This window comes from Cupressus sempervirens, chromosome 7 (genome assembly GCF_028749045.1).
Source record: "Cupressus sempervirens isolate cs-2001-9-10 chromosome 7, ASM2874904v1, whole genome shotgun sequence".
NCBI lineage: Eukaryota > Viridiplantae > Streptophyta > Pinopsida > Cupressales > Cupressaceae > Cupressus > Cupressus sempervirens.
The window spans coordinates 697,354,764-697,426,852 of record NC_143124.1 but is presented as its reverse complement, the minus strand read 5'-3'; the positions used below and the strand labels follow the sequence as shown (position 1 = coordinate 697,426,852).

Below are 72,089 nucleotides of genomic sequence, written 5' to 3'. Positions count from 1 at the left end.
TGCGGATTCTGTTGCCCTGTTCTTACAGCACCTCAACCAAAGGTCTCTGGCAGGTTAGGGTTTATTCGCCTATTTTAGCCATGAAATCTGTGGATAAACATCACAGTTCCAAAGACGATAGACTTGCCGTCGCTTTAAGTTACCTTCATGTTGAGGCGGTCCTGCAGCTCAGCTATGATCTCATTTTCACCCCCGACTGGATCGAGGTAAATTATTTTCCATACTCAATCTAACTGCTTCCTTAATTGAAAAAACTTTTAGCTTTGTACTCGTTACTTCTTTTCAAAGAATGTTTTGTTATTTCCTACACGAACAGAAGATCTTTAAAGTGAAATCTGTTCAATTCAAAGTTAAAAAGTACAGAGTGACTTCAATGTCGGATTAAATTAAAATCTTTTTGATTGAAAGTTGAAAATTGAAGAATACTTTTCTTTCAAATTTAATTAGAATATTTCTTCAATCTCATTTTTTATTATGATATTGAAATGTTGTAATCATTGATTATTATATGTATGAAATCTGTAAGAAGCTTGGAGTCAGGAAGATTTAACCTTTCATGAATTTGTGATTTTATGAACCGGTGATGTTTGAATCTTATAATCAACAAAATTCGGGTCTTGATGAATTTATGAAAATAATTATTAAAATCTTATAGTTCGATAAGATTTAACATGTGATGAATTTATTCTACCTGAAATTCTTTTATATTACATCTTATAGAACACAATTTCTTAAATAAATGAAAGCAAAAACTTACAGAATATTTTCTCTTCAAATTTAACCATAAATCAATCTCAATCTCATCATTTATAATGCAGATCTTGTTAAATCTTTAAAATTTTCAATCAAAAGTGAAAAATTGAAGAATATATTTCTGTTTAAATTCAATGCGAAAATGATCTCGATCTCATTCACTTCTAATATCAGACTCAACAAGACCTAATTTTGATCTTCGATGGATTCAGGGAAGAAATCATAACACTACTGACGATGACATAAAATGTTGTAACAGGTTCGCGTGAAGGTGGACAATATCAGATGCGATGTAGTTCCTCTGATATCGGAAGATTCAATAGACGACGAAAGCGGGCTTCCAGAGGAGAAACATTTTCCTTCCAGAGTCTCAATCGAGGTCGCCCCTGAGAAAGAATCGAAGCTTTTAGCAGTATCCTTGAACATGTCATCCGCCAATCCTTCTTACCAGATGAGCAGTGAAAGGAGCGCGGAGACAGGGTTCGAACCCCCGGGCATCTACGGCGGAGTGAGATTTACAAGCAGCGAAGGATCGACGGTGAGCATGAAAGCCTGGAAGATGGAGCAATCTGTGGAAGGAAGCGAGGGCATATTCGACTGGGCTCTTTACGACACTCTCACCACTAAAAAGGTGTCTTCCTCCAGGCCCTCCAAGATGGAGTGGATGCAGCCCAAGGCCTGGTTTAAGGACAGATATTCTTCTGCTTTCAGCCCTTTCACCAGGCAGGGTGGGGTCGTTTTTGCTGGGGATGAGTATTCCCAAGGCATTAGTTGGAAGGTGAAACCTGATATGGAAGGGAAGATGATGAGGTGGGAAGTTGGAGGGAGTATCTGGGTTACATATTGGCCAAACAAGTACAGGACTTTCTTCTGTGAAACCAGGCAACTGGATTTCTGTGAGCCCGTTGAACTTCCTCTCATACGAAGTGGCAAGTAATATTTGTCTCCGAGTACGGATCTGTTTGCTTTATATAGACCTCTTCTTCCTCCTTCGGCTTGTGTATGTGCATGTCTTGGTCGTTGTGTTTTAAGCAATTCTCAATGTCTAATTATGTATCACTATGTATCAGGCTTTATTTACTAGTATAGATATCTTAAATAAATCTATCTAAAGAAATGCTGACAGATATCTACTATAAAATAATTATAATTTAATTTAATACATCTAAAATTATTTATATTTTCTTTATCTCTATTTATTTAGTTTTTTACTAAATCTTTTAATTTTAAATTCTTTAAAAAATGAATAATTTATATCTCTAAATATTATAATTTAAACGAATATTTTATGTGGTATTTATTAAATTGTTTTTAAAAGTATATTCTATTTATAATAAGACTTAAACTTTTGACATGTAGATGGTTGTCAAATTTAACTTAGAAGAATAAAAGTTAACATTAACACGCTCACACTATCCCACTCCCCCATTCTGCCATTGGAGAATGCCTATCAGCATTAAAAAGAACTTGCTTGAAAAATAAATGTTTTAAGTTTTAAAGAATAAAGAATGGAAAAAAAATAAATTGAAGTTTGTTTGTCATGGTTGATTTATAAAAGTAAGATTCTTCATAATTTAAATTGTTGTTGAGTTTATATTTGTTCTAGATGTAAATATTTTACATTAATAACGACTTTTAGATTAAAAATTTTAAATATTCATAGTTGACTTTTTTTTGTACTTCTCTTTACAAAAAGAGAAATTGGAAGTTCTTTTCATTTGTACAATAAAATGTCACTTTATTATTTTCTCTGAACTAATAATTATATGAGACTTTATAATAGTTTTAATTCAAAAACTAAGAATTATATAAGATGAAGTCAAACTTCCACTCTTCTTTTATAGTATTTTTGTATCCTTTGAAAATATTCTTCTATTTTAAAAGTTCATACACTATTGTGAACGCTACTTTAACACATAACAATATTCAAATTTTTATTTTATTATTTGTTTAGAAAAAAAGTGTCACCTCACACATATCTTAAAAATAATAAATCTCCATATCAATAACAATTCTAATGAAATACTAACTATCATTTAAAACACATTAAATTTGATTATTATTTTCTAAGTTACTTTACTATTTTATTTATTCATAGTTATCCTTTTAAAAATCATTAAAAAGACATTATTTTTATATACTAAATATATCCAAATATTTTTAATTGAAAATAAGAACTGCTTATATATAAATTATATATATAAAATAAGTCGAGAGATGTCCTTTTGAGGTACATATTGCACTGAGATAATTTATGACAATAGGCACCTCGAGAAGGATATCTCTCAGCTTATTTTATATATAAGTTATATATAAGCTAGTAGGAGTCATGATGGAAAATGAAATACATCATTAGTAAATCAAATAATGGTAGATTAATAGGATATTCACATGATATATTAGATTAATATCCACATGAAATGGAGAAAGGGTCATATCTATGTCAGAATAGGATCTCTCTCTCTCTCTCTCTCTCTCTCTCTCTCTCTCCCTCCCCCCCTATTTAGCCTCAATGTATATCTACTATCTTTCATCTTCTTATCTCTCCCATATCTTTATCACTCAATCTCTCTCTATGTCAACCTCTAGCCCAATGTCCCCTTGTCTTATTTTCTCTCACACATGTCCCCTCTCACACATCTCTTTATCTCTCAAAATCATTCTCTATGTCTACCTCATGTCTTGCATTCTCTCTCCCTTGTCTCACTCTATCTATTATGCCCCTCCTATTATTACTAGGACCTATTCTCTCTCTCTCTCCCCCCCCCCCAAAATTCAACCTCTATGTCTATCTCATATTTTTCACCCTCTTATCTCTCCCATATCTTTATCACACAATCTCTCTCTATGTCAACCTCATGTCAATAGCTCTATATCCCCTTGTCTTACTCTCTCTTCTCACACGTCCCCTTCCTCACATCTCTTCATCTCTAAAAATACTTCTCTATGTCTACCTCATACCTCACATGCTCTCACCCTCACTCTTTATCTATTATGTCCCCTTCTCTATTATTAGGACCCCCCTCCCCCCCACTCCCTCTCTCTCTCTCTCTCTCACACACACACACACACACACACTTGGAACCTACTTATCATCTTTCACCTCCTATCTCCCTCATCTACTTTTCTCTATCTCCCTCAACTCTAAACATCCCTTCCCCATTATTACCATCTCTCTCTCTCTCTCTCTCTCTCTCTCTCTCTCTCTCTCTCTCTCTCTCTCTCTCTCTTTCTCTCTCTTAGATTTGCCCCCATCACCATTTCCATCCATTCGATGCCCTAATTATTCTCTCTCTCTCTCTCTCTCTCTCTCTCTCTCTCTCTCTTTCTCTCTCTTAGATTTTCCCCCATCACCATTTCCATCCATTCGATGCCCTAATTATTCTCTTTCTCTCTACCTCATCTCTCCCCCCTTCGACATTGTCTCTTTCTACCTCATACCTTCCCACATTTCTCCCATTCTCCTATTTTCATCCCTACTTACCATAGATTCTCCTTTATTACCATTTATCTATACATCGTCTCTCTCCCTCCATGCCTCCTTATCTCTTTAAGTCTCTCCTCTCCCTCCTCTTACAATCTCTTCCCCCTATTTATGCTCTATTTCTACCCCATATCTCTCACTCATGTATCTTTATCTCTCACAATCTCTCTTGCACATGTCTCTCACCATATTTCCTTGTATCTCATTCTCATGTCCCCTCCTCATACCTTAGTATTTCTATATGTCTATCTTGTGTCTCTCATGGCCGCCCCATCCCCTCTATCGTGTCCCCTCTTATTACTACTACCTACTCTCTTTGTCCCATGCATTTTTATCTCTCTCACTCTCTCATAGTGCTTACTTCATGCCTCACCCTCATCCCCTTGTCACACACTCTCTCTCTCTCTCACATGTCCCCTTATATTATTTAACACCCCCCCCCCCCCCCCCCTCCTGTACCTTTTCCCACATTTCCCCTTCTATAATTTACCCCCCTGTAACTTCTCTATGCTCTATTGCACCCCCCAACCCCCTCCCCTCACACCCCCCACTCCTCCCTCCTCATAATGCAAACCCTTCTCTCTCTCTCTCTCTCTCTCTCTCTCTCTCTCTCTCTCTCTCTCTCTCTCTCTCTCTCTCTCACACACACACACACACACACACACACACACACACATCCCTTTTGAAATTTGACTATATGCATATGTTTTGAATTAATTTACAAAGCTTGATTTTACTTGTAAACTCAAAATTTATTTTAAAGCTAACTTTAGAATACCTTCTCATAACATTCAAAATTTAATGCTACTTTAGAACATTCTTTTAATTTTAGTTTTATACATTTAACTTCATTAAGTTAAGATTTTCCCAAATTTATAACTTTCGACCTTATTTTAAAATTTGGTATAATATCTAACATTTTGTTCTAATTTTGAAAATCTATTATAATTTCATTATTTTATTATAGTCTTAACTTCGTTATTTAATTACTTTATCAAAATTTAGTTATACTAACTAGCTTTAAGTTAATATTATATATTCACAATATCTAATATTTGTTAGTTCAAAATATATATATTAAATTATGTTTGTGTTTATTTAAAATGAATGTTTTTAAAATTGATATTAATTAAACTTGGTTTGATTCCAGATATCAAAGTTGCTTAATTTTTAAAGTCATGAGAATTAACCATATAATTTCAAGAATTCTTATTCCTTTTAGATACTACTATTAATTACATAGAAAAATGTATACAAATTTTGTTCATATTTATACGAAAAACTTGTCGTAATAGTTGGATACAAAATTTTGAGCATAAGAAAAAATGAAGTCATGATCAGATAGTGAAATAAGAATAAACCAAAAAATAGAGCAAGAAAATAAATCATTGTATTCAATCTTTTGGTTGGAGCTGCTACGAGATTCAGTTAATTTATTTTTTGGCATAGGCTTACTACCCCCTTCTTCATACATTTTGGCAATAATTGGATTGTAGAGGCTCTATGGTTCATTTAATTTGTCTTCAAATTTAATCAAATTCATCCAACTTTGCAAGTTAGTTACTTTTGAGCCATTCAGTCACATTTTTTCTAATTCATCCATGTTCAATTCAAAAAAATCTCTCCTTACTAATCATAAAATAGAAATCAATTCCTTCATAACACAAATTAGTTATGGTTGTCCTCTACACAATTGAAGAAAGCATCTTCTTCGCTCGATCACAAGCTATTCTCAAATGTTGTAAACAATTGGTGCACAAGGTGACATAACAATCGATGCCTCACATATACTTCTCTCTCACAAGCCATTCACAGACACTATGACCTTCATTTATGGTCACTTTAATTCCACTTTTTCCTCTACAACAAGCTACTCCTGTGAGAAATATAAATTTAAATTTAAACTCACAACCCTAAAAATTTGCATGACACAAACTATTATTGAGTGCCAAAAAATTTCTCAGCACTTAAGAAACCAAGTGGCAGGAGAGGTTATCGAGTAAGCTTGGTAAATGAAGAGCAAGCAACTTGGTAGCCAAAGGATGCCGAGTGAGCTTGGTAGAAGAGCAACTCGATAGATGAAGAAACAACTCGGTAAATGAAAAACTCAATAGACACTGGATACCAAGTGAGCCCGGTAGTGTGGATGCCAAGTGAACTCGGTAGCCACAGGAGGTGAAGCTTAGTAAAAGAAAGCATGAGTGAACTCAATAGCCACTACAAATGACTTCTACCAAAGACAATTATGAGTACAAACTTATGACGTGAATATTTTCACCATTAAAGCTAGAGACCCAAACCTTGAAATACTCAACAATAAACTTATCAAATGCAATAAAAAAAGGGAAGAGTAATGGATTCAAGTATGCCTATTTGCTTTACTATTCAACTTGATTTAACCATTACAAAATTTGGGAGCATTCGTCTTCAACCAGAAAACCCTAAAATAACCCTAAACTTCAAACTGGAAAACTTCAAACTTATAGCTCCAATGGCTGCATACAACAATGCTTGGAGCAATCACTGCTTCAAGAGGTCGAATCAAACAAATAAAAAACTTATAGAATGACTAGAGAAGAAACATGTGCAACTGCAAGCATGAAATGAACTTCCTTTTCTCTACACTCTGACGACTGGATCTGTTGATCACTTCTCTTCTCTCTACTTTGCAACTTCAATTTCTTCTTCTGCTCTCTCTTTGGATCTCTGAATCTTAGAATGAATGGAAAAACATTCCTTTTTGTCTTTGGAAAAATATTTTTCCCCTCATTTTCGATTTCAAAAATTTCACCTACTACATTCATGTTTATAACTGTTGTGTAGGTCGTCAGGGATGGTAGGTGAGCATTTGGCTCTAGGGGCAAACAAACATTTGCATTTAATATTCCAACACTCCCCCTTTGTCCTGAGCCAAACAAACAAGGATCATTGCTGATCCACATCAACTACACCAAGACACTCTCTTAGGTCTACAAAACTTCCAATTCCTAAAAGCTTAGTAAAAATGTTTGCTAGCTGCTGCTCAGACCTGCAAAATTCCATTTTGATATCCCCATTCTCCACCAACTCTCTGATGAAGTGATATCTAATCTCTATATGTTTGCTTCTCCCATGGAAGACTGGATTCTTGGACAATGCAATAGATGAGATGTTGTCACAATAAATTGTGGTTCCATCCTCTTGCCTAATCTGTCAAGATCCTTCTTAACCAAATAGCTTGACATGCTACTGCATTTATTTCTATATATTCAACCTCTGTTGTAGATTGAGCAACAATAGGTTGCTTCTTGGATGCCCATGAAATTGTACCCGATCCCATATGGAATAAATATCCGAAAGTGCTCTTCCTATCATCTAAGCTTCCAGCCCAATCACTATCAGTATAACCCACCAACTTGAAATCATCATTTGCAGTATACAAAATTCCAAATCCCTTGGTACCTTTCACATACCTTAGGATCCTCTTTCCCGCTTGCCAATGGGAATCCTTTAGTGTTTCCATAAATCTGTAAATCAAACTTACTACATGCATTAGATCTGGCTGAGTTGCGATCCAATACATTAAACTTCCAACCATACTTTTGTATAGTGCTGGATCCACTCTCTTGCTAGAGTCTTCCTTGCTCAATTTCAAACCTATTGCTATTGTTGTGGGGGTTGCCTTACTGTTTTTCATTTTAAATCTCTCCAGGATTTTCCCTACATACTTTTCTTAAGAGATGAAGATGCCATCATGCATTTGTTTTACTTCTATGCCTAGAAAGTATTTCAAGAGACCTAGGTCTGTCATTTCAAACTGATTTTTCATGACCTCTTTGAACTCACCAATTAGATCCTTGTCATTATTAGTAAAAATCAAATCATCTACATACAAGACAACAATCAAAATATTTCCATTTTTTTCCTTGATGTAGAGAGTAGGCTCACCATTGCTTTTGCTAAAGCCATTGCTCATTAAATACGAGTCAATCCTACTATACCATGCCTGTGGAGCTTGCTTGAGCCCATAAAGAGCTCTCTTCAATCTATATACTTTGTGTTCTTTACTAGCAACTTCATAACCAGGTGGCTACTCCACATATACTTCTTCCTTCAATACACCATTTAGGAAGGCAGACTTCACATCCATTTGAAATACCTTCCATTTGTGCTGAGCTGCAATTGCTATGACAGCACGCACATACAGTTTCCATTCTTGCAACCCGAGCATAGGTCTCATCATAATCTCTACCATACTACTATTTGTAGCCCTTGACTACCAGCCTTGCCTTATGTTTATCAATCTTGCCTTCAGCATTGCATTTGGTCTTATAGACCCATTTCACTCCAATCACTTGCTTCTTGGGAGGCAATTCAATTATCTCCCATGTCTCATTCCTTTCTATAGCATCTATCTCCTCATCCATGGCCTTACACCATTTCTTCTCCTTTATAGCTTCTTCAAAATATATTGGATCACTATGAGAAAATAATGCAAAATTAACACTCTCATCATAATCTTCATACCTTTCATCTTGGTATATCTCCCTAAGACTCTTGGTCTTTCTTGGTAGCAGGGAGGAGAGTGTGGGATTAGAATCTTCACTGCTGCTGCTTGGCACTGACACTTGGTCATGCCTAGAGGAGCTCGGTAATGATTGAGGCTGCTTGCCTCTTCTTCTATCTGCTCCTTCTTCTTGCTATTCATCAGCATCCTCTTCACTTATAATTGGAACTTTACTTTATGTGCCTAGTGATTCATCAATTGAACCATACCAAGATTGATTTTCAAAAAATTCCACATCTCTTGAAAGAGTCATCTTGTTATTCAATGGGTCATATAATATGTATGCCTTTGATTCTAAGTTGTACCCTGTGAAGATGCACTTTACACCTATGTCATCCAATTTTTTTCTTTTCTCTTTAGGCACATGTGCATATGCAACACATCCAAACACCCTTAGGTGTTCAACTGTCCATCTTCCTCGTGACCATGCTTCCATTGGAATTCTATCACAAATTACCTTTGTAGGACACCTATTAATTAGGTAAACTGTTGTTGCCACAACCTCTCCCCAAAATTTAGTTGGGAGACCTTTCTCTTTCATCATCCTCCTTGCCATTTCAACAATGGTCCTGTTCTTTCTTTTAGCCACTCCATTCTGCTATGGTGTATAGCTGGCTGTGAGCTCTTTCTTTATGTCATGTTTCCTACAAAAATTTACAAAAGAATTGGAGGTATACTCCCCTCCTCTATCTGATCTTAGGACCTTGATATAATGTCCACATTCTCTTTCAGCCTAGGCTTTAAATTCTACAAATTTTTCAAATGCTTCAGATTTATTCTTTAAGAAATACACCCATATCCTACGATTGAAATCATCTATAAATGTCATAAAATAAGTACTCCCCCCTATGGAAGTAACTTGCATAGGATCGACTAGGTTAGTATGCACTAACTTTAATGGATATCTAGCCCTCCTAGAATTTCTAGAATTAAAGGGAAGCCTATGTTGCTTACCCAAAATACAAGCCTCACACTTGTCACATGAATTTCCTATATGTGGAAAACCTTCTACCATTCTTTTATTTGACAATAAATTTAAACCGGCATAGCCAAGATGACCATACTTGAGGTGCCATAGCCGTGAGGGGTCTTCAATCACACTCCTTAGAGCTGATTGTGTGGGAGGTGCAACACCAACTTGAGATGAGAAACATGTCTCTATCCTCAAGGGAAACATTTTGTTCTTTGTCATTTGAACTGTTGCAAGTAAGTTCTTGCTCCCATCCTTTGCATGAATGATACAACTGTCATTCTCCATCAACACTTTATATCCATTTTGAATGAGCTAACCAATGCTCATCAAATTGTGCTTCATACCAAGGGAAAAATACACATTTTGTATTTCCTTCTTCTCACTTTCTTGGTGCAGACTATAATAGATCCTTTGCCTACTACTGGTAGGGTTCCATTGTTACCCATTTCCATCTCAAATTTGAAACTCTTGTTAATGAATGAAAACAAGGTTTCATTACCACTCATGTGGTTGCTACATCCACTGTCGAGGTACCAAACCTCAAGGCTTCCTTCTTCACCAACATTACACATGATGAAGGCAGCAACATTGTTTCCACTTCCCATGTTAAAATTAGCCACATTTGCTTGTCCTGATTGATCATTTTACTTCTTCCAACATTTATTTGCATAATGCCCATATTTACGACAATAGTAGCATTCTACATTACTCTTATTTGAGTTGTAGTTTTTCTTACCTCCTCTTGAAGTATTTTGTGAGCTACTTGCTCCATCTGCTCTTCTTGAGCTTTCTGCTGTAGCATTTCTTTGTCCTTCATTACCTTGTCCTCTGCCTCTGAAGTTTCTGCCTTAGCCATTTCTTCCTCTCCCCCTTCCTCTTGGATTTGATTGAGCCTTGAATGCTTGCTCTTGGGAAGATGAAGAAGTAGATCTGTTGATCCTATGCTCATGGGTTTGAAGTGTACCCATCAAGTCATCCATAGTCAAAACAGTGAGGTCTTTTGCCTCTTCTATGGTCATGACCAAATTGTCATATTTATGAGGTAAACTCCTCAATATCTTCTCCACTATCCTTTGCTCTTGATAGTCTTCTCCATTTGACTTCAGTTGGTTAATCACATTGGAGGTCCTTGAACTGAAGTTTGCAACTGATCCATTTTCCTTCATCTGAAGGTTCACAAACTCCCTCCTTATGTTTTGTAGCTTTACTGTGCAGACTTTATTAGTCCCCTTGAAGTTTGTCTCAAGGATATCCCATGCTTCTTTTGTGTAATTTGCTACTGCAATCTTGGGAAAAATAGTCTCTCTCATTGCTGCTTCAATCAAACTTAATGCCTTAGCATCCTTCCTCCTTGACTCTTTCAAATGAGTCTTTTGTGCATTTGTGAGTGCAGCATATTGAGTTGGATCTGTTACATCATTGAAACCATTTGTCACAAACTACCACAAATCATTTGTAACCATAATGGTTTTCATCTTCTTTGCCCATGTATCATAATTTGGTCCATTGAAGGGTGGTGGCTGCTGCCATATCTTTCCTGCATCTCCTGCCATGATAAATATCCTAGAAAAAACTTTGCCCTAACTCACTATGGATGTGGGGCCTCAAAGCTCTGATACCATGTGAGAAATATAAATTAAAATTTAAAACTCACAACCCTAAAAATTTGCATGGTACAAACTATTACCAAGTGCCAAAAATTTGCTCAGCACTTAAGAAACTAAGTGGCAGGAGAGGTTACCGAGTAAGCTCGGTAAATGAAGAGCAAGTAACTTAGTAGCCAAAGAATGTCGAGTGAGCTTGGTAGAAGAGAAACTCAGTAGATGAAGAAAGAAATTGATAAATGAAGAACTCGGTAGACATTGGATATCGAGTGAGCTCAGTAGTGTGGATGCCGAGTGAACTGGGTAGCCACAGGAGGGTGAAGCTCAGTAGAAGAAGGCATTGAGTGAACTCGATAGCCACTGCAAATGACTTCTACCAAAGACAATACCGAGTGCAGACTTATGACTTGAATATTTTCACCATTAAAACTAGAGACCCAAAGCTTTAAATACTCAACAATAAACTTATCAAATGCAATAAACAAAGGGAAGAGTAATGGATTCAAGTATGCCTATTTGCTTTACTATTCAACTTGATTAAACCATTACAAAATCTAGGAGCATTCGGTTTCAACCAGAAAACCCTAAAATAACCCTAAACTTCAAATTGGAAAACTTCAAACTTATAGCTCTAATGGCTGCATACTACAATGTCTGGAGCAATCACTACTTCAATAGGTCGAATCAAACAAATAAAAAACTTACAGCATGACTAGAGAAGAAACATGTGCAACTACAGGCACGAAATGAACTTCCTTTTCTTTGCACTCTGACGATTGGATCTGTTGATCACTTCTCTTCTCTCTGCTCTGCAACTTCAACTTCTTCTTCTACTCTCTGTCTGGATCTCTAAATCTTAGAATGAATGATAAAACATTCCTTTTTGTCTTTGGCAAAATATTTTCCCCCTCATTTTTTATTTCAAGAATTTCACCTACCGCATTCATGTTTATAACTGTTGTGCAGGTCGTCAGGGATGGTAGGTGAACGTTTGGCTCCAGGGGAAAACATACATTTGCATTTAATATTCCAACAACTCCTCTCTTTTAATCCCATAGTGAATCTAAAAATCACCTACCCATAAAATCCCCTTAACATAAAATGAATTGTGAACAAAACTTAGTGAATTTGAAGAGATGTTATCAAAATTGTAACCTGTGTTTGGATATGTATGAGGAGGGACATCCTTCCAAACCTAGAATAACATAATCAAATGTCTATCAAACTATATATACAATTTATAAAGTTGCCACAAAGGAATGAAAGAGCAATCGCTAGTTTGAACTCTAAAATGTAAATTAAAAAGGAAACAAAAAAAATTGTCTGACCCAAATAGCAAACCAATCCCCAATATTTTACACCACCTTACTAGCACTAGAATTGTTATTGCTGCTACTTCTATTTGGATTGCACCTTTTCCACTTCTTTTGATGTTGATTGTACCATTCTAGGCACCTTCCTCTAAATTATGTATAAACCCCGAGCTAGTAATCAATATGTTGCACAATGAATTGTTGTGTAAAGTTTCAATTTTTGTATTGAATTTTTCATTACTCTCTGCCCTATCAAGATGATCGTGGTTTAATACATGAGAAGGATAATGAACTGGCATTGCAATCATTTTTTACTCTTCTGTTATAATTTTTTATTAAGTATTATTATTTATTAAATTAGAACTATTATATACCTATCAAATTTATCAAAAAATGCTAATTGTTTACATTGATGTTTGATACTACTGTAGAAAGCCTCTCGACTTAATTACAATATGAAATAGAAAACATTTTTCATTAAAATTGTATTTTTTTCCAATTTTAATTTTTTACCTTTTTATTACAATTAAAATGTAACTTATTCCTTAAAGTAAAATAGCAAAAAGGTTCTCTACAAAATAACTTGTATTTTTATAAAATAAGTTGTATTCTATTTGACTACTTTATGTCACATTGAAATAAGGTATTTGCACACAATAGATCAAATGATTCTTATTCTTGAGATCAAGAATATCAATTTACTTAAGATATAAATCCACACAAAATAAATAAAATAATTCATTTGCTTGTTCTATTTTACTTCTATAAATGATTTTCTCCTTTTTAAGGATGCCCACAAGGCAACGCATTACAAATCATGTCACATGTCTCATTGAATAATTATTCAAGTGCAATAAGTTTATCTTTTCTAGCCAATAGTAAAGATGATGTGAAAAAGACATTTTCTTTTACAATTTCATTTTCATGTTTGCTAAATATGTGAAAAAAGCTTTCATTACAAATAATTTAGCGAAGAAAGTTCCTCAAATAAGTTGTTAAGAAATCACAACAAAATTGTGAGGCATGTCATTTTAAATTTTAAAATCTCCTTCAATGTAGTTGGAGTAAATATAGTATTACTTTATTTAATAACTCATAATCTCTCTTACTAGATTATTGGAAATAATAACGCATCATTAACACATTTTAGTTTTAGTCTAAAAACTAACTAATATTGGTAGGAATGGTTCTAGTTTTCATATTATTAGGAAGAATAAGCCTATTTATATGTCTTTATGTATTGAAAAATTTAGAATGATAGTTAATCCAATATTTTCAACTATGAAATTCTTTGTGGGATTTGCACCATAAGATGGGGTTTTATAATGCACCATTTAGGAGCTACAGAGGACAACACTAATGTAACCAACTAATGGTACAAAATACACACAACAAAAACAAGAAAAATAAAAAAAAACAACAACAAATAACAAAATAAAAAAATAAAAATATGACTATAAAAATTTAACATGTCATAAGTATTTAAAAATTATATTACATGAAAGTGGAGTTAAAGATACAATATCATAAAACATAAATGCTCATGAACATGAATGCATAATTAACCTATAAATCTTGAATCCACATTGGGTTTCATTATGTCTGATCCAGATTATATAGAAGATCAAATGTTTGAAAGTATTTTTTTCATATTTAAAAAAAGTTTTTCTGTCTTTTTATTTGGCCTTTTAGGAGATCTTCTGCTCAAAATTTAAAGCCAAAACTTTCATCCATCCCTAGAATTGGGTAGTCATAGGCTAGCAATTTTAGGGACTATATTATTAGTTCTTTCCAATGGTGTAAGTGGTTTCAAAATCTAAGCTCTAGGTCAAAAGTTATGACCCTAACAAGTTCGGGTAATTAAACACCTAGTTTTGAATAGTTTTAGTTTAATTTTGTTATTTTTATTACAACCACATAAACATTTTGAATTCATGGCTGTGGTGACTACTGATATTCCATCATTATATAAATTCTTTTAATTTCAATTAATAAGATGGCTTTTGGTTTACATACAACTTTTTTGAGTTTTGTAAGATTTTCTAGAACTTGAACATTGGTATTGCAGGTATTTTAATTCATCATATATCGTGTTTGCAACCCTCTTCTTAAATTCAGATCAACATCACTACCTAAGAAATACATATATAACATATTTATCATCTATAAAAATCAATAAATGCTAGTATATGAAATGTAATATTATGAACTCATTAGATCTAGTTTCAATTTATAGAGCCAAACTTAAGTATTCCTAGGCTCTCTAATTCACCATCTGGTCAATTTAGATAAGTAATCTATCTAATTCTAACCTATTTATTTCATTGTTCATAACATAAGATTAATTATCGACAAAGATAACTAACCTTAACTTTCATCTTTTGATTTCCTTACTATATGATCATTCATAAGAAAAATAACAATATATTTTGTTCTAATCTACAAGTGCACTTTTTACTATTACATATAGATCATCATAATCACATAAAACTATAGACAATTATATTCGTTACTAAATAACATTACAAAAATATCCTTCCTAGGCTATTCAAATACAAAGTACATTATTGTAATACCCATACATTTTTCTATCATTGTGTATTCTCTATTAAGCTCTATTTGAATCTCCTACGAATGTGTTAGCCCTTAAGTTATATTTGAATGCAAATATTTCAATATGTAAATGTAATTATTTTCTTGATGATGTCATACAATATGTCTTTAAATGATTAAATTATTGTATATTCATCATGATGATTTGTTATAGTGAAATTTGATGTTATTTGTATTCATGATTTATTTATGGTACTTACCCCATACTTCCATGTGTATGGTGTACATGTTTGTTTTATATTTCTATTTGACTTGTCTGATGTGGTTGGCAAGGGAGTCGTAGTCATCTGCTGGTCAGGATCTACATGATGTACCCCTCCCTACCATTGCATGTATGGCTTAAATATATATACATACATGTACATGCACCCATCTTTTATGCAAGTTGCAGGTACCAGACATCAAATTCTTTGAATTGCCTAGATGAGAGTGTCCTATCACAATTACTCAATGGTAAGAATACAGAGATAATATTTAGGTCTAATCCCAACCAAAGCCAAACTACTCGTCATGAGAAGGAGGACATGTATCTGATTGCCTACCCTTTTTAAGCCCACAAGTCTTTCTTTGTGTTTGTTGTTTGACTTTGATTTTGGTCAATTTTTTATGCATTTTTATGTGGTTTTGGCTATGTGATTTTCTTGGTAAATAATTTAATTATGACTTGTGGATTAATCTTATGATATTATAAATATTACATATTATTTGATTAAAAAGAAAATATTGAAATATGATAATATTTAATTAATTAGAAATTAATTTAAAAGTTTCAATTGAGATTTTTTTATTTTTTATTTTTTGTATTAAGTATAAGGAGTTCATAAAACAAAAAGAGACTGTAGAATATGAAAAGAAATTAACATGAGGCTAAGGCTTAGCACTAGAGCAAGAACAAGAAGTTATAAATGGACCATTGAATTACAAAAAAGGAAACAAGGCCTAATGTAGCAAGTCATCATGAGAGTCCACCCAAGTGGTCCACCCCATATCTCCTTCCATCCACACAATGATTTTCTAATCCTTGATTTGATTGAGAATGAGGATCATATTCCCCATAGTATCCTAGTTGTTCTTTTTGATCTTCTTGTTGAGCTGCTTGATAGTTTGATTGAAAATTTAAAGATTATCCAGATGGTGCCTCCAAAAGTACCCATCCTTTAGCTCAGTGATGACGAATGTAGCATATTTGAATTTTAGAAGTCTTTTGAATTCATCTTTATCAATTTTCATGGTAATTTGAACCTACAATTGTTTTTAAAAATGTGTGAGACTTTGAAAAGACTTAGTAAGAACCCTGGGAATATTTTGAAACCATTCCTCATTCCTAAATTTCCAAATTTGGCATAAAATGTTAGAAGAAAGGATATTCCAAAATAGATTAGTGTCCTTTTTAGCATTAGTAATAAAACTAGTAATAATCTCAAAGATATTAAAATTGGTAGGGATAGCAATACCAAACATCATCCAAACCTCTTTGGCAAAGCTACAATCAAAGAAAATGTGCCTCCCCATTTTTGGGGTTCTAAAAATGTTGCAATAAGTGATATTAGAATTTTTTCCCGTAATAGGATGTTTATCCAGAATTAGGAGCCATTTAAAACACTTGATTTTAGGATCAATAGAGCTTTTCCAAAGTTTGTCAAATAATTTCTTCTAGGAAGAGACATCCAAATTAGTATACTAATTCTTTTTAACATGGCTGATAATGGATTTATTATGATCAATAACATAATATATATTATTGGCTTTCAGTTTGGTGATAATGGTACCATCCAGCCACTTAATGTTCAGGTAGCTATTGGAGTTAATGTAGTAGTGAGAGAAAATGTCTTTATTGGATCTAAGAATCATATTATAAGTTTTATTTTGAGAGGTAGGATTGTTATACTTACCCTTTAGCTCATCCCACAAGATGAGTCTGTCATTTTCAAAGATATCCATAAATTGCTTAATCTCATGGGAGGCCCATTGCTTGGTAGAGTATCCCTAGGAGAGAGTTAAAGGTTTACCACCAAGCTGCGAATTCCACCAAATGGATCTTTCACCATGGATATGTTTGTCATCATAGAAGCTCTTATTCTTAATGAACTACCTAAAATGGTTCCAATCCTTCTAGATGGATTTGAAAATAGCAGAACCTTGGACCACGATAGGAAAGTCACCATAAATCAGATCACTCAAAGGAAGGTTTTTCTAGAATTTGGAGTTCTTGGGGTAACCTCTTTCAATATTGTTCCTAGTCAGCACTTTCCATCGATCTTCTCCATCAAGGGCATGAAAGATCCATTTGGAGGCTAGAGCAAGGCCATTAATTTTAAGGTCTTTTAGCCCTAAACCCCCAAGGAGCTTGTCAACATGACACCACTCTCATTTAACTGAACAGAGCTTCTTGTTTCCTTTGCCATCAAACTAGAGGTAATTCTGTATGGCTTTTTGAATTTCCAAAACTTGATAGTCATTGAACATCCAAGCAGAGGCATTATAAATTTTGTAGGAAGAAATAATTTTTTGGTAGACTTGAATTCTACTAGCAAGAGATAAAGACTTGTTATGCCATTTATTTAGCTTGTTGAAGATTTTCTCTTTGACCCAAAGCCACATCTCCTTAAGAGAGGGTTCCATGGAGAAAGGTATAACAAGATACCTAACAATTTTACAAGGACCTCCCCACTGGTAACCATACTTGTTAAACCAATCAGGTGGCTAGACATTCCAACCAAGACAAATGGACTTGCCTAAGACAGACAAGCCCCTAAAATATCACAAAAAAATTGAGCTTCTTAATCATAGCATCAAAATAATCTTACAAAGCTTCATGAAAAATAGTAGTGTCATCAGCAAATTGGCAGTTGATGAGAGCATTACCATCAAGGAGGGTAATACCTTTGACAGTCAAGGACAAAGAGTCATCCTTGAGAATGTAAAACAAAGCATCAAGGGCAGTGACAAAGAGGATAGGGGCTAAAGGGCAGCCTTACCTAATGGATCTCCCCAAGGGAAAAGGATCCAAGAGAGAAACATTGATGTCCACTTGAGCATAGGTGTCTCTAAGAAACGTCTCAACAATATTTCAAAAGTAGGGAGGGAAACCAAAAGCATTCAACATCATAGTAATAAAACTCCACTCAACCCTATCATAGGCCTTTTCAAAGTCCAACAAAAACATCGAAGCATTTTGATTAGAATGTTTACCCTAATCCAAAGCCTCCCAATTGGTAATAAGGTTTTCAAGAATGTACCTACCTTTAATAAAGTTAGTTTGGGTAGAGCAAAAAAATTTAGGGAGGATGGTTTCAAGCCTACGAGATAAAATTTTAGCAAAGGATTTTATAGGAAACATTCAAATGAGTGAAATGTCTCCAATTCTTAAGAAGGGTTGTATCCCCCTCCTTGGGGATAAATTTGATAATCCCAAGGAGTATCCCAAGGAGCTAGAATCAATAGCTTCATTATAGATCTCTAGTAGATCATTACAAATCCATTTACTATTAGCTTTATAAAATTCAACTGACAAACTGTCAGGGTCAGGAGTTTTATCATTCCTAAGGGAGTTAATAGAGTTCTCAATTTCATCCAAGGAAATATGTTTACTAAGAAGGGAGGCATCACTATTCGTAATCCTTTTGGGAATAATGTTTTTGCATTGATCCTCGAGGGAGCTAACTTCAATAGAGTCTTCGAAGGAAAAAAACTTTTCATAATAGAAAATTCCATCTTTATGTTATTAAGGTTAGTAATTTCTTGATTATCAATAACAATTTTTTGAATGTATCATTAGCATGCTTTTGTTTAATGAGATTAAAAAAGAACTTACTACCTTTCTCACCGAATTGAAGCCAATGGGCTATGGAATGAATCCTAAGACCATGAATTTTATGTTGTTGATGCTTCCTAAGGGCATCCTTGGCATAGTCAATATGAGGGACTAGCAAGGAGTTATCTGGGTTATCTTGAATAACACACTCAACTTCATAAAGATCGAGAGCAAGTCTAGACTTAACATGACAAAAATATTTGGCTTTCTTTTGACCAATAGTCCTAAACAGATTCTTCCAGGCAAGCACATTCAAATTCTACCTCTTAGCATGGGAGATGGTAGGGTAGTGAGATTTGTTAATAAGTTTGATAATGGGAATGGTAGAGAGAATATCTTCATTAGATAAGAGGCTGTATTAAGAATAAACTGGGGACTACTATTTTGACTAAAGCTAGGGGAACAACCAAGCCTAATTGAGATAGAAATAGGGTGGTGATTTGACAAAGTAGTAGGCAAAACTAAGACCAGGTTATTGTGATGATCAGGGGCCATAGAAAAGAAATTCTTATTGAGATAAAAATGGTCTAACCTAGATTAAATTTTGGTAGGGCCTTTTTGAAAGTTGCACCAGGTTTGCCAAAGCCCTAGATTATTGTCCTTGTTCCTAGTCAAAGGGTCAAAGAGGAGATTAGAGTGCTTAAGAAAATTCCAATGATACTTTTCTTTCTCTTTCTAGGAGAACATAATTCCTCCCATTTTATCATCATGGGATTTGATCATATTAAAGTCTCCTCGCAATAGCTAGGGAATATCAAGGAGAGAGGTAAGCCAAGACCAAAGATTTGATCTATCTTTATAGTCATTGGCAACATAAATAGAACAAATACCAAAATCTTTTTTTATTATAATTGAAGATGATCTAGATAGCTCTATTGCAGGGGGGGATGCCACTACTCTTGATGAAGGCTTCCCATTTAAGGTTAATCAAGATGGTAACACCCCCTCTACCATGAGGGTGATTAGTAACAAACTTAATCGCATTGCCCCAAAGAAAATTTAGGTTGGATTAAAGAGTGAATCGAGTAGATTTTATTTCTTGCAACATCAGGATATCGATAGATTTGGTACTGTTGAGAAAACTTTTGATAATGAATTTCCTGTCAAGGCATTCTAGTCCCTTAATATTCTATGAAACACACTTCATGAGGAAATGATTTTGGGATTAGTCACATCAGTACACACAACTTTCTTCATAGGAGAGATTCCCATAGAGTTAGAGGGACTTTGTTTTTTAGTTGTAGAAATTTTCTTTTTGGATCTAGGGGGTCTCCTTCTCCTCTTTGAAGTTAGGATATTGTCAATATCTGATAGGGACAATGATGCATAATCTAGATCTATACTCTAGATGCTAGCTATGTTAGGAGCTATGAGATGACTTCTAAGACAAAATCGTCAACAATTTCTTTAAAAATTTTGATCAGAGGTTTAGGCCAAGATAGTGGAGCTGAGGCAAAAGGCCAGTTGGAGTTATCAATGGAGCGATGTGTAGAGGGGTTGGCAATCAGATGAGGGATGGGCTCAGAAAAAGAGGTGGGAGTAGGGGAGGAAACGACAGGTTGAGAGGAGTTATTAGGTTTGTGGACACATTTCTTTATCTTTTTAGACACTAACTAGAATCCATCTATAGAGACATCAAGGTTAGGCAAGGCAGTGGCTAGAGGAATAAGCAAAAGTTGAGAGGCTAGGCTTGACTAGGAGGAAACAACAATTGGGGGCTAGGGATTGGATGTAGATGAATTAAAAACCACAGATTCAAGGGGATAAGAGGATGATGAGATAGTAGGGTTAGCCACTTTAGGATTTTTATTATTTTTAATGATGGGACAATCTTTTCTAAGATGCCCCTTCTTCCTACAAAGAAAAAAAGTGTTAATCCTACCCAGAATTTCTATAGGGTAGGAGAAAACCTCATTTGTAATGACAATGTTTAATTTTCTCAGTAGACGTTTGCTTGAATTTAGTGAGATTAGAACTCTAGCATCCATGTGAGGTACCAGCCAAACAGAAACATCCATTCTAACAAATTTGTCGATTAGTTTGAGGAGTTGTGGGAAAAAAAGCCCTAAGAAAGGAGGGATTTGTTTAACAAGAATTCATCTAGGAGCCAAAAGGACTACAACTTCATTGAGGATAGCTTTAGGGGTCCAAGAAATAGCTCAAAAAGTGGTGCTTCCAATAGTCCAATATTGCTTATTGAAAATAACAGCTTGTAATTCATGATTATAAAAGAAGATAACAAACAAACCTCTTTGGATATGATGACAGAAAGAAATGTGATAGCCAAGTTTTAGGTTCTAGAAGTTGTGGAACCAGTCATCTAAAAATTTCCTAGGAGGAACCTTATCAATTTCAACTATGAAAAAGAAAATAGTAGAGTTCCTTAGCCTATCCTTTTCCTTCAAAATTTCAACTATCATTTCAGGGTTTGGAGAAACATTAAATGAGGAAGGAATCCCGGGGTGCTTACCTACTTGTTTGGTCTCATTGTTTGTTGCAGAGGTAAACCTTGCGCCGACACTAATGGTAGAACATAGTTAGTGACCACTTCTAGGAATGGTTTGAGCTTAATGACAGAAGTAGGGGTAGCCTCTTTAGGAGTAGAGCCCTAGTTAATAATAGAGCCCTTATCAACTTGGCCATTGGAAATGGAGAGCAATAAATTTGGAGGAGGAGAGTTAATGGTAGTAGGAATTGATTAGTTAAAAAATGTTACATATCTACCAAATTAAATTTCAATGATGTAGGAAATTTTAGTTGATCTATGATTCTTCTTTACCCATTCAATCAAAAGTTTATTTGCATTGGTGATGATTCTATGAATAAGAATCAACGTAGTGGAAAAGTGTTATTTGTTTGATACCTCTTTCTATTAAGATTGATTGCAAAATGACATGATATTTTGAGTGAACCCCATAGAGTAGTGAAGAAGACAAAGAAAGAGGTTAACATAGTGGAATAATTAATTGCAATCAAAATATCAAATTTTTGGCACATTGTTGAACAATATCTAAATAGTTTGATGATTTGGAGTTTTCTATCATATGATTTTCCTTTTGACATACACACAAATGTGCACCTCCTCAATATGTTTATGTATGAATTTTTCAAATTGTTTGATCTTTGTTCAATCACTACATAATTCAAAGCCTTAGTTTATTAACACAAATTTATATTTTTGTACCACTTGCCATGAGGCATAGTACTATTATAATCAATTTTTTGTAACTAGTGATTATTATTTCTTATTTCTACCAATGAAAATCAATTATTTTAAAACATGATGGTACAATTAATATTTCCTAAAGTATAGATGCACATTTCCTACATTTATAAATTAAGAAAAATAATTTAGACTAATTCATTGCCTAAAAAAATTGGGGTCTTATACATGGATTTCATGGACCTCTTCAAAATTTAAGGTAATTTTTAAGGATATGACTGACATTTATACATAGTGCCATAGTATTTTATTTACTTATTATTGATATATAATAATCAGATTGCATTTTTAATGCTCCTATGTGAAATATTTTTCCTTACTAAAATAAAAATAATTTGTGATTGTTTTAATTTTTTAAAATTATAATTTTTACCTTTTCTTATCCTATTTCTATTTCTAACTATTTGAATTAAAAAATTTAAGTTAATTATGAACAAAATTTTAATTCAATTATATTTAAATTATTTATAATTTATAAGAAATATTTATTATTAATCCAATTATATTTATTTAAAAATATTATTATAATATTTAAATAAATTTATTATTAATGAAAATATATTTATTTAAAATTAATATTTAAATAATATTTGATATTTAGTATTATAATTAGATTAAGATTATTAATATTTAATTATATATAAATTAATATATTTAATACTTATAATAATATTTAATAAAATTATCATTTAATTTATATACAAAATCTAAACTAAATGAAGGCAAGTACTAAGCCACTATGTGGCACTATGATTGTCATGCAACTATCTCAATGAAAGAAGTGAAATCTTCTATTTTACTCCAACTTTGTTATTTTAGGCATGCACTACTTTTCCAATCACTAAATTTAAATCTTAATATTTACCATGAATCATATCTTATTTTTCATGTTTATTAAAAGATATATTAAATTACAATTTTAAATATCAACAATCATAAAAGAACAAATTAGATAATTAAACATAACCCACAATAAAATATCATATACATAATTGCAAAACAAATTACAAAAAATCACATCCTTAATTACAAAACTAATTACTTGAACCAGCTATTATAAATTTGAAAAAAAATACAATTATATAATATCAATGGGTGAAACTTAAATTTAAACAACTTACTTTACACATCATTCGTTTCTTTACAATATCCTCTTCTTAACATTGACACACTACTCAATATTCTACTATACAGTAAGACCTTTACCTGTCGTTTGCGTAATCCTCCTCGCTTCCTTCAGTTTGCTTATCTGCTAAGCTACGCCCGCACATATTCAAAGTTAGAGAGTGACCACGATATATTCCCACCATCTTCAATCCAATCTCATGATAAGCAAAATGAACAAACGAGCTCTGTCAAATTCTAAAGCAATTCGACATTGAATAGCGTTCAAGATCAACACCCAAAATCTCAACAAACCATGTCGTGCAGTTCAATTAATGGCGATTTTCCAGACATTTGGGACTGGATTTCTGCACTACCGGAAACCTCAAATTGGCAGAAGGATAACAAGTCCCTAAATCTCTGCAACGACTCAGAGGTTTCCTTACTCTTTTCCGCCATTAAAAAGCCCGCTTCTCATGAAACCAGCGAAGTTGTTTTCTCACTGCTTGCAGATTTCAAAATTTCAATTCCCTTATGGACATCCGACCCATGTAAACTCCACCCTAAAGAGAAGGCCATGTATCATCTTTTCCTGAGCTTTATAGGGGGAATTTTACTCTACGGCCCGCAAAAGATGTTGCCCCCGCGAATTGAAAGCCGTGTAGAGTTGGACGAGGTCACGCGTTCGAGTCACTGGAAGGGCATGTTCAAGTGCGCATTTTTGGCCCTGGCGCTGTGCGTTTGCTACTATGAGGCCCCGGGGGATATCAGGTCATTTTGTGTGGAAGCGATAGAGAGACAACTGGAGAAAGAGGTTAAAAATGGGGATTACTGGAAAGCAGTGCTACAGGCGGTTGGTAGTAAAATTGAAGAGCGGGTGATGAGATCCATGGCTCTGCTCATAACAAACAAGGTTTTCTTGGCTGGCAAAGATCCAGAGAGTTTTGCGTGGGATAAAAATGTTGGTAAGCGAATTCCGTTGCCCTATTCATATAGCGCATCCACCAAGGGGCTGTGGAAAATTAGGGTTTACACACCTGTTTTGGCTATGAGAGTTGTGGATAAGCATTCCAGTTCTAAGGACGAATGTCTTGCTGTGGCTTTAAGTTACCTTCACGTTGAGGCGGTTCTGCAGCTCAGCTATATTTTAGTTTTCAAGCCTGACTGGATTGAGGTAAGCCCTTTTTCATTGCCCATTTTACTACTCCCTAGATTTATCGAATTCTGATTATATTTTTAATTTAGAAAGGATTTCAGTTGACCTCTTATGTTGATCTACAAGCTAATCCGTATCTAGGAGCTCCTATTTGATGCCCACTGTTTTTCCCACTTAAATTATTGGTTATTTTGTCGTCTGCCAAGTGTGACATATTCCCAGCACTTTCTTATAGTTATAGGATAGGCACTCTACAGTGTTCTACTGAGTGTCTAGCTCTTTTGTGGTTAGTTTATTTTCAGTTTGAAAGTGATTTATTCATTCCATGCCTTTAAATCACATTGTGAATGCTCTACCAATTGAACTACACATTTAGGTGGTTAGTTCGTCATCAGTTTGAGTATAGTTTATTTCGAACACTCTCTTTAAACTACATTATAGGTTTTCTATTAAGCGAGCTATTAGTACTTTTGTGGACAGTCTATTGTGAAACCTAGTTGCTTATTTGTAACACACTTTTAAACTACACTGTCTACTGGCTTATTTGTGCTTTGTGGTTAGTCCATCATTGGTTGAAGTGTGGTTTATTTATAACACCTCCTTTAAACGGCAGCATCTACGCAGCCGATTAAATCTGCTATTTTTTATTATTTAAAATTAAATTAAAATTACAATAGAAATGTTCTAATAATTTTTAAATAATTAAGAAATGACATTAACCAACCATTTGGTCAGCTGGCTAGCCATTTCACCTTTAAACTACACTGTAGATGCAGTATCAATTGAAATACTACTCCTTTTTGGGCTAGTCCACCATTACTTTGAGCGTTATTTATCATCAACACTCCCTTGAGATACTATGGATCTCTACCAACAGAACTTTTTGTCCTTGTAGTTAATCTATCATTGATCAAGTGTACCTCATTGAAGATGCTCTACCAATTGAACTACTAGTTCTTTGATGGCTAGTCTATCAACAGTTCAACATTATTTTAAACCAACTATAAGTGCTCTATCAATTTAACTGCTACTTCTTGGTGATTAGTCCATTGTCAATCTAAATATGAGTTATTTCCAACACTCTAATTGAACTACTGACTTCTTTGTGACCAATGTATCGTTGGTTTAAATGTTGCTTATTTCAAACACCCCTTTTAAACCACATTTTACCTATTTGAGGCTTGTTAAGAGAACATATACTAAAAGTAAAGTTCACATAGACTAGTTAAGATTTGAACCTAAGATTTTCCATTTAAGCTGGAGAGTCAAGTAAGCTCTTAGACCTTTCATAATTAATTTATCCATATCAATCTATATGTGACCTATTTCATGCTAGCGAAACCAGAGGTAGAAATGGGCAGGTACTAGAGGCATACGCGTTTAAGACATGTCCAAATCGTCGAACGTGAATGTCTCAATCTGCTAGGATTTCATGACCAAAATACACTAGCTCAAATGCCAAGTTAACCGCTGACCTTTTTATGGCTAGTTTAGTTCATTCATCATCGGTTCGAATGTGACTCAACAGCAAGAAGTCAAACCAGAGACACCAGCTGTATTAGTGTGTACTTCATAACCCAAATCTGTGAACACAGATGCCCTGCATAGGAGCTTGCATTTCATGGCCCCAAATCTTCCACTAAAAGAGAATAAATGCATATATACAAAAAAAACCAATCCTTCACTGCAAAACTGCAGTCATACATACTGACACATAGACCTTGGAACAGGTTCGTGTGAAGGTGGACAATATCAGATGCGATGTCATTCCTCTGATATCAGAAGACTCAATGGACGAAAGCGGGCTTTCGGAGGAGAAACATTTTCCTTCCAGAGTCTCAATCAAGTTGGCCCCTGAGAACGAGTCAAAGCTTGTGGCAGTATCCCTAAACATGTCTTCTGCCAACCCTTCTTTCGAGATGACCAACGAAAGGAGCGTGGAGACAGGGTTCGAACCCCCCAGCAACTTTGGTGTACTAAAACTCTCAGGCAAGGAAGGATCGACGGTGAACATGAAAGCCTGGAAGATGGAGCAATCACTGAAAGGGAGCCAGGGAATATTCGACTGGGCTCTTTACGACACTCTCACCGCCAAACAAGTTGCCTCCTCGAGGCCTTCCAAGATTGAGTGGATGCAGCCCAAGGCCTGGTTTAAGGACAGATATTCTTCTGCTTTCAGCCCTTTCACCAGGCAGGGTGGGGTTGTTTTTGCTGGGGATGAGTATTCCCAAGGCATTAGTTGGAAGGTGAAATCTGATATGGAAGGGAAGATAATGAGGTGGGAAGTGGGAGGGAGCATCTGTGTTACATATTGGCCAAACAAGTACAGGACCTTCTTCTGTGAAACCAGGTGCCTTAGCTTCTCTGAGCCTCTTGAACTACCTCTTATACGAAGCAGCAAGTGATATGTTTCGAGAAGAAGAGTGCGAGGATGAGCTCAAGAAAAACTCCGAATACACAAAAAGGAAATGGTCTGAATTATGTTGTTTTGGTTAAAATTGTGTATGTCTTTCTACTGAACTTTTAGATCTATTAAAATGATACATGTTATCTCTTTCGATATCTTGTATTTGTAAATTCGAATTCAATACAATATTAGTTTAATTTTTTTGCGTTACAATTCTTTTTCTATGAAGTCAATATATCTGTTGACTTGTTGTATTTACAAATTTGAATTTTACATAATATTATTTGGATATTTATAGAGTTCACTTTGTCAAGGGAACAATAATATATTAATCATTGGATTTTTATGACCAAAATCTAAAGAGCTTTAGTCTAAAAAGCTCTTTTCCAAATATATTTTGAAGTTTATTTCTATAAGAAAGATTGTTTTAAAAACTTTTATGATTATTGAAGAGGATAGCACAATCTTAATAATTTTTTATCTATAACCAATCAATTATTAAGTTAGTAGGAAGATCAGATCTGAGTTATAACATTTGTTTAAGTGATTAATATAAAATGGTATGATGTTTTAAGCGAAAAATAGAGATTCAACATTGGATCTTTTATATTTTGTATTTAATTCAATTGGAATATCATAAATGTATCAAAGTTGAAAAAATAAAATGGATTCACAATGATTTTTCTGCAAGAATTTCAACCCAAGGAAAAGAGACACCAATCCCCGATTAGATGTGTATGCACCAACCTATAGTCGATAGAGGTTATAAGTGATTTGATTGAAATCTTAAAATTGATTGAGAAAGCCTAAATCACCTTGCTCATATAGTTTTTAATAATAAATCCTACAAATGAGTATGGATAATCTTTAAAGACCCCATCAAAATTAAATTTACATCAAAGGGATTAAAAGGAAAATTAAAAAATCTATGATCATCAACCATCCATCTTTTACAAAGAAATGCCAATGTTAAAACCCAAATCCTATTGGTCATCCATCATTTACATAGAGATCAATATTAACACCATCGATCATTTGCATAGAAATCAATATTAACACCATATTCTAATAGTTAATAATTTTCTTAGCAAAGTGGGGAACAATAATAGTCCAGAGGGACACAATCCTAATATTGTAGGCATCTATGAAGTTTTCTTTCATAACCAAATTCATTTGGAAACATAAGCTCAAAAAAAACCTACGTATCCTTGAATATTCATGAATTATTTTCAAACCGAAGATTTAAAAAATGTAAAGATTGACTAGAAAATGATGAAGACCATTGAAATGAGAGATTTTGAAAAGAGGGATTCTTGATGAATGAAGACAAAATCTACACTACAAAACCCTAAAAATTCCAACTTAAGGGACTAGTCAAAAAGAGACACCAAAGGAAAATTCTTACATAACTTTTCTTTAAAATTAAGATAAGATGTTAAGATATCTGATTATGTCAACAATCACTTCAACTGATTCTTAAATCAAAAGAATTAAATAATCAAAATTGATTTATTTTATCTAAACTTAAATTTTTCCAATTATAAAAACAATTTCCAATTATAAATATAACCATCTGACAATCTGACAACCATTCAATCCAGATAAAAAATGTACTTCTTATATAAAATTGAACTCCTGTACTTACACTGAATTGAAGAGCCTCTTCAACTTGGATACATTCGAATTTAGATAACATTTTTAATAGCCAATTCCATGCTCTTTCCTTACGTAAAGGATTGAAGCTTCATTGAGTATGGCTTATGTTACTTATTGCCCACAATTGTATTGAGAGATTCTCTCAACAACCAGTCTAGAAACGTTCATCTAGACCAGCAATGAGATTTGCTGCTTTCCCTTCTCTCGCACTTCAAGTCTCTGCAGCTTGACGACAACTATTCGGAGTTAAAATAGAGGACGTTATAATATAACCCAACATATAATATTTGTTATCTCCTAGTCGCCTGTAGTTTTCTTAGCAATATTTTAATGTGCCTGTTCTTTGACCTCCTCCAATTTGCACCTGTCGTTTCTGATCAACAGCATACGAATCTGTGCAAACCAAGTCATCCGTTATGATTTTATTATCTTAAACTTCACTCTTCTCCACATAATACGTATGACAATGATTTGTGGGATTGTGTGTTTCTCTTGTCTAATTCAAGTCATCTATATCAATAGTTAAGGCACGGGAGCATTCTGATAGTGTGCCTTGTCTGCCCACATCGCTTTCATGGTACTGTTCGATTTATATTCAAGAATTTAGTTCACTTTCTCATTTGCATATGTATACGAGATTGAAAGAATTCTTATAATCTTTTATTGACAAATCTCTAGGTCAAACTCTTTTAAATTATGTCACTAAAATATCGGAAAGGATGACTTGTATAAACAAAGAATAGTTTTCTTTAATTCAGAGTTAGGGATGCCATTTCTAACAGAACCATTTGCAAGTAGGATTTGGTACAGGAACCACATGAGATCACATTTTAACCATCTTAGTATGTCTATATTGACTCATTTTGACATTTTAAAATTGAATGTAAGCGAGTCAATTTTTATTAAGCAATATGATAACGTCTCTAATCTGTTCACAATGTTTTTTCCATTACATTCTTTACCTTATGTTCAAGAATTTATATGTATGTGGGATTGATTTTTTTGAAATATTCTTTTAGCTTATATTACTAGGTTAGACTCCTTCCTGTCATGCTAATAAAATAATTCAATGAGATGAATTGTACAAGAAAAGATAAATATTTTTTTATTTAGAGTTACAGATGGGGGACCTCACTGTCAAGAGAAGCATTCCTAATAACAGCTTAGAAGATTTTGAAGCATGGACCACTTGAAATTAATACTAATCCATCACAATCTTGTCAAGTTGATTCATTTCAACAATTTTTTATTTAAGGTGGGTGAATCATGTAGGCACCTAAAAATGTCATCATAAAATCAATAAAATTTGTCTATTCATTGAATAGACAGTTATGTTTATTTAGTTAATTCATTAGCCTCTTCTACTATTATCTAAAAAAATATTATTTTCTAGTTAAATAATTGTTTTTATTTTTTTATTTGTTTATCAAGGAATAAAATAAATTCTTATTCTAGTTTGCCATTAGCTTATTCCTCCTATTTATTCAATAACTACATTTTTTTATTTTGTAAATTCATTTATCCTTTTAGTCCCATTTTAGTCAACCACTTTTACTCACATAGATCAACTCTTAAATTTTATCCTTGCACCACTTTTTTTTGTCATTTCATTTGACATTTTCCCACATTGCCTAAATGTCTATGATTAATACACGTTGAGAAGTCAATACTCATCTACCTAACCTTTGGACCTAAGCAATCATTTTCTATTCTCTCTTAATCCTATCCACTTCTTTGATAACCCTATGTAACTTTGTATCCTATACAATCTCCTAGCACCTCTTAATCTCAATTATTCATTTTCACAAAGATTCTATAATAGACATTTCCCCCTCATTTAGATAATCTCATGTTATTTTGATGTGCAATCTTGGATGACACCTGAATTTTTTCTCACACTTGTTATCTTTTCTATTATCATATCATTTTTCCTATGCCTTATGTTATGATTTTCTTATCAATCAATCATATCCATTCTCCAAGGCCTATTGTGCTTTGTGGTACACAATTTAAGCACACACATTTTATTTTATAGAAGATATTAAAAGATAGGAAGATGAGGAAATCACAATCTCCATGAAATCATTCATGTTTTTTTAATGTTTATTAAGCATATATTTTATTATTTTGTGAAGTAATGTTCTCTTAGTATCATGTTTGAATGCATTATGAATTTATCATTCTCATTGTTGGGATTTCTTACGATTCATAGTTTTGCATGTTATATTCAATTATTTTCAAGAGGACATATAATATTAATAGAGGAAGTGAAGAATAGATTGAACAAGAAGATAAATATAGTATGTTTTTGATTAATATGGTATGGGGAAGGCCCTAAACCCACATACAACAATGAAATGCCAACAAAAACCAAAGAGCATAGATTTAGGTCATTCCAACAAGAAGAAACACACACACACACACACCACCACCACCACCACCAAATTTGTCTCCTAAGTCTAAACTATAATTAATGCTACTAATGTCAAGACTATTAATGCATAACATCCACCATAAAATACTAAACCTCTTCTACCTAACAAATATGGCAAAGTACCCATTCAAAGTATTAGAACAAAAAAAATACTATTATTGAGTTTAAATTTGACATACACAAACATAATAAAAATACTACCGTGACAATGAAAAAAAAAATAAATAAAAATTTAGAACTAGCAATTTCCTCCCAATTCTTTGTGAGATGCTCTAGATCCTTTGTGCAATCTTCCAAATTAGCATCCAAAGGTTTTTCATCCTCTTTGCCATCCTATTTCCTTTTCTTAGTATTTTTCCTTAATATTCTCTTGCTAGTAGTCACTCCAAATGTTGTTTCTATCACAAGTCTTCTAATTAACTTGAATAAGAAATATATAGTAGAACTGATCTCTACATTAGACATAGTATTAGGGAATTTTTCTTTCTAGGGAATCCACTATGTTCTAAAGGTTCTAGATGTGGTTCATTAGAGAATTATGCTTTTCATTTTCTTGGTTATGAGTAGGAGACTTGTTTTTCATACTTTCTTCCTCTTTAAAAATAGAGAGCGTGAAAGAAACATACCTCACCTCTTCCATATTCTCAACATTTACCTTGATATGAGGGGATTTATTTTCCTCCATTTTATCTTTCTCTTTGGTTTCCTTTTCGGTGATCCCATAGTAGTGGGTGCCACTTTTTGACCAATTTTGACATTGAAATCAACATTTTTGAAACAAACTTCACATTCAAGTGACTATACCTTTAGAATTATGAATAATTTGAAGATGATGTAAATTAGTGATTTCTAGTCCTCCATTCCTACTTTGTAACCATGTTTTTTAATTTTAAAAAAAAAATATTTAAGTGAAAATTTTCTTCTCCTTCGAAAAGTGGTACATATGAAAATCAATTTTTTCAAAGAGTGATAGTTTGCTTGAAAAGCATAATATTTTTTTTTTTCATAGAAATGATAATGAGGTAATTATTTTGATGTTGGATTTGTGACATCAATATCTAGAGGATGCATTTGGTTTGATTCAATTTGGTTGAATATTGTGTAGTTTATGAAGCGACATCGATCGTAATTCAGACATACATTCATTTTGACAAGGATAACTTGAACTCAATATATCATAAATAATTTTTTTTTCAATAGAAATCTATCTCTGTGACCTATTTCCTAGAGATTTTTCAAAAAAAATTTGACCTAATTTACAATTTATCCCAAAGTGTTGAAGTTAGTTAATGTTCAATTGTTAATCAACCTATAATGAGTAAAACTCATATTTGAAAGTCTTAATGAATGTAATAATTTTTAAAATTATAGTCATTGGAAAGCTTACTTTGATCAGCACAATTTGACAATTTTTAATTTATAGTAGGAGATCATTTGATCTTAGTTTTGAGGGTCAAAACAAAATGCTAAATTTTTTTTCTAAGAAAATAGCAAAAAAAAGTAAAATTGTATGTTTGCGCAAACATGTGTACATGCAAACACAAATGCCAAAACATTTCAATGGCCAGGATTTTATTTTCTTGTGTTCATATGAACATGTTAAAAAACTTATGTTTGGATGAACATATACAAAAGACTTGTAATGACATTACTTTTGCATTGAGGACAAATGTTTGATAGTGAAGCCAACTTTTATAAAGTAAAAGAAAATTTTTTAAGGCAACAACAAATTTTTGATTTTTAAATTTTTTTTTTGGATGGGAAACCATAAAGGAAGACAAAGCAAACATGCAAGGAAGAGGTCTCATGAATCAGAACAAAGAAATCTTCACCTTTAACATGTTATCATCAAAATAAACAAGGTATATAATTATCTATATTAAATTTATCTATTTTTATGGTCTTGAATTTAATTGTGTATCAATATTATTTTTTATCTAATTTGATGAATTTATAAACATGGTGCTGGCAATCAACAAGTTGAAGGTGAAGAAAATGTTGAAGGAGACTCAACACAAGTAGAAGAAGTACATATGGGAGAAGGTTCAAGATCGCTTCATATAGAATCTAAAACAATGAATGTTGAAGAAGGTTGAAGATCACTTGCTATAGAATTTCAAGTAACAAAAGTTGGAGAAGGGTCACAATCTTTCCCTGCGAAGCCTCAAACAATGAATGTTGGACAAGGCTCAAGATCGTTCCCTATAGAAATTTAAGTAACATAAGTTAGAGAAGGGTCGGGATTAGGTGCTCTTACTAGTATGGACAAACTCATAAATATTTCTTAATTTGTAAAGAATGGAATTTCTCATAAATTTTTATCTCATTTACTTAAAATGGATGTGGATAAATTGAGAAAACTTGCAGCTACTATTCAACCCTTAAGTCTATGTAAGAAAAGGTCAATTAATAAGATGATAAAAGAAATATGACTCAATTCGATAATATTGAAATACTGGAACAAGCTCAGTTGCTTTCACTTTTTCTTACAAAAAAGAAGTTGCAAGAGGCATTGGAATTGTTAGGTGTAGAGACAACATCAAATAAGAGAACATTTTCTAACATGCAAACTAATGTCATTGAAAATGTTAAACAAGGTTTGAGAAACATAGGAAAGTAGTCTCGAACTAAAGATAGATCCATGACAAGAAAAGTGATGTTGATGTCAGTTGTAGATAAGAATATGACCCAAAATAGACAAATATCTTCAATTTCATCTAAAATGGGTTTTAGTAGGAAAAAAATGATAGATTATGTTAAGAGAAGATTAATTTTGGATGATAGTACTATAGAAGACAATTGGACAATCATGTGTATAGAACCTCATTTTGATAGGATTGATGAGGGATTCAAAAGTTTAGTCATATCACTTTGGATCGATAACACTCATCCTTCATCAAATAGTAGAGATGTTATCAAACATAGGATTGCATTTGGTTAATATGAACATCATACAAAACATTGGTTGGACACAACACAACATGAGATATATGTGTCATTTTGTAGTCAACACCCTAATATAAAAATTGGAAAAACATTTTTTGAAAGATTAAAGCCATACTTTGTGAGTTCAATCAAAGTGTTTGAAACTTATTATTGTCATTATCATATTGATTTTAATCTCCATAATCAGGTATTTTGAAAGTTTGTAGAAGACACATATGGTTTTCATGTTGCTCCTCTTAGTAGGTGAAGTGAATTTATATCATCCATTTTATGTGACAAAATAGATGATATTGTTGGTCAAATAAATTGCATCAAAGGAATATGTGAAACATGTGGTGAATTGACCTTTTTTCCTTTGAAAATTGAAAATATCTATGTAACAAAAAAGAAGTTTTGAAAAAGTTTCAAGTATGTGAAGAATGAAAAAAAGTTGGGGAAAGAGACAAAAAGGTTGGAATATGTTGAAGAGGAGCTACCTATTGTAACATTTATGGATAGATTTAAGAATTTGATTCAACCTTATATTCGTCACATATTTTTTACAAAGTGGCAAGCTCAACAGTTTCAAACTTTGAGAGATAATTTATTGGTTGGAATGATTTTATTAGTCATTGATTTTGTAGAGTTATTCCTTTGTTTATTAGAAATCAATTCAATCACTTTTTTTTTTTCTAAGTCACTATTATGATACATGTTTGTTATAGACATGAATAGTTAGATTTGGACTGTGTTTGGAGTACAATTGAAACATGAGTCATTAAAAAAGAATATCACTTTTATATAAGTGATGATTAAGAAAATGAAATTCACTAATATATGTTTTTATTATTTGAAAGAAAGAGACATAAATATTGATAAATATTATGTTTGGTCTGATGGATGTGCCACACAATTTAAATCATATAGACCATTTTATGCATTATGTAGGTATCATCATAATGAGAATATAAAACGCATATGATGTTTCTTTAAGAGTGGACATGGAAAAGGTTAACATGATGGTGCTGGAGTTTGCATCAAATGTGCTCTATGATAGTATCATATGAATTATAAGGGAGTTTGTATAAATACTACATATGATGTTGTTGAATGGTGCAAGACACATTTTGCATCAGATAAGGTTGGGACATCATTAAGAATGAGTTGATAGGTGCCATATAGAGTCTTTTGGGAGATAACAGGTATGGATGTGTATATTTTTTAAAATTATATGCAATTAAATTTTTAAATTTTCATTAAATTTTTTTTTTTGATTTCTTGAAGTTTAAATTTAATTTGTCTATATTTTTGTAATAAATGTTTAGGTGTTAATAGAAAAAACATGCATGGTTGCAAGAGGATAGAAAAGACACATTCCATAGATTCGGTCATGAGTACATATAATCACAATTGGACATTGAAGACAAGAGAATACTCATTTTTGTTGTGACAATTTTATTGATGAAGACTATTAAGAATGCATCAAGCAAACACATGGATATATAGGTGCATGGCTTTTGGTAATACATGATGTTATCAATATATTTAATAAAGATGATGAAATTTTTGATGATATTCCATTGATTTTTGATGATTATAATCATATATCTAGATTGGTAAAAGTAGGTAAGTATCATAAAAATTAATCTCAACTTGTTATTTAAGTATCAATGAACTATTTTATATAATGTACATGTATGTATACTTGTTCTACAGGAGATGTCTTTGCAGTGATTGCTAAGCCTGGAAATCATGAAAGTGTCAATTATTATTTATTGCAATATATTGCAGAGAGGACAAAGTTATATGATCTTGACGAAACTGATGAAATTTTGTTCCCCATAGGTATGATATGTACATGCACAAGTACATATATGAATATATATATATAGGTAACATCATATTGATAAAATTTTAAAATATTTAAATTTGTGGCATAGGTTCTATTGTGATACAGGGTACATATTTATAGCAAGACAAAATAGTCCAACATAAAATACACTTTTTTTATTATCAACCCGACAACAAGGTTTTACAATAGAACCACCTGGTTATTGCCACCGGGCTTTATCTACATCCAGTCAAATTTAAGCATGTATGTCACAAGTGGAGACTATACAATGGAGATCACGAGAAGATATTACATGTTATAAGTGTACATCATGGTTGAACTAGGCCTTGAGATCATCTAATTTAGTTTAAATCAAATTTTAGGACCTTTAAATGTAGATATTTTATTTTTGTTAATTATTTCTATAGATATACATGAGCACCATGGTATCAAGGATTTTAAAAATTATATTTGGAATTCAAAATAATTTTCAAATTTTTAAAACATATGTTTATTGTACATCACTTTTTTGCACTTATGTTTGAAACATAAATTTAAGTAATTACTAATTTTTAAGCATTTGAAACATAATTTTAATTAATTATTATATATGTTTCTTTTAAACATGTATTTACAAAATTAACCTACATGTTATAAAGATTATATATATGTGTGTGTGTGTGTCTTAAGTACTTATGTTTGAAACATAAGTTTAATTAATTATTATATGTTTCTTTTAAACATGTTGGTGTTGTCATTATTTTTATAAGTACCCATTATGAAACATTATTTATAAACATATCTTTATGTTGCTAACAAGATTATTATATATTTCTCTTTTGAGTATTTATGTTTGAAACACAAATTTAATTAATTATTATACGGGTATGTACAAGATCATGGTCAACCAAACTATGGCCTTAAGTGGAAGTGAAAAATCAGCAAATCAAGGTTATGTTAACTTGATACATAATTTTAAAGTAGTTATGGGTTTTATATCAAAAAGTTGTAAGAAAATAATCTATATTAAATTGAATGTAAATTCTAAACTACTAGGCCTTATTTCGAGAAAAAATTATTTGATTTGTTAAAATTTTGGAATTTAATGCAGTACTACAAAAATTTTAGGGCAAAAATAAAAAGTATGTGTGTGTCTGACCACCTTAATCAAAATCAAATGATAATATTTTTTAATATTATTATAGATATAAAAAGTAGACTCATGTTTAGATGTGATGCATATTTTTGGGTACTTTTATTCTAAATAAATAATTAAATATGAATTTTCTACTATAACTTTTCTAGAAAAAAACTCACATGTCTGACCACCTTAACTAATTAAAAACATTAAAAAATTGATTATTATTTTTTTGTTATACTAGGCAAAGCATAGAATGTGACACAATTTTCGGATTTCAACATTGTTATACCATTTGAAAATCATAGTTATTTTTCAATCAGTCTGTCAATCAATAGTTTACAGACATGTTCATTAAAAATTAACTAATAAATACTTATCAAACTCAGAATTTGACCACATTTATATCAATGGAATCTTGAGAGTGTTATCAAAAAACCCTTTTCATTTCATTGAATTTCGATGAAACAAATATTGTCAAATGGCTACTCAAAGTTTGAATGCCAATGAAACCTGTCTCAAATATGTTTTTTGAGTTCATCGAAGAGGTTTGGTAAATATTAAGTCTAATTGCATACCCGATACTAGACCAGGTATCTGATTTCTACTCGAAATTAGTAGCTAATTTATTCTTTTCCAAAAATTGATTGCCCAAATTTTGGAGGGAAGTCAAAACTTGGGAAGCATGGCAATAAATAATCATTATTGTTGACTATTATTATATATGATTGTTGTTATTATTATTATTATTTTGATCGATAAGAGGCCGAAGCCAAGATTAGTTATTATTTATTATTATTAATTATTATTTTTATTAAGCACGGGTAGATTTGAACCCAAGACCTCTTCGATAAGAGGCTCACGATTTAGCGTTGTGTTGTAGGCTCTTGCCTCTTATTATATATGATTATTATTGTTATATAATAATAATTATTATATATAGTAATCTCATATTATTATTATTAAATATAATAAAGTAATATATGATAATATAATAATAATAATTATTATATATAGTACTATATTATTATTATTAAATATAATATACTAATATATATGATTATTATTAATATATAATCTAGTAATATATTCTTATTATATTAAAATATACAGTCATATATTATTATTATTATAATAGTCTAATTCATAGAAATGTATTATTATTATTAAATATAATATAGTTGAATGCGTCGAAAGGGGTCCTAAGACCCCTAGGGACATATGTTGTCATGAAATGCATTGAAAAGTGTCATAGGTTATCTTATGACCCCTTTTGACCTATTCAAACAAATCAAATAGGTCCCTAGGGGTCCTCGGACCCCAAGGGACATATTTCATGAAATGCATCAAAAAGGGTCATAGGTTATCCTATGGCCCCTTTCAACCCATTCGAACAAACCAAATAGGCCGGTAGGGATCCTAGGACCCCTAGAGACATATGTTATCATGAAATGCGTTGAAAGGGGTCATAGGTTATCCTATGACCACTTTTGAACCATTTGAGCAAATCAAGTAGGTCCTTAGGGGACCTAGGACCCCAAGGGACATATGTTGTCATGAAATGTGTTGAAAGGGGTCATAAGACCCTTTCAACCTATTCAAACAAATCAAATAGGTCCCTAGGGGCCCAAGGGCCCCTAGGGACATATGTTGTCATGAAATGCATTTAAATGGGTCATAGGTTATCCTATGACCCCTTTCAACACATTCAAGAAAATAAAATAGGTCCTTAGGGGTCCTAGAACCCATAGGGATAGATGTTATCATGAAATACATTGACCTATGACCCCTTTTGACTCATTCGAGAAAATTAAATATGTCCCTAGGGGTCCTAGGAACCCTTTCGACTTATTCGAACAAATCAAATATGTCCTTAGGGGTCCTAGGACCCCTAGGGGCATATGTTGTCATGAAATGCATTACAAATGTTCATAGGTTATCCTATGACTCCTTTCGACCCATTCAAGCAAATCAAATAGGTCTAAGGGTCCTAGGACCCCTAGGGACAAATGTTGGGGTCTTAGGTTATCCTATGACCTCTTTCCACCCATTTGAGCAAATCAAATAGGTCCCTATAAGTCCTAGTATCCCTAGGGACATATATTGTCATGAAATGCATTGAACAGGGTCATAGGTTAACCTATAACTACTTTCGACCCATTCGAACAAACAAAATAGGTCCCTAGGACCCCTAGAGACATATGTTGTCATGAAATATGTTGAAAGGGGTCATAAGTTATCGTATGACCTCTTTCAACCATTCAAGCAAATCAAATAGGTCCCAAGGGTCCTAGGACCCCTAGGGAAATATGTTGTGATGAAATGCATCAAAATGGGTCATAGGTTATCCTATGACCACTTTCAACCTATTTGAGAAAATCAAATAGGTCCCTAGGGGTTCTAGGACCTATAGGGACATATGTTATCATGAAATGGAATAAAAGGGGTCATAGAATATCCTATGACCCCTTTTGATCCATTCAAGCAAGTCAAATAGGTCCCTAGGGGTTGTAGGACCCTTGGGAACATATGTTGTCATGAAATGTGCTCCTTTCAACCCACTTGAGAAAATAAAATAGGTCCCTAGGTGTCTTAGGATCCCTTGGGACATATGTTGCCATTAAATGTGTCAAGTGGGGTCATGTTGAGCTATCATTTTGCACAATGCTAAATGACATCAATTCTTGCGAATTCCTCTCTTGAAAAGCTAATTTTGCGAATCAACTCCAAGGTTCCAGGGGATCTTGTGACCTACTAGAATCCACTTAGTTGAAGATAAATGTGAATATTGATGAGGAGGCCTTTGCTATTTTAAAAAAAAAAAAATCTTAAATGAGATGAAGACTCTGCACACTATTTCAAAAATAACACATAAAAATAACTATATTTTTGTATTTTATGTTTTTTAATGAATGCAGTCTAACAATGCAACTAGAATGAAATCCTATTCTAACAATGAGGTAAATATAGAAAATAATAATAACATTAAAGAAAATAACATGAAATTGAAATCCTAATGGACATAAGCTACAGAAAACAACACATTTGGAAGTTAAGCTTTCAAAGAAATTGGTGGGTAACCAATGAAACTAGGAGCAATGCTTACTCAATTCCATTGATGCAATCATCAGTGAGAAATTTATTAATTGTATGATATTTCACTCTTCATCAAATCACAAGGCCACAGAAAGTGCACTCATGCAAGACAAAGAGTTATGTAGTCACAATTCGATGATTTTGCCTCGAGCTAGTTACATCAGTAGAATTCGTTAATACCATAGCAAACACCAAAAATAATGAATCACACAAAGAGTAACAAAACAATAAACCTTTGGCTTAATCACATTTCCATGAACAAAATTTACAAAAATATGACACATTCAAGCAAGAGTCACCACACTCCAAATGTGAGCACCAAAAACATAATTTTATTGCAAAATAATGGTGACCCCAATTACATATTACAATGGAGTATTTATAAGAAACTGTCTCCTCAATTCATGTTGAGAGTAAGAGATATCTTCATGCAATAAAATTCTTTTAATTTAATAAAACAAACTAATTAAATACAAACTAAAAATCTAACTAGTGCTAAGTAGGACTCCATCCATTTTGATTCATTAATTGGATCTATGAGCCTTTGCATGTTAAAAAAATAAAGCATTATGAAAGGAGAAAGAATGAGAAAGCCTTTAATCAAAGTGGAAGTGTTTGGAAGTGCTAAAAAAGGAAGCTAATCCTTCACTAGGCATTTGTTGGAGTTAAACTACCATCAAAATGCATTTTTGATGCATGGAAAGCTCTATTTTTGGAATTGGTAGTTAACTATTAGTGGAACTTCTTGAAATGCACACTTGCAGACTTGGGGACCTGCGCACCTCAAAATGGTCCAAAATCTCAAAATTTAAATGAGTGTCAAAATTGAAATTCTGGCTTCTGGGTTTCGTTCCACTTCATCTCAAAATATGTTTGGATGTTTGCCTTTGAATTTCTCTATAATCTTACTAATTTTAGATGCATCTAGTAAATTTAAAGCCTCATATTTGTCCTTGACCTTTTGTTTGTAATTATCTACCTTAATTCAAGCATCAACAAAATCCCTGAGTTTGGTATCCAATTCTAACAAGGCTTCTTCAGTTTTGAAAGCCTATCGAATGTCTTCATCATTAGTAGCTTCCATCATTTTTTTCTTAAAACTCTCCACTACTGCCTCTACAAGCAAAAACTTCTCTCATTCCTCATCTTCCAAAATATCTAAACATGTATCGCTATAATGCCTTTCTGCTTCCAAAATTATCTCTTGGGCTTGGTCCTTGAGCCTATGGATCTCCACATGTAATGTTTCGATTACTTTATTAATATTAGAAATCTTCTTTATCCAATCATGAATAAAATCTAATTCCTCTTCTGTATATACATCTACCAAAATTTGGTATCTTTACCCCTTTATTGCTTGCAAAATTTGCAAGTCCTTACTCCAGGTCCTTGCCTCATCCACAATGTTGAAGTCTTGTTTCAAAATTGCCATCATTTTATTCACGTTTTCTTGTGTAGTGTGTAGTAACTTTAGGTTCCCATGGATCATCAAAATACCCTTATCTTCAAAACTTTCTCGCCACTATTGACAAGCTTTCAAAAATTGATCTAAATGTACACTTCCCCCTTCTCTGAGTATGGTGTTCAATGTATCCTTGGGGTGATCAAGATCAAGAGGACCAACCATTTTGGCCAAATATCCCCTGAAGATCTTTTTTTGTCATCAAAGTGTTCAAAGTTTGTCCTCCTCTTGTTCCATGCTCTTGAAGTACCATTAACCTAGCAATATCTCGTGTGGGTCTCCCAGTCATGACCTCTTTAATTTGATAGTCTTGAGGATTGAGGCTTTCTACATCTGCATCTTTGAAAGGAAAAAACACTTAGGCAAACAAGTCTTGGTCCTGTGTATTGTTGACAAATGCCAACTATCTTGCCTCATGCAATAGACACTTAGGTTTGTTCAAAATCTCCACCAACTCAAAAATGTTTTCCTCATCAGCACAAATTTGAGGCATTGTGCTCCTTATTATGTCCTTCCAGAGCCATCTTGGGATGCACTCAACTAAAGACCTGCCTCTTGAGGAAGAAGGAGTATGTTCTACTACCTTCTTTCCCATATCCCTCCTCCTTAGAGTACTTTCCCTTTGTGAGGGCTCTTCTTTGATCACCTCTATCTTAGTAGACCTTGTAGCTTTCACCTCAGTGGCTTGGGAAGGTGGTCAAGAATATTCAACCATTTCTCCCTTCTTCAACACTTCATTAGTCACCATTTGTTGTGGCTCCTACTCTTGTGAAGCTTTCTTCTGAACCTATTCTTCTTCTAAACTTTGAGGCAAAGGAGTAACCAAGCTGTTATCCACCATTGTGACTTGTGGTGGAGATGGGGGAGTAAGATCTAAACCTTATGAATCTGGTGGCATCTGCATCCATTCTTCTTGTTGGGTTTTACTTATAAGGTTATCCCTAATCTTGTCCCCAACCAACTTTGTCCCCATGGGCATAAAATCAAAATTTGACATTTTGAAAATGTCATCACCCTCTTCAATCTACTCATCCACCCACTGTTGTACTTCATCTCCTAAAGAAGAGACTTCCAAGGGTTTTTCTTGGGTGGATGGTGTTTTCACCATGGTACTCCTTCTCCTTTATTGATCTACAGCTCTAGCTAGCTAGGTTCTTCTCTATAAAGGCACTTGTTCCTCATCATCTTCCTCCTCTTCTCCCTCTAGAATGATTTCAGGGACAGATGGGAAAGGCACCATTGTTTTAGTCACCCTTTGCCTCTTCTTCATTCAGATTTTAATCCTTTTGTTTTTCACAGAGGCAGAAGGAGATTCTAGCTCTTCTTGTGGAGGAAGAATGGAAACCTAGTATATCTCTCCCTCTTCTTACTGGCTGGGCACAAAGGGAGGCAATTGAGGGTCATCTTGGACTTGAAAAGTTCTAGTATCCTAGGACCCTTGTAAACTTTCTTTCTACTACTAGGGAGGTGCTTGCACTTCACCCTCTTGTATATCAACCCTTTGAGGAGAGCTCCTTTTTCTCTTGTTCTTTCCTTTCCTCTCTGGAGGGTGAAAGTACCAACCGGGCAGTCAAGTTGGTATACTATTTTTGTCTTGATGGGAGACTAGGGCACAAAGGTAGGAATTGTAACTTTCTTCTCTCTACCTTTCTCTAGATAGGTTTACATGTGAAATATCATGGTGTCAGGTATTGTATCAAGTTGAAAGGGTTTCTTGATTCAATCCTTTGTCATTCTGATGACATGCCTTGCCCAATGATTTATGTCATCACCCTCCTCCCTATCAACCTTGACATTCATTATAGGTCTCTCTCCAATTTGTCCAAGTTGAACAGGGGGTCCAGTAGCTCCCTGGAATCTTGCTGCCTTATTTCCTCTAGAATGTTTATTTTGAGAGCCTTATCTGCCAAATACATTTAGTTATCCTACAATAGTTCCTTATATGAACATCATAGTCATTTTTTGTGTTCATTCAATGGTCTTCAATGGCCTCCTTGTGATGGAATTCTCTGTCGACCACACTCTCAAATTTTCCAATATTTTCAAAATAGGGCAAGGGAGAGTTGTATTCCTCAAAGGGATAATGTTCACACTCCCACTCAAAAGATGAGATATCTTGCATTCACTTTACCTGATATGGTCCTATGACTAGGAGCCATGTCCAACATGGTCTTTGCTGTCTTCTCACCCTATCATATGTAGACTCAATCTATCATGCAATATCCAATAATACTAGTTTATCACTTGGATATCTAGGGAGCTTCTTAGGGTTGACAGAGACACCAACTACTTGTAGATATGTGAATGTCTTAAACTAAATGTAGTAGGCCCCGAGAGCTATTATTTACGCTATTGCATCAATGGATAACCTCTTTGGATAATCTCCCTCTATGAATAAAATGATTGCAAATATGAACACATTGTTCAGAATTCTATATTCCTTGCTCTATGCCAAAAGCTTCTTCCTCACCAGTTGAGGGTAGATGATGTAAGGCCAAGAATTGGGATCCTGCATGTTGCCTCTTTTGTACAATCTGCAATAATTTGTGGCCCTTACTACTAGTAGATATACCATATAGGAAGTCATATAGAACTTCTTGTTATCCTTGACTACCCCCAATTGTTCACACAAGTTCTCACTTAATGTGGTGGCCCAGTCAAGTGGCATCTTTGTCATCTTGATTGTCTCAATGAAATTGACTATGATAATGTTGAGGTGGCTAGCTACTGGTAGACCTATGACTCTGCTCAGAAGAATTATAGAGTAGCCAATATCCTCCTTCATGTATCCCCTAGTCATCCACCTTTCCTATTATCCTCCCTAGACAAGTCTTCTCAATGATATAGAAGGAGTGGATGATAACTATCACCTCCTTTATGTGTTCCCTTTACCACCTCTTAGCTGCCCCATAAGAGATTGATGAATTGATCTACCCTTGGGAGATTGAAAACTCTTTCAATGTTGTCAGGTTAGAGGTCCAATACAATTTCTCCTATTACGCTCTCAACAAACCTTTCCTCTAGAACAAAGTGTTGTTCCAGTGCCATGATCAACTCCATAGATTTCCTTGACGTTGGGTGTGAAGCTGTGCTCACTAATCTTGATTGGATCGAAGTGGATATCGGAGCTCATCTCTTTGTGGGTTTGTTGCAAATTCTGGGGAACTCTCCCAAGTTTGTGTGTCCCAAGTCAATTTTTTTAATCTTGGAATAGTCATCTTGGAATCTTGACTTTGATGGGACCCATTGGAACTTGAAAACCATGGGCTTAGGTGTCATCTTCTCACCAAATGTGGATGCCATTATATTGGAACTATGAAAAGATGTTTATTAGTTTGACATAAAAAGACTTATTAATATCCTAAAATATGAAAAAAATTCTAATTACGCCCAAGTTATTTACTAATGAAAAATAAAAGATAAGGTGCATGCCTGTGCACCAAATTGGTACGCAGTTGTGAAACCCATTTTCTGTGTTTTACAATTTTTAAGATTTTATGTTTTTTTTAAATTTAAATTAAATTTCTAACACTTGGATGAGTGGAGGCATAGTAGTAGGCATAGTGCATGGCATGTGATGCATGGTGCACATAGTGTGGAGGGTCATGAGGGACAAAGTGTGCATAGTGGCGAGATAGTAAGGTGTGCAAGAGCGAGCATGTAGTGGTTTGGTACATGACTTTATTTTTGTTGTGCAACAATGCAATTTTTTTTTTGTGTTTTAAGGGTTTATGAGGGTTTGTGTGGCAATGCACAGCATGGGGCATGTGTGGCTACATGGAGCACATCACAAAGTGTGCACGATGCATGAAGTGGTGCATGCGGTGTGAGGTGATACATAGGACCTAAGGTGCATGCATCATAGAGGTGTGCATGGTGTGAGGTGGTGAGCACAACTTGAGGCCGTGCAACATGGAGGTGCCCATATTCATTTTCAAAAAATGTAAAGTGGAGGTGCATAGACCACAACAAGGTGAGCACAGACTACGGGTGAATTGCGCATGGTGTGTGCAGGGTTTTGCGTAGCACATGATAGCACGCGGGGGTGCATGGCATGTGATGCATGGTGTGTGAGGTGCGCAAACTGTGGAAACATTTTTATGTTTATGTTTTATGTGCACCTTAATGTAGGTGCAAAGCATGGTTTCTGTGAAAGATACGAGTTGGAGTTATGTGAAGGGTGCAAGGTGGAGATCAAACAAAACAATCGAAGTGGAAAGAATGAGATGGGTCAGGGCTTATATAGCCTTGTCCACTCTTGGTGGTGTAGTGTGGTGTGTACTACACAAGTGTGCAACTGCACATCGTGACACCACCAAGGGTGGGATGCACACTTTTGAAATTTTCAATTTTTTGATTTTTTCAAAATTTTCAATTTTTCAACTTTTTATGACCTTTTTTAATTTTTTCACTTTTTACTTTTATGACTCTTCAACATCGGGATGGGGACTCAAGGCCTTAGAATTGGTCTAAATCTAAAAAAGTAGGGGGTCCCCATTTCCTAATAAAAAATGGGGCGTGTGTTGTGGAACCACAACAAATAGCCCCCAAAAAATGGAAGAAATGACAAAGGCATTTCTTCATCAGCAAACATTCTTTCAACATTTGTCAAATAGCAACCAAACTCTGAACACCTTGAGCATAGTTCGAATGATTTTGTAGTCAAACTCCAAGATCCAAAACCCTTTGAGCTAAGTGTGTGATTCATGCATTCATTCCCTTCAACATCTTAGGATGTGGTCTATCAAAGTCTTCTAACAACATGGAAACAATCTTCCACCCTCCTTGGTTCATCCCTTTAAAATCTTCATGAAGGTTTCTCACCAATCACTTGCTTGATAGAATTAGTTCGAGGGCTCTTAGTGAGTATTCACTTTCTTTTAATTTTCTGGCATATTTTGAAGAATCACTCCATGTGGCTTGTAATTTCATTACTTGATGAAGCAATATTTTAGTACAAGATACTTCATTTTTAAATTGTGTCTTTTTTCCATTTCAGATCTTTAGAATCCTTCAGTCTTAACACCGTCCTTTTCTTTTTATTTCTAATTTTTTGTTCTTCTGTATCTTGACTATTCTTAGACTTTGTAGCCAAGACATCAGTGCCATTTCTTGGATTCGATCTTTCATGAACATCCCTTGCGTTCCTCTTTTAGAACTTGTAGAAACTCTCATGCCAAACAACGATCTTAGCAACTCTTTGAGAAGACCCCTCTAGTTTGAACCAATTGGGGTTTAGATTATCCCTTGTTGTCTTCAACGTTAATTCAACGACACCTAAAATGATTGATCTGTAAGTTTACAATGTGTGGAGAGCTCGTTGGTTTAGAAGCTTGAATTTAAGACTGAAAGTCTCTCTATTTTTGCAAGCAATGTTCATTGCTCAGTTGGTATAAGACACACAATCATCCAAATGTTTTGACAAAGAAATACCTCTTCCTAAAATTGGAACCAAAAGACTAGTTAGTAATCTCAAGATAAAATCCCAAGTGCACATTACCCCTATGGACTGAGAGAATTTTGAAAATAAACACACAACTAAAAGCAAAACACACTTGTAGAGATAAAACACACTTGTAGAAATAAAACCTAACTAACTACAGAAATAAAATCTAAGTGCAAAAATAATACCTAACTAATTTTTGTTTGTTTCTTTTAGGCTTTAAAATAATATTTCAGAAATTGCCCATTTACTAGCAAGGGAAGAAATCCCCCCTGTAAGGAACTGAGCCTAAAAGTGTTTTCTTCGAGGATTTCCATGATTTGATAAGGACCAGTCCACAAGCATTAAAACTTGGTATTGCTACCTAGTTTTTCTTTCACCTTATCCCAAAGTAGAACAAGGTTGGAAATTCTAAAGGATTTTATCATGGCTCTCTTGTTGAACCATCTCTTCATGATAGCTTGATGTGTAGCCATGTGTTTCAATGCAGCTATCTATTTCTTGTTCATCTCTAGAAGATTCATTAATCTAATTTGTACTTTGTTAGCATCTTCAACGTATCCACTCATGAATTTCAAAATAGGAATCCTAAGGTTAAGTGGGAACACTGGCTCTTGTCTATAAATGAGAAAATATGGAGAAGTCCCCTAAGCATTTTTGACTCTTACTTGATGTATCCATAGGGCATATTTGAGTTGTGTATGCCAATCTCTAGGGTTCTCCTTCAACAATCGTCTTATTACTATGATCAAGTTCTTGTTCATAGATTCTACCACCCCATTTCCTTGTCAGTAATAATTTGAAGAGAACTTAATGATGACCTAATTTTCAAATGCCCATTGAGTCAAGAATATAGATGCAAAAGCAGACCTGTTATCACACACAAGAGTGAATGACATTCTAAATTTGGTAACAATGTGTTCTTCCAAGAAGTCCATTACCACCTTGGTAGTACAATTTCTAAAAGATTCTACTTCTATCCATCTTGTACAATAATCAGTGGCTATAATAATGTAGGTGTGTCTAGTTGATGATGGTGGGTTAACTGGACTAATGAAATCTAGCCTCCACTTTGTGAATGGGCATACCTCATATACGGGTTGTAGTGACATTGTTGGGTGCCTTTCTCTATTGGCACTAGTTTGATAGATGTGACAAGAGCACACATGCTTGAAAGCGTCTTTGATTATCATGGGCCAAAAATAACCCAATCTTAAAGTCATATGAGCAGTTGCTTCTACTAAACCATGTCCCATACCATATTTATCATGAAAATGTTCTAAGACTTCCTTCACTTCCTCACGACCTAAGCACTTTAGATAGATCCCTTCATAATTTCTCTTGTACAACTTTGTATCATGTAGCATATAGGACTCACACTTCATTTTGAATCCTCTACATTGTGAACTATTCATCCAACTGGGGCATTGGTCCTGTAGAAGATAATAAACAATATCTTGATACGAAACATCTGTCACCTCATCTTGACTAATATCAACTTGAGATACAATCATTTTATTCTGATCATCTTCATTTGTTTCACTATCAAACTTAAATTCCTTTTCATTTCTATCCTAGTTATTAGCTATCATCTTTGATAACCCTTAACCTCTGACTATTCTCATAGGTCAAATTTCCAGATCAAATTCTTGAAGTGTGGCCATCCATTTTCCTCATCTTTCACTGAGTTCATTTTGCATCAACAACATCTTTACTGTTGGATCAGGTACAATTGCGTACACCTTAATTCTTATTATGTAATGACAGAACTTCTTCACCACCTTGATCAACACAAAAGAATATTTTTCATGGTTTGAGTAACTCAACTCAACCTTCTTTAGAGGGTAACTCATAAAAGTGATTGGTCTTTCATCTTCCTTTTCTTTCTTTTGCGTTAGTATCCCAATGTATGAATGTTATGAAGCAAAAGAATATATCTTAAAAGATAACTCATAATCAAGACTTACTAAGACCAGGGCCATAGAAATGGACACTTTGATATCTTTAAATGATTTCTTAATTTCTAGAACCCATTTTATCTTATCCCCCTTTGTGAGTAAATCATTAAGGGGACGAACTATTTTTACAAATCTGCTTATGAATTTCTACACAAAATTTATCTTCCCAAAGAAAAACTTGAGTTCTTTTTGACTATGGGGAGGTGACAACTTTAGAATAGCTTTGATTCTATTAGGATCGATGGAGATCCTAGCTTTAGAAATGATATGACCCAAGAGCTTTCCTTTAGTGACTCCAAATGAACATTTCTTAGGATTGAGGGATATGTCGTAACTAAAACATCTATTTTGTACTTGCCTCAAATCAGCAATGTGAGTGCTTTGATCTTTTGAAAATATAGTTAAATTATCCATATAGATGACTATACACTTATTTACCAATCCATTAAAAGCTTCATCCATGGCTCATTGAAATGTAGCCCCAGTGTTAATCAATTCGAAAGGCATTTTCCTATAGGAAAATATTCCCCATTTAGTTGTAAAAGCCACCTTTGGTCGATCTCCTTCGTCGACCATCACCTAATTATATATTGAATATCCATCTAAGAAAGACATCATTTTTGAACCATTTACAATTTGTAGGACCTCGTCTAGTGAGGGTAAAGGATAATTGTCCTTTTGAGATGCCATGTTCAAGTTACGAAAATCAACACAAAGGCGAATCTCTCTAGTCTTCTTATGTATGAGAACCAAATTAGCCATGCATTTAGAATGATAGATGGGAAATATGATCTTGGCATCTTGTAACTTCTTAACTTCTTTTATTATCAGTAGTTCAATGATAGTGTTAATAGATCTTTGCCTTTTCCAAAAAGGCTTGGCATCTAGTTTAAATGAGATGTCATGGGTTATAATCTTAGGATCATATGTCTTGAGTTCTTTGTAGCTCCAAGCAATAACATCTTTACACTTAGTAAGTAGTTTGAGAATATCTTCATTTTCTTGTGCATTGCATGCTTTCCCTATCTAGACCTTTCTTGGATCTTCTTCAGTTCTGAAGTTGTATGCATCACATTCCTCGATCCCCTTTTCTTGGGCCATTCCTTTATTAAGTGTTGATTCATTATGATAAAAAATTCATTCTAACTCAACCATCCCCTTGGGAATTATGTTAGTCTTTTAATTTAGGATCCCATTTTCATTTTCAAGTTCAGCATCCTCAGGTTTTTTATTCGGATTGTCATCAATTTCTTCACCTTTAAAGTGGCCATTGCACATGATAAATTCAAGTATGTGTTGATCATCTTGAAAGACTTGAAAGTTTGTAATATTTTCTAGAATAGATGGAGTAGTAACCATCTCTACTAAAAATATTTTCAATTTCACTCTTTTGACTAGTTCTAGTGCACTTGTTGAAATAGCAAGAGCGTCTTCTATCATGTTCTTCCTCCTTGGAATGGACCTTATCTTTAAAGCTTTAAAGTCATATAGTAAATCCCATATTCTCTTCCTATAAGAAAGTAACCATTTGTCATTGGAAGAGTACAATGATTTTACTTGCCAAATAACCAACTGAGAATCTCGTTCAATTACGAGAGATTCGACTCCTTTCTTGAGTGCAAAAAGAAGTCGTCTAACCAATGCTTTGTATTTTGTAGCATTGTTAGTACATCTAAACTCTAATTGGTATGCTACATAAAAGGACTTACCTTTTGGGTTAACCAATTCTATACTTGGCCAACCCCTAATTTGCATCTAGAACTGTTGGAGCAAGGTGTCCAAATTGGATCTTCCTTGGGCTTTCTAACCTTTTGTTTGTTCATTCTTAACTTCTCTTTCACTTGAGAGTTAAAAGATTGTTTCTTGGGAACCCATTGCAACTTCTCACTGGGTGGACTTGATGATTCTCCTTTGTGACATGTAGATAGAGGAAACATATGTTTTTCTTGTTTGTCTTGAATTTCCTTTATCAATTCTTCAATTTCATCTATTTTGGGTTCAGGATGAATGACGACCGAAGTCCACCCTTGGCCTTTCATGTACCATCTTCTTCTTTGAATCTTGATCATCCCTGGGGGAGGAGAAGATAAACCTCTACTGTTTAAAGAGGTATCACTATATGATAAATTTAGATCTTCAATTTCTTCTTCAATCTTCTCTTCCGACTCAGTTGAGTTTACATGGCTTTGATTTCCCATGGGTCCATTTTCTAGAATTTGGTTATCCTTTCCTTGCATCATATGTGTTAACACCTTTGAGAATGCTTCTTGGCATGATGAAAATTCAAATTCAGAGTGATAACTTTGTGTAATCAACAAAGTCTTAGAGGAGTAAGATACTAGGATTGATTTCTTCTACCAAGCATTGCAAATTAGTCACCATGCTCTCTATGAATTGTTTCATGATCTCATCCTTTAGGATTGATATCTTGAGTTCTTTATCTTGATCACTTGATGCTTTGGTGGGAATTGTATCAAATTCCATTACTTTTTATAAACCCAAATTTGATTGGAGGAATGCCACCTCATTTAGAGCATTGTATTTTGTGACCATCATTTTCAATTTGGGTTCTGAATCTATCTTGATTTGATTGTTCAATTCCTTCCATGGTAACCATAGCTGAGTCAAATCTATAGAAAACCATCCTCTTAGGCATTTCATCCATTCTCTACTCAAGAGCAACCCATACATCTCTGGAATGTCAATGACATGTATATCAATGACATCTGAAATTCAAGGATCAACTGTCAATTGTATTTGAATGTCTTTCCATACACTGATGACTTTCACCTGTCTTTTGTCCAACTGTATCACTATTTGGTTGGAAGATTGAGGACTTACCCCTAACCTTTGCATTATTGATAGTGGCATGACATTGCATGAAGCTCCCAAATCAATCAACCAATTGTGGAGATTGTTTCTATATATCCTAATGTTGAGAAAAAATAGGGGTACTTCAACCTTGTCTTTAAAGATAGTGGGCATCACTTCTGCAACACTTACTTGTTGAGACACTATCTTTTGAGGGACAAAATTCATATTGTTGGGTTCCTTTGTATGATCCAGAGTCTTCATGAGTGTTTCTCACTGTTGTGGACAATTTTGCAACATGTCAAACATGGACATATTTGCTTTGGTTCTTTTCATGTCTCCCATGGCACTATACTTTTTAGTATACCAAGCAAGATTTTTCAATATTGTTGGTACATTCACTTGATTCTAATTGCGTTTCCCTCCATATGGTGGTCTAATTAGTGCTAAATTGTTACTCACTCTCAAATCGAGAGGAGTTGGTTGTGAAGTTGGAGGAATTCCATCTGTGAAAGGTTCCTTTCTATTCCTTAGATTATATGTATTTTTGATTGTCATTGTGAATAGAAAACACCTCTTCATGTTGAAGGTTAGGTTCTTGATTGAATGGAAAAGAGAACTCTTTGCTAGCTAGTTGTTCTGCCTGCATATTTAATGTAGAATCATAGGATTCTAGTAGCATAGCATTACATTGTATAGGAGGAGCATTGTCATTTTCTTGTGAACTTTGAGTCATCTCTTGATTCCCATTATAATACGAACCATCATTGTTAGATGCATTCTAACTATCATCATATTGATTAACATCTATATACTGAACATTGTTATCATTGTTGTTGATGGGAATGATTCCATTGTTCGGCTGAGTATTCCACTATTGGTTCTATCTTTGGAAGCCATTATTATGATCAAGAAGGTTGAAATTGTTCCCCCCATTGTTCCTGCATTGTTGTTGTTGTTGTTTCCACTGAAGTTCCTATTATAATTCTGGCCATAATTTTTATTGTAAGGACTAGAATTGTTCCTTTGGAAGTTGTTGATTTTTCCTTGTGAAAACTTTAGATGAGTCAATTCATTATTCATTTCAGACATAGTCTTTTTCATCTGACCAAATTTAGAAACAAAGCCTTTGTCTACTTCAGTGGGTGGTGTTGCCTTTTGCTAAAAGAGGGCAGCTTTTAGAGGTTCAAACCCTAGATATGTTAGAGCAGGATTTTGCAGAGTGGGTTCTTGTTGTAATGGAACTAGATTCATAAGTATGAATTGACTAGGCATCACAAGTACTCCAGTAGGGTATTTTGGCATTGTTATGATAGCTAAAGCTAGAAACATTAATCCTCATCTATTAAGATTAGCTTTCTTAGTGAAGGTAATTATATTTGTGAAGACTTTATCCAATGTGTAGATATTTTTTGTAGGAAGTCTTCTCAAAAAAATAGTAGTAAGATGGTCCATAGCATTCAGATAAATCTAAATAGTGGCTTCAACTAGTATAGTGTATGGCATCTCTAGCTTGTGATATGCCATATGAAAGTGATGGTTGAAGCAAGAAACTGTCTCATTTGGGTCCCTTTTGATTGATATGAATTTTTGATGTATCACAACTAGGTTGATGAATGTTTTGAGTTGTTCAAGGAACAATTTTTTGAAATTATCCCAATCTCCAATACATCCAGGTGGCAAATTGACACACCAATTAAAAGTAATTTCCCCTAAAGAATAGGGGAATAAATGAAGAATCACATCCTCACTAGCAACCTACTTTTGGTTGCAAATTTCTTTGAATACCTTGATATGATCTTCAACAGTTTGTGTCTCCCCATAGTTGAACCTTGGGAAAAACTTCTCAGGATTTTTGTTTTTGGGGAGGTCATGCAGTGCACCTCTCAAGTTTATGGGTGAGTCTACAACATTCACAAAAAAGGCCATTGGAGGATTTGGTGGACCTAAGGGTGGTTGTTGAGGTGGAACTATCAGAGTATGTGGTGGTCCACTAGGTGGTTGGAGTGGAGGTGGAGTTGAAGAAGATGATGGAAGTTCGAATGAAAGTGGTTGAATTCAGGATACTCCTTTATCACTATGTGGTTTGTGGAAGTGGGTAAGTTCAAGAAACTCGTGTGCACTTGGAAAATACTTTAATGCTCATAGAAATGGGGATTCTAGATCAGAACCCTTCAGTTTACATTAATTCTAGAAAAAGTTCACCTCTACAGAAGTAAACTTTCTCACACCACTAAATTTTGTGCACCATATATTTTTACACACCTGCATAGCTCTGGATCTATAGACCTATAGATCTATGCACCTACACACCTAAATTTCTAAAAAACTTATTAAATTTTATGAACTTGTGGAAGCATAGATTTTTGCAAAAGTGTAGAACTTTGAAACTTTAGTAGATTTTCCACTTTTTCTTTGAGAATAAAAAGTGTAGCCCTCCTTCTAGTGCCACTTCTATTGAGTTGTCATTTTGCATGATGCTGAATGATAGGAGTTCTTGCAAGTTCCTCTCTTGAAAAACCAATTTTGTGAATCAACTCCAAGGTTCTAGGCAATCTTGTGACCTACTGGAATCTGCTCAGTTGAAGATAAATGTGAATATTCATGAGAAGGCCTTTGATGGTTCATTTTCATCTTGGATGAGATGAAGAATTTGCACATTGTTTTAAATATAACACACAAAAAAGAACTATGTTTTTGCATTTTATGTTTTTTGTGAATGCAGTCAAACAATGCAACTAGTATGAAATCCTATTGTAACAATGAGGTCAATAAAGAAAATAACAAGAACTTTAAAGAAAATAACAAGAACTTTAAATACAATAACATGAAATTGAAATTAAAATAGACATAAGCTATAGAAAACAACATGTTTATGAGCTAAGCTTTCAAAGAAATCGGTGGGTAACCAATGAAAGCAGGAGCAATGCTTCTTCAATTCCACTTATGTAATCATTGGTGAGAAACTTAGTAATTATATGATATTTCACTCTTCATCAAATTGCAAGGCCATGAAAAGTGCACTAATGCGAGACAGAGAGTTATGCAAGCACAATTCAATGATTTCTTCTCGAGCTAGTTATGTTAGTGAGATTTGTTAATACCATAGAAAACACCATAACTAGTGAATCACACAACAAAAAATGAAGCAAAAAAAATTTGGCTCAATCACAATTCCATGGACAAAACTCAAAAAAATATGACACATTCAGGCAAGAATTACTATGCTCCAAATGCGAGCACCAAAAGCATAATTTTATTATAAAATAATAGCAGCCCTGATTACATATTACAATGGAGTAGTTATAAGAAATCATCTCCTCAATTTGTATTGAGAGTGAGAGATATCTTCATGTAATAAAATTCTTTTAATTTAATAAAAAATAATTATTATATACAAAGTAACAATCTAACTAGTGCAAAGCAAGACTCTATCCATTTTTATTCATTAATTCGATGCATGAGCCTTTACATGTTTAAAAAAAAAGAATTATGATAGGAGAAAGAATGAGAAAGCCTTTAGTCAAAGTGGAAGTTTCTGGAAGTGCTAAAAAATGAAGCTAATCCTTCATTGGGCATCTGTCTGAATTAAACTGCTATCAAAATGCATTTTCAATGCATGGAAAGCTCTATTTTTGGAACTGGCAGTTAACTATCGGTGAAACTTCTGAAAATGTGCACCTATGGACCTATGGACCTACACACTTGCAAACCTGCACACCTACAAACTTGGGCACTTGCAAACTTGCAAAGCTATGCACCTCAAAATGGTCCAAAATTTCAAAATTTTACGAAGTGTCAAAAATTGAAATTCTGGCTTTTGGGTTTTGTTCCCCTTCATCTCAAAGCTATGTTTGGATGTTTGCCTTTGAATTTCTTTATAATCTCAGTAATTTTAGCTGCATCTAGTAAATTTAAAGCCTCAAATTTTTCCTTAACCTTCTATCTATAATGGTCTACCTCAATTCAAGTGTCAGCAAAATCCTTGAGTTTGGTATCCAATTCTAACAAGGCTTCTTCAGTTCTGAAAGCCTCCTAGATATCTTCATCATTAGCAGCTTCCACAAAAACCTTCTTAAAAATATCCACTACTACCTCTATAGGAAACAACTTCTCTCATTCCTCAACTTCAAAAATATCTAAACATGCATCCCTGTAATGTCTCTCTACTTCCAAAATTCAATCTCGGGCTTGGTCCTTGAGCCTCCATATCTTCACATGTAATGTTTCCATTACATTATTACTATCAAAAATCTTCTTTATCCAGTCATCAATCAAATCTAATTCCTCTGTTGTATATACATCTACCAAAATCCATTATCTTTGCCCCTTTATTGCTTGCAAAATTTGTAAATCCTTACTCCAGGCCCTTACCTCATCCATAATGCTAAAGTTCCATTTAAAAATCACCATCATTTTATTCACATTCTCTTATGTAGCATGTAGTAACTTCAAGTTCCCCTAGATAATCAAAATACCCTTATCTTCAAAAATTTCTTGTCACTATTGATAGGCTTTCAAAAATGGATCTAACTGTACACTTCCTCCTTCTCTGAGTATGGTGTTCAATGTATCCTTGGGGTGATCAGGATCAAGAGGACCAACCACTTTGGCTGAATATCCCTTTAGGATCTCATTTTTCTATCGAAGTGTTCAAAGTTTGACATCCTCCTATTCCATGCTCCTGAAGACTTCTTTGATTCCCATGGTTACCATTAAGCTAGCGGTATCTTGTGTGGGCCTCCCAATCATGACCTCTTTAATTTGATAGTCTTGAGGATCGAGGCTTTCTGCATCTACATCTTTAGGAGGGACAACCACTTGGGTAAAAAAATCTTTGTCCCATGTATTTTTGAAAAATGCCAATGGTCTTGCCTCATGCAATGAAGAATCTGGTTTGTTCAAAATCTTTGCCAACTCAGAAATGTCTTCCTCATCAGCACAAAATTGAGGCTTCATGTTCCTCATTAATTCCTTCTAGAGCCATCTTGGGATGCACTTAGCTAAAGACCTACCTCTCAAGGATGAAGGAGTATGTTTTTCTACCTACTTTTCCTTATTTCTCCTTAGATTACTTTCCCTTTGTGAGGGCTCTTCTATAGTGGCCTCTATTTTAGTAGACCCTGTAGCTTACACCTCAGTGTCTTGGGAAGGTGGTCAAGAATATTCTACTATTTGTCCCTCCTTTGAAACTTCATCAGTTGCCAATTGTTGTGGTTTCTCCTCTTCTGAAAGTTCCTTTTGAACCTGTTCTTTTGAACTTTAAGGTAGAGAAGTAACCGAGCCTTTATCTACCATTGTGACTTGTGGTGGAGATGGGGGATTAAGATTAGGACCCTATGAATCTGGTAGCATCTGCATCAAGTCTTCTTATTGGGGTTCACCTATAGGAGTATCCTTGATCTTGTCCCCAATGAACTCTATCCCCACGGGTATAAAATCAAAATCTAACATTTTGAAAATGTCATCGCCCTATTCACTTTGCTCATCCACCCACTATTGTACTTCATCTTCTAAAGAAGAGACTTCCAAGGGTTCCACTTGGGTGGATGGCGATGTCAATATGGTACTCCTCCTTTCTTGCTCCATGGCTCCTTCTCCAACATGGTCTTTGTTGTCTTCTCACCCTTTCACATGCAAACTCAATCCAATGTGCAATCTACAATAATGCTACTTTATCACTTGGATATCTAGAGAGCTTCTTAGGGTTGACAAAGGCACCATCTACCCATACATACATGAATGTCTTAAATTGAATATAATAGTTCCCAAGAGCTATTATTTGTGCTATTGCATCATCGAATAACCTCTATGCGTAATCTCCCTCTATGAATCAAATGATTTTGAATATGAACACATCATCCATGATTCTATATTCCTTGCTCTATACTTAGAGCTTCTTCCTCACTAGTTGAGGGTAGGTGATGTAAGGTCAAGCATTGGGATCCTGCATGTTGCCTATTTTGTACAATCTGAGATAATTTATGGTGCTTGCTACTAGTAGATATACCATATAGGAAGTCATATAGAACTTGTTCTTATCCTTGACTACCCCCAATTGTTTATACAAGTTCTCACTTAATGTGGTGGCCTAGTCAAGTGGTATCTTTGTCATTTTGATTGTCTCAATGAAATTGACCATGAAAATGTTGAGGTGGCCAGCTATTGGTAGACCCATGACTTTATTCAAAAGAATGATAGAGTAGCCAATATCCTACTTCATGTATCCCCTAGTCATGTCCACCTTTCTTGTTATCCTCCCTAGAGGAATCTTCTCAATGAGATAGGAGGATTGGATGATACCTATCACCTCCTTTGTGTTCCCTATACTAGCTCTCAACTACCTCATAAGAGAGACTGATGAATTGATCTGCCCTCGGGAGATGGAAGACATTTTCAATGTTGTTAGGTTAGAGGTCCAATAAAACTTCTTCTATTACACTCTTAACTAACCTTTCCTCCAGAACAAAGTGTCATGCTAGTGCCATGATCAACTTCGCTGATTGCACTGATGTTGGGTGTGAAGCTATGCTCACCAATCCTAATCGGATCAAAGCATATAATAGAGCTGATCTCTCTATGGGTTTGTTGAAAATTCTAAGATACTCTCCCAAGTTTGTGTATCCCAAGTTAGTGTCTTTAACCTCAAAATACTCATCTTGGAAACTTGAATTTGATAGGACCCCTTAGAACTTGAAAACCATGGGCTTAGGTGCCATCTTCTCACCAGATGTGAATGTCATTATATTTGCACAATAGAAAGAAGTTTATTAGTTCAAAATAATAAGGCTTATTAATAGCCTAAAATATGTAAAAACATCTAATTATCCACCTACTATTTATTAAAGAAAAATAAAAGATAAGGTGTGCGCTTACACACCAAACCGAGTGCGCAACTATGCACCCCATATTTTTTGTTTTACAGTTTTTAAGATTTTAAGTTTTTAAAATTAAAATATTTTTTTTTACTAACACTTGGATGAGTGGAGGCGTGATAGTGGGTGTAGTGTGTGGTACATGATGCACGGTGCAAAAAGCTTGATGAGGTGTGTATGGTGTAGGATGCATGACTAGTGGTGTGCACAGCATAAAGTGTGCACAATGGTGAGATAGCAAGGTGCACAAGAGTGAGTGCATAGTGGTATGGTGCGTGAGAATGAGTGCATAGTAGCATAGTGCACAACTTTATTTTTGTTATGTAGTAGCATGTGCTGTGAGGCAGACATGACAACATGGAGTGCAACATGTGAAATGGTGTGCATGGCATAGGGTGATGCACACAACCTAAGCTATGTGTGGCATGAGGTGGTGAGGGTGACTTAGGGTCACATGACATGGAGGTGCATGTGGTGTAGTACCACAACATGTTCATTTTCAAAATTCACAAAGTGGAGGTACACAGATTGTGGCGAGGTGAGTGTGGACCATAGGCAAAGTGCATGACATGTGCACCGAGTTCTATGAAGTGTGCAAGGTGCACAATGCATGATAGTACATGCGGGTGCATGGCATGTGATGTGTGGTGTGTAGACCATAGTAGAATTTTTGTGTTTATGTTTTATGTGCACCTTAATGCAGGTGCAAAGTACAAAATGTAGTCTATTGTGGAAGATGTGAGTTGGAGTTATGTGAAGGTTGCAAGGCAGAGATCAAATGAAACAATCAAAGTGGGAAGAATGAGATGGGTTGGGGCTTATATAGCCTTGCTCACCCTTGATGGTGCGGTGCAGTGTGCATTGCACAAGTGTGTAGTTGCGCATTGCGACACCACCAAGGATGGGATATACACCATCACACCATGTCAGGTGCATGTTTGTGCACTTTGATTTTTTATTGTTTTTTGAAAATTTCTAATTTTTCAATTTTTTTAAAAAATTTTTTTTTAGATTTTTTCAATTTTCCAACTTTTTATTACCTTTTTTGGTTTTCACTTTTTACTTTTCTGACTCTTTGACATTTGGACAGGGACTCAAGGCCTTAGAATTGGCCTAAATTTGAAAAACATAGGGAGTCCTCTATCAACCAATTTGAACAAACTAAATAGGTCCCTAGGGGTCGTACGACCTCTATGGACATATGTTGGCATGAAATGTGTTGAAAGGGGTCATAGCTTATCCTATGACCCCTTTGGATCCATTCGAGCAAATCAAACAGGTCCCTAGGGACATATATTATCATGTAATTCTTTGAAAGAGGTTATAGGTTATTTTAAGACCCCTTTCAACCCATTCGAACAAACCAAATAGGTCCCTAGGGGTCCTAGGAGCCTTAGGGACATATGTTATCATGAAATACATCTAAAGGGGTCATAGGCTATCCTATGACCCCTTTCAACCCATTTGACCCATCAAAAACTTTATTGTGGTTCATCCTTGCCTTTATTTCACTACATAAGAAGAGGCATTGGAAAATCCAAGAATTTTTGTGGACATCTCATCGTACATAACCCTTTTAGGCTTAATAAATAACTATTTTGTTCTAAACAAGATCATTCATTGCCCTATATTTTTTATGGTAACTTTTTCAATTATAGATGGATTACCCTAGCCTATGACCCCATAACTATATAATAATAATAATAATAATAATAATAATCATATATATTAATATATTATATATTTAATAATGATAATACATTACTATATTATATAATAAATATAATATGACTATATATTAAATATAATAATAATATATTAGTATATTATATTTAAAAATAATAATAGTCATATATATTACCAAATCATATTTAATAAAATATTAATATATAATAATATACAATTTTGTTCACATTGCCCACACTTGTCAAATTTTAACTTCCCTCCAAAATTAGGGCAACCATTTTGGGTATCCAATCTTGAATCGGATACCTGATATGGGATTAGGTACCCTAAATACTAGCATACTTTTTCCAAAATATTTTGTCATGAGAGACCTAGCAATCATGTTTTTTGGTGGCCATTTTCACAAGTTTGGAGAAAATTGGTTGCTTGGGGTCCATATGATTCATTTTTTTATAATGTATGATTAGGTGTTTGATATTATTTTCTGAATGTGGAATAATAGTTGTTGAAAGGATAAATGCAAAAGAAAGGTATTGAATGAAGACATTGCAACATAGAGAGAAAGGGACAAGGTAAATTATAGAAGGAAGAGACAAGGTATGTTAAATGTGAATCAAGTTGATGATGTATTGATTGAAGGTGAAATCATAGAGTCAAATAATGAATATGTACAGTCGAGGAATGAAAATGTACCAATTGATAATGATAGTGCTAGGATTGAAAATATGGAGAATACAAATTTACCAGTTCATAATGTAAATGCTATGATTGACCATGTCAAAAATGAAAATGCAAAGGAACATTACATATCTCCTAATTATAATCAACATGAAGGTCCTAGTATACCGAAATGGATAATTGAAATTGATGAAATGATTATTACCAATTTGGAAGGGAAAAAATCACAAAGAACCATTCGGTTATGGGCTTCAAAACTCTATAAGATGTTTTTTGACAAAAAAACATTGGTGGAACAATTTCAACTTTTTATGCACTTATTAAAGATGAAAAAGATGAGACCCATGCTTTCCAAATTGAAGATTTGTGTCAATAAAAAATTGGAAAGAAGTGTCATTATTGTGAAGAATCTTTTGAGTGCTCTCAATAGCATTGGAAAAAATAGTTGGGAGAAGGATAAGAGAGCTACTTGGAGGGTTATTACAACCCCTTTGGTAAGTTTCCATTTGAGAAGTAGTGGATATATGAGACAAACATGTATTGACTTGAACCTAAATTGTACTAATTTGAGAAGAGCAGTTAGTAGACAAGAGAAAATTGACTATTCTCTTCAAAATGAAACATGGGATTTTAATGGGAGACTTTCTTGTTTTGATAAGAAGTTATCAGATTATGTAAAGAAAGAAATTACACAATTTTGGCACTCTAGCTCAAGAGTATCACCCAATTCTAAAGACGTATTCAAGTTGAGAATTGACATCAAAGACCACATGCCACATCATAAACATTATTTGGAGGTAAGTCAAACTATGTTTCTCAAAGAATTTAGAGAGTCATCCAAGATTGCATTTATCACAAAGGGCTTTTGAATCTTTGAAGAGACTTTATTGTGTGCCACTAAAAAATTGAAAGACATTTTGTTGAAAATATCATGTGAAGTTTTCTATGCACCATGAACTTTTATGCTCCATTCATTCAACTTTGCATAGTAAAGAAATGTTGGAGAATTGTGGTGCTAGTGGGCTTCCAAAATAATCAAGAGACTTGCTAGATCAATTTTTATGTCATAAAGTTGATTGTTGTTTCTTTTATAGAAATGTTCACTTAAATGAGAAGTGTTCAAAATGTGATGACTTATCCAAGTTTGTCATATGTTTCCATGAGGGGTGTGGACAAGATCTTGGGAAGAGAATACTAAAAAAATTGGTATATGAAAGGGTGAAATACACATTGAAGAGTGGAGGTGAGGGCTCCAACTATGTTTTGGGTGTAAAAGAAACCAGTGTGGTTGGTTTTATTTTAGATTTCAAGGAAAATCTTTTCTACAAGTATGCAAGACATAGTAATAGGTCTCAATTGTTCGATCAACAAATTAGAATCCATAAGGAGACTTTTTCCATTGGAACTATATATATCACTTGTAGACTTTGTGAAGAAATACACATTGCATCCCCAAAGTGAGACACAATCTTAGTATTACAACTCTATTCAAATTTCTATTTTTGTCCACATAACATATAGACATGCCCCTAATAGTGTAGAAGATAATCAAAATATCATTAGAGAGTTACCATTTTTACATTAGTGATGATAGATCCCACTCTCATGAGTTTGTGCAGCATTCTTTTGAGAATTATTTTGATTTCTTATAAGAGCATGACATTGCTATGGATAGACATATCATTTGGTCAGATAATTGCATAGGTCAATTCAAGAATGCTCACATGTTTGATTGGTTGTGTAGGATGCATGTAGAGAGGGGGATGCCTCATATTTGGAGTTTTTTTTGAGTCTGACCATGGGAAAGAGGACCATGATGGAGTAGGGGCATGTGTGAAGAGGGTTCTAGTTAAGAAGCAACTAAAGATTCCAGGAGCAGACCTTCTTAATGCTCGTAGCATTATTGAATGGTGTAGTTCAACATATTCATAGGGGGTACTCTTGAATAAATAGTACATAGGTTCTTTTGGTTGGTTGAGGAAGGGTTCATAGCTAATAGATCAAATTGTGCCACTATTAGTGACTAATAAAAAATGTATTCATTCTGAAGATCTAATTCTAGTACATGGACCATTTGGACATGACATCTAGCTTGGTGTTAGTGTGATTGGGATCACTATGAGTTGAGTGAGTGGGTGGACACATGGGATCCATATTATCTTACTCCATTGTCTATCATATCCTCTATTAGAAATGATGACATGGAAAGTTCACTTGAGCATAACCATTTATCAGATCTTCTTTAGCTAGGACATGTCTTTGCATTGGTTGCACGATAGGGGAATGATGAGAAATTAGATTATTGCTTAGAATATTGTGTAAGAGGTAAACAAAATATTTCACAACTAATCATAGATGATGATGGATTCACATATCCTAATAGTTTAGTTTTTGTTACTAGAACATGGCTACAGACATACATGCTTAGAAGGAATGGAATTCTTGCATTTTAAGACTCTAAAAAGTACAAAACAATTCTCATATATTCACATGTTATGGTTAAAAAAAAGAGTGAATTTGTGAAGCATCAAGGAAGACCAAAAGTAAAATATTTTTTTACTATTACTAATGTTGATCATGAAGCCTTATTAGAGACCCTAAAATAGAGAGAGGACCCTATAGGAACACTCGACTAGGTATATTTACTTCTTATGTTCTTTTGTTCATAATGATTCAATGAATAAATGATTATCTTGTTTAATATTATTAGTTACTAATATGTTTTATGATATTGGAATGTAAGTACATCATGAAGAGTAGCCATGCATGAAGATACAAAACTAAATAAGGAGTAGAATGAAGAAAAATCTATTCTATTTTTGACACTATGATTTTTGACACTATTATTTTTGACACTATGATTTTTCATAGTTTTGTATTGATGTAATAATGATGAAACACTTGAGATATCGTAAATGTAAACTTGTTTATTTAATGTAAGAAAAAAATATTTTTACTTAACGTAATTATATGTGGAGGGACCTAAAAAATGATGATTTTAATACATACTAACACCAAACTTACACTATGCCCAATGCTAAAAACTTGAGGAAAGTAAAAAAATTATGCTTTTACTTAATAATAACCCTAGTGACACCCTTGTTCTAGCTGCAGAGAGCCTCCATCATTCATGGCCACCTCATACTAAAGAGTCTCCAAGGTGCTCTAAGTGCATTTCAAGGTTGATCTTCTGAGGGTTATAACTTAGAGCTCATGGGGGCAACTGGTGAAATGTATAACACTAGAGGATGGTCATGCTAAGGCCTACAATAACCTATCTCATTTCTAAGAGATCACATTCTATTAGGATTTGACACAACAATCTTGCTTGATGCCAAAACTCATAGCGTGCCTTAGTTCATATGGGCATCAATACGTAAATTTGAAGCTGCTAATCTTGGCATAGAATCATCAACTCCATTAGCTCTAGATGGGCGAGTGAAACTTAGTCACACCCTTGGATTGGTTGAAGAGAGCCTCCAACATTCATTGCCACCCCATATTGAAGAGTCTCCAAGCTGCTCTAAGTGCATTTCAAGGTCAATATTTTGAGGGTCATAACTTAGACCTCATGTGGGATATCAGTGAAATATCAAATGCTACAAGATGGTCATGCCAAATCCTATAATAACCTATGTAATTTTTGAGAGATCACATTTTATTTGGATTTAGTACAATGATCTCACTCAATACTAAAACTTGTAGCATGCCTTAGTTCATAGGTACATCACTGCATAACTTTGAAACCATTGATCTTGTCATCAAACTGTTAGAGCCATTAGCTCTAGATGGTGGGTTAACCTTAGTCACATTCTTTTTCTAGCTATGAAGAGCCTCCAACATTTGTGGCCACCCCATACCAAAGAATCTCTAAGGTGCTCTAAGTGCATTTTGAGGTCAATATTTTGAGGGTCATAACTCAGAGCTCATATGGGCTATCAATGAAATGTCAAATGATAAAGGATGGCCATGATAAGGCATAAAATAACCTATCTCATTTCTAAGAGATGACATTCCATTTAGATTCGGTACAACAATCTCGCTAGTGTACACTCAAAAGTGTCCCACTCTAAACCCTTCTATCCAAACGATTCCATGAGTTTGGAATGCTTGGATGCCAGCTTAGAGCTCCCTATCCATGGAGTGCAAGAGAGTATATTTCAAGAATAAGAAGGCTCTTAGATGAGCCTTAGAGATGCTCTTCTTGGTAGTAAACAATGCAATGGGAGGTTCCAAAGACAAGATGCAAGAATGCAAATGTCCCAAGGAGTTCCTCAAGGATGCAATGCAACTAAAGATTAAGCTAGCATGAACATGAAAAGTGCAGCTATTCTAAGCATGGATGAGAGTGTTACAATCCAACTATTAGACTATATGATTTAAGCCACATGTAAAAATGAAAGCTAAGCTAATCTAGAATGCCATGGATGAGAGAATGTAGACAAGAAAGAGAAGTTCTGCACAAAGCTCCAAAGAAACCTGTTAGAAAACCTACAGCATAGCAATATTCAAATGATCGATTGAGGGGGAAAGCTCCCTCCCTTTTAAAGTTGTATGGATGGTAGAGATCAAGATGAAGATGGTGGATGATCAATGGTGGAATTTGAAAAGAGGAGTGATCCATATGCACACACAAGTCAACCAATAGAATATAAGTTGACTTGTCATATAAGACAAAAGTCACAAAGCCTTTTTTTTAAATTGCAAAATAGAAAAAGGACTTTATGTGTGCACTTTAAGTGGGTTAGAAGAATGGGGTATTTTATTTAATTAAAAGGGGACATGTTCTTTTAATAAAATAATGAACTTAGGATAGCATAATCAAACTATAGGTTATAATCAAATAAATTGATTATTAGCAATTTGGTCTAGGTAAATGATTGAATTAATTTAGCCAAAATGTTGAAAAGGGGGCTAATAGTCTAGATGACCATTTTTAGGTGATTACATTTGCCCCTCTTTGACTAATGTGTGATTTATTTGGGAACACATTATGTCAAAGAAAATAGAAATCCAAGTAGGCGGTGATAGATATAGACGTATGATTCCAAAGAATGAAATGCAGAAATAGATAGCAAGTCCTAAATGCACAACCTGATAGTGGTAGTATTGAACATTAGGAAGATGATTTCAGGATCCAAAAATAATTCTAACATCTAGCAAAGCGAATAGATCGAGAGCAAGTGATAAGGTGAAACAAATGCTCCTAAGAAATAGATAGTTGTAGCAATCAGTGATAGAGTATTTCTGCCCCCTCAAGATTGAAATTGAAATGAGGTAAGGGGATGCAAACCCTGGCTAGACATGAGAAAATTAGAATATAGCAATGTCCAAGATGACAGATAGATGATTAGAACCCAAGAATGACTATAATAAACTAATAAAATGCCCCAGTTTGACTAGAGTGGACCTTAAAGGATATAGCATAAAAATCAGGTCAAAACGAGTAGAAAGGTGATTTTAGACATGAAACGGTGAATTGAAGTAGATATGAAGTATGGAAATGATGAAGACATGAAGAAATGAAGATGCCCCAGCGATGATTAAGAGATTAGACCTCAAAAGGTCAGCTAACTACTCAGAAGAAAGTAGAAATTTAAATGACAATTTTGACCATCAAGATGAACTCGAATTTGGACTTTGATCCCAAAAATGAATCCAGGATGTCCAAATTATTTAAGAGGTCAAAACTTTATACAATGTGATGATAAGATAGAAAATATATGAAGTGAAAGATTAAGAAGGTGAAAAGACATGAACAAGAAGAAAGTAAAGAAATATATGAAAGGAGTTAGCCGATATGTCTATGATAAGATGAAGAGAGAGCTCTCCCCATATGCAAGAATTCAAGTTAATATGCAAAGTGGTTTACTAGCAAGAAGCGCATAACTTAGACTCTTAATTTCATCATTGATCATTTATTAGGGACATCATGAGATCATACAACCATCACTAGTATAACTATGAGGATATAAATATGATCGATATTAGATAGGTATGTGGAAATCCAATCTAAGCATCAGAGACATGTAAGTCAAGATAACTACATGATTAGATTCCCTAAGTTTAATTTAGCAAGATTACACCTGTATAAAGGCATAAGCACCAGGATAAACCTTGAGTGCAGTCTTGCAAAACAGTCAAGGATGATACATTTGTAAGTCAACATGTTGAATAGGACCAGCATAAATGCTTACAACACTATAGACAAACAAAAGTATACCCACAAGCAGAAATCAAGAAAATATGTCCCATGCCCCCAGTCTTCTAGTTAATGGCATCCTTAAAAGACTATTAGGGAAGGAACACATGGCAAAGAAATCATCATAGACAACACACAAAGTAGATAAAGGTCAGCATAACTCAGTCGTTTAAGTGTTAAAGTGCATGTGTGTAAGTCACTTGGCCATTTCTTCAAGACTTGATTCTGATAGTGAGAAATATCGCAAGATCGGAGACCGTAGGTAAACTATCTAAAAAGTGTTGAAAAACACTTGATGTCAAGGTGGGGGAAGTGTTGAGAAACACTATTTTGTGAGTTGTCAAAGAAATACTAATGCACAAGAATACCTCAATAGGCTAAGTAACTATGCCCTCGAGAAAAAGACAAGAAACAATTCCAAGCTAGGAAATGTCTAGCGAAGTGAATGATTGAGATTGATAGACATAGGTGCGAGGGTTTCAAGTAGCGCCTGTTTCCAGGTTTTCACCACTTGACAGATTTTTTTCAGGACTTTTTTCAATTTTTTGGTATTTTTCAATTTTTGAATTTTTTTGGTGATACATCAAAGTGCCTATTGCTAGGTTTTCACTAAGATGATCATTTTTTCAGGACATTTTTTGATTTTAAGGATTTTTTTCAGGATCATATATGATTTTTTTTTGGAATTTTTTAGAATAATTTAGAGATCACTAGTTCTCAAGCAAGATCACATCATTTTCTCCCAATGTCTAGGAAGGTATAGGATATGATGGAGAAACAAGCCGATGGATAAGAAAAGATGCATAAGAAAGGAATGTGAAGTAAGTGAAAGTGATCCTCAAGAATGCACTCCTCAAGAATACCCAAGCTAGGGAAAGATAGCCATATAAAGTAGGTTTTGGATAAGCAATGGAAGGAATGAGCAAGATAGCATGTAGGATAAGCGGTTAAGACAACAAGTGCGATAGCATATAAGATAAGTGATGGAAGCCAATGAGTAAGATAGCATGTAGGATAAGAAGTGGAAGCCAATGAGAAAGATAGCATGAAAGCGTGCAATCCAAGAGAGTAGCCATGTCAAGAGGCCTATGAGAACCATGTTTCATTTATTATGATCAAGATCAAGGGGTCAACTAGATAGTATAGCAATGGGATAGAGCAATAAGAATAAAGCTCAAGATGGAGGCTATGAGGGAATGAGAAAGCACAAATAGAGAATCTCATGGATAAGATAACCAATATGAAAAGATAGGTCAACATTGTCAAGATCAAAGAGAGAAGAGGGGATAGATGGATGATGGAAGAATTACGCATGATGCCTGTTTGCCAGGTTTTCATCATGTTACTTATCCAAGGTGCCACAAGAAGTAGTTTTCACCATAGGATAAATTTATTTCTCTTTAATTTTGCTACCAAGGTGCAACAAGAATTAGTTTTCACCAAGGCACATTTTCATTTTTTTTTTTTTTTTTTGAATTTTTAGAAAGAGCTCAAGCTTTTTGAATTTAGATAGTGCTCCTATAGAAAAGATAACTCATGATAAGCCAAGACCATAGAAAGGTATGCTCAAAGATATTGATAGGGTGATGAAGGAGAAATGGTAGCAGGAAGAGTATATAGAGGATAATAGTTCATGTATAGAAAGTTAGTGTAAGCTTTAGAGGATTTCATGAGGGTGTTGAAATATTGTACAAGATCAACATTGACACACACCTTGAAGGGTATTGAAATGATGGAGGAATCATGGATGAAGTAGCTTGAGGTTTAGATGTATGAGGTGGTAGAAGAGATTTGGAAAAAAGTGGAGTGGAAGGCTTTGGAATAATTTTAGGAAGATTTTTGGAAGAAGATGGAATGGAAGCCTTTGGAAGCTTGAATGTCAACTTTGAAATATTTTCAATATTCAAGTCTTTTAAAAGAGACTTGGGAATCCACATAGCTTTAGATTTTCCTCATTCTTTGGGTGCTTGAGAGCGCCTTTGTATAATGATGGATTTAGGAACCCATATTTTCTTTGGTTTAGCTCTTTGAGTAGTGGACCTTTGCGGTCTCTTTTGTGCATTTTCCTTCTTGGCATTCACACGTCGATTAGATGGGACATAGTGATCTTCATTTTTCAATGGATTCTTATGTTTATTCTCACTTCCAAAGGACTTGGGATTTGTGGATGAATAAGGATGATATGACTAGTTTAGATGTATAGATGGGTGAAAAGTCATCAAGGATGAGTGTCTTTGTTGATCTTGAGGTATTATAGGAGAGCTAGGGAATGAGCTATGAGTGAATGTAGGAGATGGAGGAACATAAGGCCCCAATATGGATGGAAGGTTTGAATGCTTTAGCTTAGATGAATAAGGACCAAGGATAGATTTAGAAGATGCAAAGGGATAGTGGGAAGGGATATCAACATCTTTAGAATGAGCAACATGGTAAAAGCCATCAATAGACTCATAAGTACCTTTGATAGGAACAACATTTTTAATAGAAGCACTTGAAGCTTGAGCACAATTTTGAAGTGGATGTGGAGAACATGAGGGGATGCTTTGATCTTGACAAGTAGCTTTGGATAGCATATGAAGAGAACTTTTCTCATAATTTTCAGTAAGCTCAAGGGAGATAATGGAAGTGGTATCTTCATCATACTTAGGAGGTGGAAAAGACATAGGATATGGAGGGGAAAAATCTTGAAAGAGATGAAAGGGTGCTGGATCTTGATCTTTCTTGACATTTATAGCTTTTTCTTTTTGAGAGTCCTCTTGACATGAAGCCACTTCTAAGGACAAGGGAGAATGAAGAGTGAATGGAGTAGTGCTTGGATTAGGCATAGTAGTGCATGAAGGTTGAGGATGTTTAGGATTAGTAGCATGGAAAAGGTTTGCAGCCAAGTGAAGGTTAGCTTGAGTTTCTTTTAGAGGTAGCCCTTGAGGGTACACATATTGCATATGGAAAGCACTATTTTTTTTGTTAGTTGGAGGTAAGTTGGAAAGATTTGAAGTGTTGGGAGATGCACGAGTGTTGGAAGAAGTGGAAGATGTAATAGAGCCGCTACTAGACATAGCTTAATTAATGTAATCTTGCTCAAGAAAAGTATCCTCATCACATGAATCATTAGAGGTATCAATAATTCCATTATCAATAAGATCTTGGATTTTATGTTTTAGCTCAATGCAATCTGAACTAGTATGCTCATTATGTTGATGATAAGAACAATAGATATCCAAGAATGGGTTTCCATATGAGCTAGAAATTGGTAACATGATGATCTTATTGCTAAGAAGTTTTTGCAAAGTGTCATCATAAGAATCTTCCAAGGGAGAAAAAGTTCTATTAGAAGTATGTCTAGGATCTTCTTGTTGTTTCTCAAGTGAATAGAATGCATTCATGTCTTCATCATTATCTTGGTCAAAGATAGGTCCATCATGAAATTTTGGCATAGGCTCAAAGGAGGTATCACTTGCTTTCTCTCTAAGGAGGTCTTTCGATCTAGAAGATGAAGATATTTGATGTCTTGAAGTAGAGCATGTAGACCTAGAAGAAAAGGATGACCTCAAAGAAGGTGACTCACATACATGTAAAGACCTTAAGGAAGATTCATGTAATGATGCAATTTTCTCCTCTAACCTTTTCTCAAGTTTAAACTTCATTTCCATCATGCACTTAGAGAGATGAAGGTAAGAAAGATTATTTGTCTCTTCTAGTTCTTTGTATTGCACATATAGATCTTGAAACTCTTTAGTGATATGGAGGATATCATGATCATCTAGATTTGGTTGAGGTTTGGTAGCACGAGATTTGAATTCCATAGTGATAGATGCAAAGCCAAGCATAAAAGATCTTACAAGATAACTTGATGTTGAAACTATAGGAGGTAGAGTGTTCACTTGCCAAGATAGTAGAGAGAGATTAAAGCGACTTGTCAAAAAATATGCCCAAGAAACTTACGACATGAATGACTCAAGTCAATAGCTAGGCAAGATGCCCAAATAGCCAAATAGATAGAGCAAGTGGGGTGACAAGTGAACAACTCTCCAACCCAAGAGTGTAGTCAAGAAATCAAGGCAACCATTTTAGCAAAAGGATAACTAGCAAGTATGCATAGACCATGAAGATAGAAAGACCAAGAGCACTAAGACCAAAGAGCCACTTTAAGCATGTTAAAAAACTAGAGACATAGCAAATCAAAGTCAAATGATGAGACTCCCCTTAGCAAGCAACACAAGAAAATGTTTGCATTTGATGTTTTGACTTGGTTGACAAAGTTTGACAATAGTTTATTGCATAGCAAATTTGATGTTCCAAAAAAAATTCTTTCCAAGAAAGATAGTGACACATGGAGTAGTCTTCAAACAATCAAGCAAGGGACAAAGCAACCTTGCATGATACAAGCATATGTGAGGTCTCAAAAGAATTCCCTAGAATTATCGTCATGTGTATGTTCAAAATATTTTCACTAGTATACCACATTTGAGAACACATCAAGCAATATCTACCTAAAAGTCATGGTTCATTGCTCAACAACTTGGCCCACGCTTGATGCTCCTTTTCCTCACACCAAGTGGTTGCCCACAAGAGATATTGGATTTTCCATAGAAATGCCATAAGCATAACCAAGGGAACACAGATGGTGAGTGTAAAATCTTGGGGTGATCTGGGTAGTCCACTAGGATCGATCCTTGCACCAAGAAGTTGAGCGGCTAAAAAGGATAGTTACTAACTTAGGGTTTTTAGATAGGGCTTCCGTTCATAGTGTTCCTCTTGCTCCCAATTACAGGACACCTCACCTTGCGATGAGTAACTGATCTCGCGATCACAATAGTGCCTTAAGCATTCTTTCCTAGTGATCTCCCTATGGTCAAAATCCCATAAGCGATCACACTAGGCAAAGATAAACACTACATCTACCA

General features: G+C 34.3%; 2 protein-coding genes across 2 annotated transcripts in view; both read left to right on the top strand.

Moving 5' to 3' along the window:
• The window catches only part of LOC149549124 (uncharacterized), a 2,554-nt gene extending 809 nt beyond the window's left edge, over window positions 1–1,745 (top strand). The window contains exons 1-2 of the mRNA XM_089792562.1: window positions 1–206; window positions 1,013–1,745. The exon at window positions 1–206 is cut by the window's left edge and continues 809 nt beyond it. Coding sequence (XP_089648688.1) covers window positions 1–206; window positions 1,013–1,690 — 884 coding nt within the window. The 3' untranslated portion in view covers window positions 1,691–1,745. The remainder of the gene's footprint in view (window positions 207–1,012) is intronic.
• A 21,751-nt stretch (window positions 1,746–23,496) lies between these two features.
• LOC149549123 (uncharacterized) lies at window positions 23,497–27,203 on the top strand. Its single transcript, XM_089792561.1, has 2 exons — window positions 23,497–24,601; window positions 26,314–27,203. The coding sequence occupies exons 1-2, from the start codon at window positions 23,744–23,746 to the stop codon at window positions 26,986–26,988; spliced, it is 1,533 nt and encodes a 510-aa protein (XP_089648687.1). The 5' UTR covers window positions 23,497–23,743; the 3' UTR covers window positions 26,989–27,203.
• The last annotated feature ends 44,886 nt before the right edge of the window (window positions 27,204–72,089 follow it).

Bases quoted from the DNA above. Each gene is read 5' to 3' on its own strand.
- LOC149549123 (XM_089792561.1), top strand. From the start codon at position 23,744: ATGTCGTGCAGTTCAATTAATGGCGATTTTCCAGACATTTGGGACTGG. The intron at 24,602-26,313 runs GTAAGCCCTTTT...ACCTTGGAACAG, and splicing joins TCAAGCCTGACTGGATTGAG to GTTCGTGTGAAGGTGGACAA.